Source organism: Aquila chrysaetos, chromosome 6 (genome assembly GCF_900496995.4).
Source record: "Aquila chrysaetos chrysaetos chromosome 6, bAquChr1.4, whole genome shotgun sequence".
Lineage (NCBI taxonomy): Eukaryota > Metazoa > Chordata > Aves > Accipitriformes > Accipitridae > Aquila > Aquila chrysaetos.
In genome coordinates this window covers 7959681-8026638 of record NC_044009.1, presented here as the reverse complement: position 1 = coordinate 8026638, position 66958 = coordinate 7959681, and the positions used below count along the sequence as shown (strand labels likewise).

Below are 66958 nucleotides of genomic sequence, written 5' to 3'. Positions count from 1 at the left end.
TGCCCACGCAGGTGTTTGCATTATTTATTAACATCAAGCTAAATATTCATTTTAAAAACCAAACTTCTGCCCCAGATTTTGGAAGCCACAAGCAATTAGGAGGAGCAGAAATGTTCAGGCTGATGTTCCCTATTTATATCCCTTTCGGGCTTTTCTTTTTTAGTGTTCTCTTCCCTCTGTGGCTGGGGCATAGGAAATAAGCTCAAATCCAGTTTCCCATTTGAAGTAGATCCTGTTTTGTTTTGGTTTTGGTTTTTTTTGCCATGACCTGAGCAAATGTGAGTGAGAACTTTGTGCTGCTGAGCAAACACTTGGGAACACAAAAGAAGGCAGTTTACTGCTTTTTTACACATGCAAAAATGAGATTTGTGGCAATGGGTATATTTTATTAAAGGCTGTAGATGTTCTCCCTGAGGAATACAAGAAAATATAAACCAGTTTGCTCCTATACTGTGCCTTTCATAGAGCATCATGGTCAGGGCAGCACTGCTGCTGTGCAAAATGTGCCAGGGGCCTGGGTTAAATGACCCCCGGTTTAGACACCCTGAGTCAGGACCTGACCTGCTGGCAGCTGGAAAATGTTCCTTCTTCTGAGAAGCATCATGATTTATCTATTTAAATGACCAGTAGTAAGAAACACTGGTGAAAGAGGAACCAGAAAGAGAAATAATTAAAAAAAAAGGGGGGGGGGGGGGGAGAAACTAAAACTGCATCGTGTTTGCACAAGCGGGCTCTGTTCTCCAGCACTGTACGAGACTTATTTTCCTTCTTTTTACCCCAAAGCACAGCCAGCAGCTGGCATCGCATGGGCTGGGGTGGCCTCACTTTCCTGTGCTCTTCTGGGACCTGTGGGCTAGGGAAATAGAGGTGTGAGCCCATCAGTTTGGAAGAAAATGAGCAAAAAGCAGCTTCTCTTTTACCATTTTCACTTCCTAATTCCTGCGCCCGAGGATTTAGTATTTCAGTTGTCAGTGAGGAAAACACATGCTATTTAAATCCTCCTTTTCTTCAAGAAAAACCCCAGCCCCAAATCCTTCCCATCTTACAGTGTCATGGTTTAACCCCAGCCAGCAACTAAGCACCATGCAGCCGCTCACTCACTCCCCCCCACCCAGTGGGATGGGGGAGAAAATCGGGAAAAGAAGTAAAACTCGTGGGCTGAGATAAGAACGGTTTAATAGAACAGAAAAGAAGAAACTAATAATGATAATGATAACACTAATAAAATGACAACAGCAATAATAAAAGGATTGGAATGTACAAATGATGCACAGTGCAATTGCTCACCACCCGCCGATCGACACCCAGCTAATCCCTGAGCGGCGGTTCCCTGCCCCCACTCCCCCCAGTTTATATACCAGATGTGACGTCAGATGGTATGGAATACCCTGTTGGCCAGTTTGGGTCAGCTGCCCTGGCTGGGTCCTGTGCCAACTTCTTGTGCCCCTCCAGCTTTCTCGCTGGCTGGGCATCAGCTGAAAAATCCTTGACTTTAGTCTAAACACTACTTGATAACACTGATGTTTTCAGTTGTTGCTAACATTCTTCACAGACTGAACTCAAAACATAGCACCGTACCAGCTACTGGGAAGACAGTTAACTCTATCCCAGCTGAAACCAGGACATACAGAAATACCCCAAGGTCACCACATCACTTGTGATTTTTAAAATCAGCCAGAGCATTTCTAGCTGGTCACAGGGTTTGTTTTCTACATCTATATCTAGATATAAATGTATTGATATCCCCTGTGGTCCAGCTGGTGTGATGGTGCTGGCATGGGTAAAAGCCCCTGGCACTTGCCAGGTAGAAGGAAACCTGTGGACCCTCAGCAGTAAGTGTTACCTGCTAGCAAATATGGGATTGAAACCCTGGTGGCTCTGGGGATTCTTGGGTGGCCCTGGCTGCTCAAGGGGCTGGCAGAGCCCATTTCCCCACCACTGCACAAATCCTTGTCTTTGAGGGATTGCAGTGGCAGGAGGATGGGGTCTTTGCAAGTTTCCCGGGGTTTTTGGAAACCAGGTTTGGTCTTTGCAAGCCATGCAGGGTCTTTGCAAGCCTTTGGATATCTTTGCAAGCCTTCTGGAGTCTCTCAAACCTTTTTGGGGTCTTTGCAAGCTTCCCAGAGACTTTGCAAACCTTCAGGGTTCTTTGCTAGCCATGCAGGGTCTTTGCAAGCCTTGTTTTTTTTTTCAAAGCTTTTTGGGGTCTTTGTAAACCACCGGAGGTCTTTGTGGAGGCACCGCAGCTATGCTGGCAGTAGGGAAAATACTAAATCCTTCTTGCAGAGCCTTTGGCAAAGCACCCACCCATTGCAATGTCTCATTTGGGGAGGAAGGACAGGGGCAATAGTGCTGCTGAGAGGTGGCTGTGGCATCTTCTCTGTATCTGCATCCCGTGCTGGGGACATGTGCAAGGACCTGCCTGTCCCCATTGCAGCGAAAGCCTGGGACGACTCCCCCCACAAGTTGCTAAATACACCTCGGTTTATGCTGCAAGAATGGGATTTTTCAGGAGGCAAAAGTGCTATTCGCGATGCAGGCTCTGCTCTGTACTATCAGGTGGGACATCAGACATGGTAAACCATCACAGGACGTGTATATATAGATAAATATACACATGTAGATGTCTGGAGGCTCGTGGTTTCATGGCTATAGTCAATCTGGTCCGAGGAGTTCTCTGTGTTTTTTTTTTAAATCAGATCTGCCAGATTAGAAGCTGCTCTGCATAAACTTCCCCACCACTGATGGATCTCTGCCTGCCCTAATTTCGAGGACCTGGGAACAGATCCCAGCACTGGAGCTTGCAAACAACCCTGGCGAGCTGATTCCTGAGGATTTTCACGTGCGCATCGCCTAGCATCTCCTCTCTGAGGAGGGCCGAGCTGGTGAGTGCAAGGGGGTTTTAAGCTTCATGGGTGCTTGGTGAGGGGTTTTGGGGTTGTTTTGCGGCTCCCTTCCTGCAGACACGTGCCTTATTGCAAAGAGTAGGAGGGAAATGTTCCCCTCCGTGGAGTCCTTTCAAGCTGACCTTTCACGTTTAGGAGGTGCAAACAGGTGCCCGTCCCAATCGAGCCACGAGGCGCTGCCCATTCCTGCCCGTTCCTGCCTGTGCTGGCTTTATTTTGGAAGAGGCAGACAGCTTCGAGGAGGCGAAACCAACCCACTGGTGAGGATGAAGGAGCCTGGGTGAAGCTGAGCCCACCCATGACTTTATTGCTCTCCCTGGGGGAGGCATCCAGCATGCCCCAGTGAGGGAGATATTTATAGGGCAGCAAATTTAATGCAAAGCTGGGGGAGAGCGTGGGCAGGGTGAGCACAGGGGTATGTGCACGGCTCCAGGCCTGGGGGAAAAAGCAGTTTTATGGGGTGCTTTGCTCTTGGATTGCCAGGTATGAAGTCTCCCAGCAGGCAGACACCTTTATTTTGGGGAGAAGAAAAGATGGAGGGGGATTTTTGGTGCTTTCTCACCTGGGAGAAGGCGGTTGCAAAGCCAGCTCTGACAAGTCCTGGCCACAGATGTTTTGCCAGGATGGGGACCAATCTCTCTTGGGTTTTACTGGCTTTAAAAGCATTTTTTAGTGGTCCATACCAGCCTCCTGCCCTTCTTCCCTGGCTTCCAAGTGGGATGGGGAAGGCAGGTCCCTGGGAGGTGACTTGGTGCCTGCCTGGGATGCTCCTGCTGTGCTGTTACAGCTACGCGCCTAAAGAAAAGAAACCCTCATGCAAACCTGAGCGGGATTTGATAACTGGTTCGATGCCTTGCCCTATTGCAAATAATTAGGCTGACATGGCTCTTAAAAGTTCCTGCCTGCAATTACACATGCAGAGTAATAAATAAGGTGTAATTATTGGCTTAGGGAGATTATCAAACTTTCCTTGACAGAGTGGTGGTGCAGGATGGGTGAGAAGAAATGCCCCGAGGGGGTCTGGGTTATAAGTGGGGTTGCTGGGGAAGCACTGGGGGCTTGGGTCTTGCTCTGTCATGGCTAGAAACAAGCCGACATTGGGAAAAAGATGAAGTGAGACCCAAAAAACAAGCCTGACCAAGCTCACTCAATCTGATGGAGAGGTGGGATCCCATCCGTCGTGTACCAGGGATCTTCATAGCAATTTCTCGGGACAAGGTGTTATTAGGAAGAAACACTCAGCTCTGAATGGGCCAGATGACTTAAAAAGATCATTCTCCCTGTGCACGGGCATGTTGGTGCTAATAGCAGGTGGAGGAGGAAGAAGAGGTGAGTGTAGGTACCACCCAACAAAGATGAGGTGTTTTGGGCTTGAGTGAGCATCCGCAGTGACCATGGTGGCTCAAAATGTGCCGTGACTAAAGTTGCTGAAAAAAAGAACCCCGAATCCAAAATGAAGATGAGGTTCCGGCACCATGTCCCCATCCTTTCTGGATGGGTGTGATCTGGATGGGTTTGGAGAAGCACAAGCTCCCAAACCCTCTGCTGAAGCCCTCATGCTTGCTGGGAGCCTGAAACCACCATCCTCCAGATTACAGACCATACCAGCCTGACCCTGTGGGGATTAAGGTGTGTTCCCTGTCCAGCACAGGGCTCAAACCAGCTGAGCAGGATACGATGCTAAAATCACAGCAGGCGTAAAGCTCAGCACCGTGCCCAGTCCAAACCAGTGCAACCAGCAGCCGCGAGTGGGAAATCCAACTTGCAGCTCTTTTCAGTAGAGATGCTGCTGTGGCCAGACTCTTCTCTGGAGGATGCAATGAGCTCTTCACCCACCATGCCGGCTCTGCTTCACCCCAGCTCAAAGGGTTTTAGGGGTGCATGAAGGCTTGTGCTCCCCCAGGAGGGCTCGAGAACCAACACAATTCACGAGTCTATGAACATCAAGAGTTTGGCCTGTGCTGGGTTTCGGGAAATGGGATTTTATCTAAAGTCTTAAGGAAGGTGAGGTCCCGGAGAGCCTGGAAATGCTGCTAGCGTTCCCCACTCAAGTATCCTGGCCGCCCCGGCAGGCTCCCATGATCTTATTAAAGCTGTGCTCATGTACAAGACACGGTGCTGTTGTTTTTTTTTCTGCTGCAATTAAAGTCAGAGGGAGCCCTTTAATGTAGACTGGCTGGGATATGTTTAAAGCAGCTGGTTTGATCTTGCAGGGGAAGGTGCGCGCAGGTCGCTGCTCCTCCAGCTGAGGACGTGCGGCTTGGTGCAGTGGTGTGGACTTGTCCTTCTAGCTCCGCTGAGCCTGCTTTGACTTTTTTCGGCTTGCAAGGGGTCCTGTCGCTCGCAAAACTGGGTTTCTCCTGGCTCCAGCCCTCTCCTGTCCATTGCATCACTAATGTGACCACATCGCCCTGTGCCCCCCTTGCTATGAGGACGAACCTCACAGCAACAGGGCTGTCGGTGCACTCTCTATCCCCATGCTGCCTTTTTCTTCCATCATAGCTGCTGCCTCCATCCCCAAGCGTGGTGGAGACCTCCTCACCCAGTTTCCCTCTTCGCAGGCAGGCAAAGCCTCCTGGGATGGCCTGGAGAGAGATGGCTATCCCCGGTAGATGACATCTTCCAGCAATGGGGATGTTTCCCGTGGGATCTTTGCTGCATGCCCCCAAACCCCCAGTTCCCCTGAAACGCAAGGTCCAAGCAAAACATTGAGAACTTTTAATTTCCACTGAAAGTCTCTTGTTGTTTTGTTGTTGTTTGTTTTTTTCCCCTTCCCTGCCTGCCAAATAACCAGTTTTCCCTGCACCCGTTTCTGCCTGTCGTGCTCCTCAGGAGTTATGATGGGAAGGATGGACCTGAACAAACATTTCCTTTTGTTAGGCTTTATTCAGGCATTGCCCTAATGGGGTAGCTGAGGCTGTGAGTCACCTGCGGAGAGGCCAGATGGAAAATTTGGGTCATTTTAAGGAAAATGCTTTATTTTAATGATACTGTGTGTTGTAATAACCCTAAACAACCACGTTGTGCAACAGGAAGACTTGAAATGTTTAATGCATTAGCTTTGGAGTCCTTATATGGAGCTATAAGGGTATAAAAAGGTAAGAATAAGCCCTGAAAGAGCTCGCTGCCAAGCATCCCAGGTCAGGGCTGGGTGTCACCCACCCTGTCCTGCCCCTTTTGCCTCGTGTCCCCTCCCTGGAGCCGCCTGCCCCCCCGGGGGCTGCCTTATCGCCTCCATCTCCCCCGAGCGGGGCGGCAGCTTGCTGGGTGGTGGAGGTGGAGACGGCAGGGTCCCCTGGCTAAACCTCGTCATTGAGGGAAGGAGGAGTTAAACTCCCCTGCCTTTTAATCCAGTCGTGCTGGTTTACCTACAAAGTCAGGCAGCAGCTTCCTTCACATGCGGCCGCTGTCCCCGGCACATCATGCCCCAACGTCACGTCGTGCAGATGTCCACCAGCCACGCCAGCTACGGCGTCTGTGTGTTGGGTACTGAGGTCTTCCTTGATACACGCCGGTAAGGCTTGGGATTGGGGTATCCCCCTTGTTTTTCCATAGGGCTGATGGGTTTTGGGGGAGGCCACCAGTGTTTTTGCTCTTTGTTTGGAGGAGAAATGGGTGCTAGGGGGAAAATCAGAGCTCATTTTGAGCCTGCATCGTGAGTTCATCCAAGGATTTGGCAATCTTGTTCAGTGCATGGGGGACACATTCCACTGGGTCTGTTTTAGGGGACAATGTCCCACGGGGACCTGCACCCAAAGGAGGGATGTCGGCTCCACAAACGTGAGGCGTCGAAGCGTAGCTGAGCCATGACAATTTGCAGGCAAAGCCCATGCACACCCTGGCTAAGTGGGATCTATTTCTGGCTGTGAAAACATTAGGCAAGAGCAATTCAAGACAAGCAACTTGGCTAGAGCTAAAATGGGGTAAAGAATAAAATGTGTGGCTCAGGCAGAAAAAATCCACCACCGGGTTTGCATGGGCGATTTCACAGAAAGAGATTTTTCCAGTATTAGATATGGGGGTTGCTTTATTGGCCAGATAGGAGGCTGTATTTACCCTGCTGTTACATTGTCATTATTTAATAAATCACGTTTATAATGATAGAGACTACAGGACAAGCCAGTCAGCTTTGCATCTGGGGCAATTATTGGGGTTGTGTGTTGGAGCTGGGCCAGAACATGCCATCGTCCCCCCAAAGGGCTTCAGATTGAGCTTTAGCTGCCCTAAAAAAGTATTATTTTTCCTCTCAGCTAGATGGGAATATATAAAACCTATTAGCAATTTTTTTTTCCTGGATTTGGACTCAAAGCAAGCTAAGTCCCATTTAAACATGGAGCCTGAGCCACAAAATGGGCTGATTTGGCTCCTTTGTAGCAAATTTGAGCTTTGGTCCAAAAAAGCAGATGGCAGATGCTTTTTCAACTAAAAAAATTGGATCACTTTGTTCCCGGAGAGCACTGGCTGGGGGGAACTCGGTGATGGATGCGTCAAGCTTTGACTGTGGTTTGGGCTGTTTTGGGGCAGAAAATGGAGCACGGTGGGAATCTGGTGGCAATGCTGAGGTGTGAGAGCTGTAAAATCAGGCCAAATAGACCCAAATTTGAGAATTCATACCGTGCAACAGTGGGCAGATGGATTTATGATGTTGCATGATGTTAAATACAAGGGGTGACAAGTGAGATGACACTTTAATCTCCCCTTACAAGCTGTTGCAGGCACCAGGGATGCCATGCCAAGAGCAACACTGGGAATAAATCTCATCTGTGTTTTGTGGTTTGGTTTTTTTGTTCTTGCTGTTAAAATTTACCACCCTGTCCCTTTTCACGTGTAGCCGGGGAGGCTGGCTCCTGATGGCAGACAGGTTGGAGCACTCGTGCTCCTGGGATGGAGGTGCTGGGGCTGTAATGAGCAGGTAGGCAGCACTTCAAAGGCAAGGGACGTCATGCAGGTGGGGTGCAGGTTCTCCATGCTTGGATTCAGGCTCCACTCCAGTTTGGGCATCTCTCGGGTCAGGGTATGGTCCTGTGATAACCATCTCGCCAGATGGTTGACATCAAAAATTGTCCTGGCAATTTGTCGGGATTTTGTTCCGGGATGCTGAAATTTTGGGGGTTTTCTTGCTGTTGTGGAGGGAGGTTTGATGCTCAAACTTCAGCGATTTGCAATCTAGGCTTAACCACGGACAGACGTGCTGAAGCTCCAGTGGGAGCTCTGCTTGCTCAACACTGCCACAGAGATAATACATATAAAATTCAGACAACGCATTTCGTCACCTGAAGATGGTTTCTGAGTCCTTTCCACCCAGTTAAGGCTGGATTTTAATTCCAGGTTCAAGTATTTGGCTTCACAGAGGAGAACAGGAGGGACAACTTGGTCTATAACCCAACACTGCTCTTTGTTTCAGATCTACCCCCAAAGGTGCCACGTCATTTGATGTCCATGCCACCTCCGCGGTTACGGTCCACATCATCCACAGCCCCATGACAAACCCCATGATTAACTCCAGATGGCCCCTGGATCCCGATATAGAGGTTGTAGTGACCATTGATGTCACCAGCAGGACTGTCAATGACAATAAGGTTAGTTGCTTTTTATGCACCAAAACTGTCGAACTTTCTAGGAAAGAAGGGAGGATTATGGGCAGGCTCGAGCATTTCTAAGGAATGCTGACATCAGACTTATTTTCATGGAGAAAACTCAAACTTAAACAGGATTGTGTAATTATTGCATATGAAAAATGAAACTAAGAAGGAGAAGGAGATCACATTTTGTGCCCTAAAGATGAGATAGTGGTTGCAAAAGCTGGTGTCAGAAAATCCATGCCAGGCAGCAAAACCACTCCAACCTCGGCTTTTTCCATGCCTGTTTTTGTGCTAAGCAGGCAGAAATGGTTCGGCTGAACTATGATTAATGGAGAATGGCTTGGATGAACCCTCCAAGAGCTTGTTGTATAGCATTGGTTGGTCAACCCAATGAGTGGAAAGACCTACTCAGCACGACGGGACACAGGACTTGGGTCACGATCTGGTGATGTCTTCACAGGTTAAGATTTCATACTACGGACGGGAAGGCAACGAGCTTTCAGTGGCTTGGTTGTATCTCACCTGTGTAGGTAGGTATTACAGCAATGCTTGTTCAAACCTGGCCAACCCTTTCTGATGCCAAGATCTAGTTGGGTTCATGGGACGGAAGTTAAGTGGGGGGCGCGGGCTGCCCATCTGTGATGTGCAATGAAGGTTTGGGTGTTGACTGATGCTGACAAGCAAGAGGGAAATAATTAAAATGTTATTATGCTGCCTTATATGGTGCAAAAAAGACACAGGCTGGGCCGTGTCCCCACCCAACACGCATACCGAGCATCCTCCTCTGCTCGCCAAGACCATTGCATTGGCAGAAGAGGATCCAAAGGAGACCATCTCACCTAACTTTGGCCAGTGTCCCCCTCCTTGACCTCTGTTGCAGCTAGTGGAGAGGAATAGGCACCAAAGTGTAGTTGTCTGACCTATTTTAGAAGTTTAGGATGAGATGAATCATTCCCTTGAAATGGCTATTTTCCTCTGCTGACTACAAAGGGAGTCTAGACAACCAGTCTGGATGCAGAGCCTTCCACTTGGATGGATTAATTACCGTGAATTTGGGATTTTCTAAAGTGTTCACATGACAGTCAGACCTGTATCCTTAAGTCATGCATATGCCTCCCAAAATTGCACCTGAAGAGGCTGATGGTTTCCCACGTCCCATGACTGATGGGCTCTGCTGGAGCCATCTAGGGCCACTGCTGTCCGCAGGGCTTTTGCCTTACAAATGCTCTTCGTTTGCTTAGATTTAGAGCTTCATTTCCAGCTTCTCCATGTCCTCCTCTCTGCATCAAGGAGAAGAACAATCTCTGCTTCAGTGCCCGTGTTTTCCACACACTGTATATCTGATTTGGAGGAGTTCCTGTATTAAGATAGGCTTAATACAGATTCAGGTAGGGTTTAGATGAGGTCACTGGTAAACCTCCACTTTATTGCAGCAGAGGCAGAGATTTGGGCCAAGAAGAGCTCTGTAAGGGAAAGTCCTTCTTAAACACCGCATCAAGCCTAGTAATTATTTAGGTGTCCACTCACCCATGGTGAAAACACTTTCATGCCTCCACCGTGTTTCAGCTTTATGAAAAAAGCTACAGTCAATACGAAATTGGTGAAAACACAGAATATGTCATGAAGTGGGTACATCCCTGCTGGAGGAACCAATATGGGAGAAGATAGCTGGAGATCAAAGAGGGAAAGCCATGAAAAAGCCATCGGGTTGACTTTTCTATTGACATTTTGTTGGAGATGTTGGGTCTGGAGCAGTTTTGGGGCGTGAAGGTGGGGTTGGGGTTGGGTCACCCATGCTGAGGACAAGTCCAAAATGCCACCGAGAGCTCGTTCCCCTGCCAGGTGGCATCCTTTTCTGTCTTGATGTTTCAGATGTATCCCTGGACGTGGACTTGAACCGTAATGGCAGAGTGAGGAGCAAAGGGAAGGACAAGGTAATGAGAAGGTTTGCTGTAGGCAGTGTATAGAGGGTCAATGCAGGGTGCAGCCATTTGCAGTCTCTTCACTGAAAATCTCCAGGAGGGAGAGGGACTTGGGTGGTGTCACTGGTGTCTCAATTAGAGAAAACAGCATGCCAAATTCTCAACCTACTAATTGAACAGGAAAAGATTTTATTTTCTTATTGCCTGCCAAAATCTCCTGCCTCTCCAGTCCAGCCCCCGGGATCATACAGGAGAAAATACTCAGCTTTCTTTTCTTTTCTTTCTTTTTTTCCTTTTTGGACTTGAAACTTGCCACTAAATGAGTCAGTTGTAAGTTTTGCAAACAGCAAGAGATTTAACCCTTTGGCAACAAATCTGCATATGCCTAAGCACTTACATGCAGGTAATTAGCTGCTGCCTGATCAGCAGCACAAATTGTACATCGAGATGAGATGCATTTCTAGAAACGCTGTAGTGTTGTACAGATGAGGCCTGGTAGGTACTCTCTGGCTTGTTAGAAGATAAGATTTGTTTGAAATAGTCCTTGCTGGCCCTACTAAACGCTGAGGTTAGGAAATTTAGTGGCTTGAAAGCATTACTGCTTTCTTCCCACCAGCCTTGACTGCATGTTATGGGTTGTCCTCCAAGCGTGGCCATGGTGGTGGCATTTTCTCCAGTCTGGGAGAAGGCTGGGATGGGGAAAGTCTTGGTCCCATCCCCTTTGGGTGCTTCTCCTCCAGGCCAAGTGGACATGGGGTCCGGATGGGCAAGGTGCCGTGCTGCTGGTCAACTGTGACCGGGACAGCCCCGGTGCGGGGGGCACGGACAGCGGTCAGGTGGACATACGGACTACTGCAGGTAGGGTGTCATCTGCAGCGTGAGGAGACACAAAAGGTCTCAGTGGGGTGTTTCCCACTTGCAACACCTCCATCTGCTCTCTCCATCTTTCCCCCCCACCCCCTGTAGACCTTCAGGACATGTCTGTCATGCTGCTGCGGACTCAAGGTCCCAGCGCTATCTTTGCTGAGTACCAGGTGGTCCTGCACGTCCCTGAGTCGGATGCGGATAAAGTGCGGGTTTTCCATGCTATCCGTGAGTATTTCTTCCTTCCTTCTGTGTGTGACCCGAGGTGGGCGAATCCTAATTTTTTTGTTCACTGTGGCTAAGGGCTGGGCACCTCCGATTGCTGGAAACACTCATTTATCTCCAAAGCTCCTCTGCTGTTGTAGAAGATGGGTTATATGGGGAAAATCAAGGGAAAAAGAATTTAAAAAGGCTTTTTCTCAGTGGATTTGCTGAAATTTTGACATTCCCACGGGGCAGATAACCCTTATGTGGCTTCTGGCACCTTTTCGGCCCAGGCGATGACCCAGCTGCCAAAGCAGCCCATCTCGTCAGGCAGCGCTTTTTGCCTTTGAACACCCCAGCAGCTGGATCCCCAGCAGCTCCCTGTCGAAAATCAGGTCAGGGAACCCAAGTATATCATTAGATGCTTAATTTGAGCCACGCACCTTGAAAGGGTTGGACCTGAGGGCATAGAGTCCTCTTTGTACGAGGAAGATAAATTGTGTGTTCCCCAGAGAAGAGGCACACCTGCTCCTCTGCAAACCATGCTGGCATCAGCCACCTCCTTGCTGGTGCCTCCTTCCAGCCTGGTGAACAGGTTGGTCACCCCATCTTGGGTTGGGTATTTCGGTGTTTCTCCAGGGAGTGACTCACACCCCCACTACAAACCTGTGTTGGGGCCTGACAAGCTCTCCTACGTGCTGGACCACGCCGGTGGTGGAGAAAACATCTTCTATGTTGAAGGGCTGGCTTTCCCCGACGTGGGCTTCTCTGGGCTGGTTTCCTTCAGCGCCAGCTTGGTGGAGGTCCCCCATGAGGTATGTGGGGTTTGCCCCATCCCCTGCAAAGTCCCCCAACGGTGGGGTTTTCAACCACTGCTCCCTGGCATTTTTGCCCCTTGCAGAATTCACTGGGCACCCCGATTTTCACGGATACGGTGGTTTTCCGCATGGCGCCCTGGATAATGACGCCCAACACCCAGCAGCCTATGGAGGTTTTTGTCTGCAGGTAGGAGGGACATCAACCCATCACTCTCCTTCTTTGGGGGACTTTCCAAGGAAGAGTTTTTGACCCTTCTTTACTATGTAGCAGCCATAGGGTGAGCCAGGCTTTATGCGTGCTATACTGGAGGCAATGTTTGGGTAGGGAGCCTGCTGGCACTGCTGCAGTCATTGCAACCCCAAAGAGAAAGGCTGGAGGACCCTCTACAGGGTATAACCTCATGTAGGACTATTACCCAGCAGATTTAGGAATGAGGAATGGGCTGCACGGTCAGGGTTGGAGAGGGCTTCTTGTGATCACCCCTTGTAGCTTTCACTCCTTCCTCTCCCTCCAGCATCCAGCGGGGCTCAGACACCAATGAAGTCTTTCTGGAAGGGCTCCAGGTCCTGCTGAAGAAAGCCAACTGCAAGCTGACCATCTGCTCGGAGGTGGAAACCCGCAGTGACCGCTGGATCCAGGTCATCAATCAATGCTTGTAATACATGGCTTTCCTGGTCCCTTACAGGCTCCTGGGGCATGTAGGGTGTCACCTCCATTGCTGGCACCCCTGGGAGGGATCAGCTTCATTGCTTAGGGAAGCACCTAGATGCTAAGAGGTGAACCAGGCAACGGTGAACTAAAGCACAGGGAAATGCTGCTGCTGGTGGCAACCAGCACAGACAGGGACGTTGTCCAGGGACCCAGAATGGGCATTGCAAGAGGGATCCCACTGCAGGAGGGTCTCCACTGCAAGAGGGACCCCATCACAAAAGGGACCCTGTGGGGCATTGCAAGAGGGTCCCCATTGCAAGAGGGACCCCACAGTTCATTGCCAGGAGGACATGGCATATGCCAGCTGGATGTGCCCTGTGCTCCCTGCAGCGTGCCCAAGCCCTGCCATCCCTGCCCTGCTTCCCTGCCTGTTGTGGCCACGCGTTGCTTCCCCAGGGCAGACCTGTGCCAGGCGCTGCGGTGCCAGGGGGGGTGCCACTCCCCGGGAGAGGAAGGCAACTGCCCTCCTTGGTGTTAAGGGCAACAGCTGGGCTTTGCCAGGTTTGCCCCATTTGCTGCTCCACCCTCACCGCACGCATTGCCGAGATAGCTATCACTCCACCAGGAGCATTCTTCCTCCTCCTCCTCCTCTTCTTCTTCCCACAACAGGACGAGCTGGAGTTCGGCTATGTGGAAGCACCACACAAGACCTTCCCCGTTGTCTTTGATTCGCCCAGGAACAGAGGCTTGAAAGATTTTGCTTTTAAAAAGATCCTGGTGCGTTATTGCATTGCCCATCCCCCTTTCTTCCCCCCAAATCCCCCACATGGCCGGTCCCTGTCACTGCTCCCTTCTTCCCCAGGGCCCTGATTTCGGCTATGTGACCCGTGAGCCCCCTGGGAGAGTGATCTCCAGCCTTGACTCCTTTGGCAACCTGGACGTCAGCCCACCGGTGACAGTGCGAGGCAAGGAGTATCCCCTGGGCCGGATCCTGATCGGCAGCCCCCTGCCTTGGTGAGATGCAGGGGGGGCTTAAGCCCTCCCTCCAGGATGCAGGGAAGCACTGAAAACCCTTGCATGAGAAAGGGTTGCACCCTTCGGAGCAGAAATATGGGTCTGGTTTCTATAAAAATGGGAATTCGGGGCTGGTTCCCATCAAATCCCAGATTTAACATGCAAACCACATCGTTATTCCTTCATCCCTTACCAAATCCTGCTATCGCTCCGATTTTTACTCCCTCCCAAACCACTGGTGCTTTTGCTCCGATCCTACAATGCCATAAGCATCCAGGCTATTTCCTTCCCCCCCCCCCCCCCCCCCCATATTAAAAGGAAAAGCAGGGGAATCCAGGAAAGGGTAAAATCCTGAATAACTGGAAATTGTTTTGCTCTGGGCAGGCAGTGCTAGGCAGCCCCGCGGGAACAACAGCACCCTGCAAAATCCTCCACAAAGGAGGTTATTTTCCCAGAGAAATGACAACGGGGATGAATCCAGACGGGGTTTGATCCAGGATAACAAACGGGATGCTCTGACCCCACCCCCGCTGTAAGCCAGGGGGCTTGCTTCGGTTACAGCAGTGGGTAAATGGCATTTTCCCAGCCTCGCCGGGACCGTAATTATCCCTTATTACCAGAAGTTTAATTAACGTTTTCCCAGCCTGCTGCTGTCTGTCTAAGAAAACTTCACCCCAGCGCAAAGCACTGCATAAGGAGTGATTTGAGATTCACAAGGGTGGGGGAAATTAAACACAAAGGTCCCAAGCAGAATGGGGGATATAATGCACAATTGCCTGTAGATATATACAGCCTAGATATATATCAATATATAATATAGGTATAATAATATGTAATAGAGATATTAAGTTATAATATATCTATATTAATATATATTAACATAGAATATCTAGATATATTTCTATATTATATATATTAATATATTGCTCGGGCTATTTCCAGCCTCTTCCTGGTGTTCCCATAAAAATGGGATGTGGGGATGCGTCTTTGCCCCTTGACATGATGTTCAGGGGAAGGATGGGGGTAAATCTTGGGGAAGGGTGTGATGACCACCTGCTTTCTCCTCCTCCCTCTGTTCCCCAGGACCTCTGGCCGGCGGATGTCCAAGGCTGTCAGGGATTTTCTTTACGCCCAGAAAGTGCAGGCACCGGTGGAGATTTACTCAGAGTGGCTGAGCGTAGGCCACGTGGATGAATTCCTCACCTTCGTCCCCGCTTATGATAGGAAGGTACCGATCCCTGGAGCCATTCCTGTTCCTGCACAGGTTGTCTTCTGCAAATGTAAAAAAAAGCCCTTTTTGCAATTGCTCATCCTCCCCAGGGGGGCTGGGTAATGCACCTTCTTTTGGGGTGGCTTCCTGGAAAAGGGCAAGTCTCTGGGTAGCATCCCGTGCACCCTGCAACACCCGGGCCTGGGTTTAGAGTCATCACAGTGTTGCTCAGCAGGATGGCGGGATAAAATATCCCATCAACAACAAAGCGTGACCCCCCGGCTCTCTCCTGCAGGGTTTCCGGCTCCTCTTAGCCAGCCCCAATGCCTGCTACAAGCTCTTCAAGGAGAAGCAGAGGCAGGGCCATGGTGAAGCTACGCAGCTCGTCGGTAAGGGAGTGGGCGAGGGCATCCCTGTGGCATGGTGGGGATCACTGGCATCCCTTACCAGTGTCTCTTACCACTCTGCTCCCGTCACTCACCACGCAGGGCTGAAGGGCACTGAGAGGAGAAGCATCGATGAGATCCTGGCAGATGAGTCATTGAAGAATGACAACAGGCACGTGCAGGTGGGTCTTTGCAACCATGGATTTGGGTGGATTTGCTCTCCTCACTTGCATGTTGCTGCTGGCTGATTTCTGGGTGCGGAGAACAATTTTAGAGATCCTGGGGAAGAGCAAGAAACCGTGGCATGATTTGCACTGCATAGTATGAAAGCAGGCAGGCAAGAAGAGCACCCATGAAGGAGCCAGACCTCCATGGGTGCTGGGTCACCCCAGCCCATTGTCCCGCTGGGAGATAACTGCAGAGATGTCAAAACTGAAGGAAAGAGGTTGCTTGGGTTGGGGATGGGTTCAGGAGGTTGCTCAGAGGGGTGGAGTAGGATGGGATGCAACAGAGTGGGTGAGGATCTGGGCAGGATGCAGCAGAGCAGGTGAGGATCCAGGCAGGATGCAACAGGGCACACAGGGGTCTGTGTATGGGATGTGGGGCGCTGGGATGGCCAAGGGTGGCAATTCCAGGTCCCCCCTCTCCGCAGCGCTGCATCGACTGGAACCGCGACCTCCTGAAGCAGGAGTTAGGCCTGAGCGAGCAGGACATCATTGACATCCCTCAGCTCTTCATCCTGAAGGGCTCCCGTGCAGATGCCCTCTTCCCGGACATGGTGAGACCCCCAGCCCCTCCTCCCCTCTGACCCCCCTTTTTCCATCCACACCTGATGCAAACACACCTTTTGGGGGGAAAACACTGATTTTTGTTCTGGCTGCAGGTGAACATGCTGGTACTGGGCAGACACCTTGGCATCCCCAAACCCTTTGGACCACTTGTGGGTGGGCAGTGCTGCCTGGAGGAGCGGGTGCGGGCACTGCTGGAGCCCCTGGGCCTCACCTGCACCTTCATTGATGACTATTTCTCCTACCACGTCCTCTCCGGCGATGTCCACTGCGGCACCAACGTCCGCCGTAAGCCCTTCGCCTTCAAATGGTGGCACATGGTGCCCTGAAGCACCTGGGGACGGACCCAGGTCCTGCAACTGGAGGATGAAGGTGCATTGTGTGCATCAGAAGATGCATCAAAACAAAGGGTTTCGCCAATAAAGCTGCATTAATACTGAGGGCGCAGCTCTTCCCTGTCTCACATCCTTTCTTCCTCTGCTGTTGGGTTGAAAATATCATTCAAAACCTTTTTTTAAGCACACAGCTTTGTTATGGGAATGGTGGTTTTATGGGATGGGGACAACACATGGTGTCTTTGGGAGTGTGGTGCATGCGAATCAGCAGGTAAGGGGGCTGCTTTGGGGGTTTGAGACCCCATCCCACTGCTAAAGGCTCTTAAAGTCCCTTAGCCCAGCTTTGTAGTTAATAATCACCCTCCCAAATTCCCTATATCAGCCGAAAAACCACTTCCCATTGGGGAGACCAGCACTTCACCCCAACATGGCATGGAAGCAGAGCCCAGTCCTCCTGCAAATCGTTTTACACCTTCCCCAACAAAAAGATTTCCTTTTCCCTTTGCAGCCACCCAGGCCGTTCTTTCTCTCCCTCTTTTCAGTGCAAACAAAGCATGGCATTTCCCCGTGCTGAGGTGGCACCCTTGCCTGTCTCTCCTGCCTGTGCTGCCCTCATTCAGCAGAAACCAGCACCAGGAACTGAAACTGGTCCCCTGCCCTGGGCATTGCTTAGCCCTGTGGAACCCCGGGAGCTATTATGGGGCTAAAACCACTTTTTGGGGGCAATTTGTTCTTCTAGAAATACTTTTAGAGGTGTGAAAGCCTAACTACACCTCCAGTACAAACTGCTGCAAGGCCGTGTTTGCAAGTGGTGCTGGAGAATCGGGGGGGATGCTCCCCAAAAGGGTCGCGCATCCTGCTTGGCACCCTCCCCCCTTTTTTTTAACCAAAAAAGATGATTTCTAACCCCAGAAACCCCCTTTTCCCAGCAGTTACAGCTCTGCTGAGTTTCTCCAGCCCCGAGGAGCGATATTAAATTCCAGCGGCGCATGACACCGCAGGGAGTTGGTGGGGGGACAGCTGCATCGGCAAAGGGCTCTCCCACGCTTGAGACAAGGATTTAATTAAAACAAAGACAATTAAAGCTGTGACGGGGTCTGCTGTCAGGGTGACATATCAACCCTCCGACCCATGCAGCACCCAGGTGATGGGGCAAGCACCCAGTTTGGACCCCCACCCCCCCTTAAAATAAGAATTAAAGCCACTTTTTCCAGCTAGGCAAATAAAACCCTTTAGGAGGAGAAATAAAACCCCTCCGAGCCCGGCGCTGGCATGGCCCCAGCTCAGCTCCGGTGTCACGCTGAATATTTTACAGCGTGGGTTTAAGGGTGGCCAGTCACATCAGCAACTCTTTGTGCTAAGAGGGGACGAAAAAACCCACCCCCGAGCTCCTTAAAAAGATAAAAAAAAAAAAAAAACCCTCGTGGGTGTCTTGGGGTGCTTTTCCCCCCGCACTGATTCATGCTCCATTGCCAGGAAGCACGGCCGGGCACCGCGCACACCCAGCTCGGAGGTGGGATTAAGCCAGGCTTTGGTTAATCCCCTCCCAGCAGCCAGGCTTTATAAATCCCCTTGTGCCACCCGTCACAGCACCCAAGGGTGCCCCTGGGGCCCGCCAGCATGGCCCAGCAGCGCCGCGTCCAGCTCTCCACCCAGCGTCCCACCAGCACCGTCTGCGTGCTGGGCACCGAGCTCTCCCTGGATGTCTGCGGGTAAGCGGCCACGACGCTGGGGGAAAAAATAAAATCAGCTTTTTTTTTTTTACTTTTATCCCATTAATCAAGCTGATAAAAATAGCTCGGGGTGGGGTGGGGGTGATGCTGTTGCTTGGGGTGGTTTTCCCAGGGGATGCTGAGCCTCGCGAGGAAGGAGATGCTCCAAATTGCGATGCAGCGGCTGGGTGGTGACCCCTCCAAGGGAGATTTTGCAGTTTTGGGGGTGCAAAAAGCCCCCCCCAGGAGCTTTAAGTGACAGCCCAGGCTGAGTTTCATATCCCAGCTGGGCACTGCTGCATCCTCCTCCAAAATGGAAATATATCTCTGTTTTGGTGGAATGCGGAGAGTGAAACCTCTGCGGTGCTGCTGGCCGGGGCGTCACCTCCTGGCACCGGGTGTTTGAGCTGCTTTGCTGGCCCCAGCGCAAGTTCAATTGCTTTTCAGCAGCAGGTTTTGCTTTTCGCTTCCTTAAAGCCCAGCTCAAGCAGTAGCTTGGGGTTTTATTTTCCTTAATGCATCCAAACCCACTGGACCATCACTGCTGACAGCATCCCATCCTCTCCCGCTGGCCTCAGGGTGTGTTTTTCCGCTTCACCCTGGGGACAAATCCATGTTTCCCTCCTTGCAGGTCAGGATTTGTGCTCCTTGGCCCATCGCCTCTGGCTTTTTGCACTGGGGTGGAGTGATGCGAGCTGCAGCTTGCCCGACCGCTGCAGCTTTGCTTCGCTCTTAAGGGGATGCAACTGGTCAGGGCTCACCACTGGCACTGCTGCGGGGTGAAATGCTAATATTTGGGAAGCCCCATGCCAAAAAAAACCCCTAAACAACTCCAGGGGTTTGCTGCAATGGAATATTGCAGGATTTGTTGCAATTGCATTTTTCAGGACTTGTTGTGTTTTGCAGGGTTTATTGCAATTAATATTGTCGGACTTGTTGCATTTTGCCTCATTTGATGCAATTCGATATTGCAAGGTTTTGTGCATATCACAAGGTTTGTTGCAATTAATAATGCAGGATTTGTTGCCATTGCCTTTTGCAGGATTTGTTGCCTCTGTTAGGATTTGTTGTAATCGCCTTTTGTGGGATTTGTTGCAATTACCTTTTGCAGGATTTGTTGTAATCGTGTTTTGTAGGATTTGTTGCATATTGAAGGACTTGATGCAATTGCATACTGCAGGTTTTGTTGTATATTGAAGGACTTGTTGCAATTGCATATTGCAGGATGTGTTGCATATTGAAGGACTTACTGCAATTGTATTCTGTAGGATTCATTGTGTTTTGCACGACTTGTTGCAATTGAAAATCGCAGGATTTGTTGCATATTGTAGGATTTATTGCAATTGCATATTCCACGACTTGTTGCAATTGCACATTGCAGGATTCCTTGCATATTGCAAGATTTCTTGTATGTGGCAGGATTTGCATCACCTGCGGATGTACGCACACTGTATTATTCCAGCAATGCCCCCCACCCGGGGCTCTCACCGGGCTTTCCTCCCCCCCTCCTCAGATCTGCACCCAAAGATGCCGTCGCCTTCCACGTGCAGGGGACGCCGGGCGTGAAGCTCTACGTGGTGCACGAGACACAGAGCGTCAAGTTGCCCTCCAGCGTGTGCCGCTGGCCCCTGGCCGCCGGCACCGAGGTGCTGCTGGCCATGGATGCTCCCAGCAAGGACGTGGGCGATGAAAAGGTGGGTGCTGGTGTGCCAGCAGGATCCAGCCCTTCTTTGCACGGTGGCGAGCACCCACTCCTTGTTGCAGGTCAGGATTTCTTATTTCAGGGAGGCCGGCGGGGTGCCCGTGGGCAGAGCCATGCTGTACCTCACCTGCGTGGGTAAGTGGAGGGGGGGGAACCCCCAAACTGTGGCGCCAGTGGGGATGCACCCCCCAGCATCCTTCTCCCCGCAGAGGTCTCGCTGGACACCGATGCCGGCCGCAGCGGGGCGGTGAGCAGGACGCTGCTGGATAAGGTATAAAGGCGGTGGCGGGAGCCCCCTGAGACAACCGTGGGATGTGCGGGGGGGTGATGTCTGACACCCCCAGCCCTGCTTCATTCCCTCCCCTCAGGCGACATGGACGTGGGGCCCCGACGGACACGGGGCCATCCTGCTGGTAAACTGCGACCGCGATGATCCCAAAGCTGAGACACTGGATAACCAGGACACTGCTATTCGCTCCTACGCTGGTACTGGCACATCCCATACAAGAAACCCCATTTTTCCTATGTTTTTCCCTCCAGATTTTCCTTTCTTACAGCCCTTTTCCCCCCCAGACCTGAAGGACATGTCGCAGATGGTGCTGCGGACCCGAGGTCCCCGCACCATCTTCACCGGCCACCGCCTTCTCCTCCACGTGGACTTCAGTGACGCCGATAAAGTTGGCGTTTTCTACGGTGGTAGTGAGTGCCCAACGCTGGGGTTTGGGGGGGGGGAGACACCCCAAATTATCGGGGTTCAAGCAAAACGCTTGCAGCAGAGCCAGTACCACTTCTGCAGCACCCAACCTACATCCCATGGTGGGGCGTTTATCTGATGCACCGGGTGATTTTCCTCCACCCGTGCATGCTCCACGGGATCAAGTATGCCTTTTTTGCAAGGGTTTAGCAAAAAAATAGAGCTGAAACACTGCAGAAAAGGGGTTGGCTGTTTAAGGGGGTTGCACGGTGCTTGCACCCACAGACAGCATCGCACTGGAGGAGTACAAGCACGTGCTGGGGGGCTCGAAGCTTGCCTACACCGTCAAACCCAGCCGGCATCAGGAGGAGAGCATCTTCTATGTGGAAGGGCTCGCCTTCCCCGACGTCGGCTTTTCGGGGCTGGTGGCTTTCCACGTCACGTTGCTGGAGAGCCCCGAGAAGGTACCAGCTGTGTGGGGGGTCAGGGTGAGCCATAACGGGGGGGAGCAGAGCTCAAATGCTGTCCCCCCACCATCCCAGGGTTTGCTGGAGACTCCGATTTTCACTGACACGGTGGTTTTCCGCGTGGCTCCGTGGATCATGACCCCCAACACGGCAGCGCCTTTGGAGGTCTTCGTCTGCAGGTAGGTGCTGGGTGGGCAGCTGCATCCCGCCCGGTGCTGGATCAACTCCCATATCCCATTTTTCTTCCCAGCGTGGACAACAATGAGGATTTTGTGGCGGCCGTGGGTGCCATGGCTGAGAAAACCAAATGCCCTCTCACCATCTGCCCGCTGCTGGAGAACCGCCAGGACCGCTGGATCCAGGTGGGTGCAGGATGATGCCCAGCCCCATCCTCACTGCAGAAGCTCCAGGGGAGCTTCCCCCCATCTTTTCCATCCCTTCTGCAGGACGAGGTTGAATTTGGCTACGTGCAAGCCCCCCACAAGACCTTCCCCGTCGTCTTCGACTCACCCCGTGATCGGGGGCTGAAGGATTTCCCCGTCAAGAGCATCCTGGTACCTGACTCCTTCCTCCTCCCTCCCCCAGCAAGGCATAAAGCTTTGCAAACCCATAAAAAAAATAGAATAAATCTATTTTTTTCTTGCTTTTTTGGGAAGGGAAGAGCCAGCATGGAGGGTGATTTGGGAGTGCTGCACTTTGGGTGCTTATGGCTTTTTTTAAACCATTATCGCCTTTTTTTAAACCATTATTGCCTTTTTTTACCCCATCCAGGGCCCCGATTTTGGTTATGTGGCCCGGCAAGCACCAGAGGGTGCTTCCAGCCTCGATTCCTTTGGTAATTTGGAGGTGAGCCCCCCTGTGACAGTGCAGGGCAAGGAGTACCCCTTGGGCCGTATCCTGATCGGCAGCAGCTTCCCCAGGTGAGATGCAGGTTGGAGGGGTCAGAGCACTGGAAAAAAAAAAAAAACACAAAAGGATTTTTATGCAGCATTTGAGGTTGGTTGGAAGTAGAGCATCACCTTGGGCACCCCAAAATGGCAGCTTCCCCCTTGTGCCCCTCACAGATTCGGCGGCCGACGGATGGCAAAAGCTGTCAAGGATTTTCTTGTTGCCCAACAAGTGCAGGCACCGGTGGAGCTGTTTTCGGACTGGCTCCACGTCGGCCACGTAGATGAGTTTCTCAGCTTTGTTCCCGCGCCCGATCGGAAGGTAATGAGTCCCAGGGGCAGAAAAAAAGTGGGGTGCAACCTTATACACCCCCCCCCCCCCAAATCATCCCTTTTTTCCCTCCCCAGGGTTTTCGGCTTCTCCTGGCCAGTCCCAGTGCCTGCTACCAGCTCCTCAAGGAGAAGCAAGAGGAGGGATTTGGCGAGGCGGTGATGTTTGAGGGTAGGGGGGAGGACGAAAAACGGGGCTTGATAGGTTCATTTTCCCTTTTTCCTGCAAAATGCAATGGGGCAGGTGAATGCACAACACCACAAAACCCAGCTAATGGCTGGAAAATGCTGCCAGCAGCGAGGACGGGGGGCAGAATTAAGCAGAATTAATTAAAAAGCTGCACAGATTTGATTTCCTGGGTTGGGATGGAGCTTGCTGCCAGTGACCCCTGAAAGAGGGGAGCTCCTGGCTCAGACCTGGGATTCTCATCCCAAATGCATTGGGGGAAGAATTCCTGCCCGGTTATCTGTGCTACAGGACTAAAGGAGGTGTCCAAGCCGACGATCAACGAGATTCTGGCTAATGAAGGTCTCCGGAAATTCAATAATTACGTCCAGGTGAGGAAGGGGAGCAGGGGGCTCCCTTCCATCCCTCCTTTATGTCCTTCCATCCCTCTGTCCATCCCTCCATTCTTCCCTCCCTCTCTCTGTTCACCCCCCTCTCTGTCCCTCCATCCCCCCCCATTCCTCTGTCCCTCTGTCCCTCCATTTGTCCACCCATCCTTCTGTCCATCCCTCTATCCCTTTGTCCATTCCTCCACCCACCCCTCCCTCCTTCCCTCTCTCCATCCGTCTACCTGTCCCTCCATCTCTCCATCCTTCTGTCCTTCCATCCAGACACCCATTCCTCCGTCCCTCTGTCCCTCCATTTGTCCACCCATTCTTCTGTCCACCCCTCTATCCCTTTGTCCATTCCTCCACCCACCCCTTCCTCTCTCCCTCCCTCTCTCCATCCCTTTGTCCCTCCATCTGTCTACCCATCCCTCCATCTCTCCATCCTTCTGTCCCTCCATCCAGCCACCCATTCCTCCCTCCATCTGTCCGTCCATCCTTCCATCCCCCTCTCCCCTCCCTCCCATCAGAGCTGCATCAACTGGAACCGGGACATCCTAAAGCGGGCGCTGGGGCTGGCCGAGTCGGACATCCTCGACATCCCCCAGCTTTTCCGAGGCAACGTGGCCACCGGAGCCGAAGCCTTCTTCCCCGACATGGTAACGCTCAGCATCCTCCCCCCGGAGGGATGTGAATTTTTGGGGTGGGATTTGCACTCTTACCAGCATCCCTGTGCTGCAGGTGAACATGCTGGTGCTGGGCAGACACCTCGGCATCCCCAAACCCTTTGGACCACTGGTGGGTGGGCAGTGCTGCCTGGAGGAGCGGGTGCGGGCGCTGCTAGAGCCCCTGGGCCTCACCTGCACCTTCATCGACGACTATTTCTCCTACCACGTCCTCTCCGGGGAGGTTCACTGCGGCACCAACGTCCGCCGTAAGCCCTTCGCCTTCAAATGGTGGCACATGGTGCCCTGAAGTGGCTTCAGCACCCATGTTGCTCCTTCCTCCTCCCCAAATCCCTCTCCCCAACCCTGCAAGTGCCTTCAGCGGTGGCGTTGAAATAAAAAGGGCTGCAGCTTTCTCCTGGCCTCCCTCTTGCTTGGGTGCAAGGTTTGAAGCTTTGTTTTAAACGGGAAGATGTTTTTTTTCACTCTCTGGTGGTATGGCACATGGGCATTGCTGTCCCAGCACAGCAGTTAAAATTAAAATGGTTAAATGGTGGGCGGAAAAAAGCAGTGAGTAGGGTTATACAGTCCTCTGTCTTGCTGCAGTGATGCGCGTGCAAAAATGCATGTGCAGAAACACACGCAAACCACGCGCGCAAGGCTATGTGTGCATGCAGATATGCATGCACAAAAATGTATGCGCATGCACACAGAAAAACACACATGCACGTGTGCACAGAAATAGACATGCAAAAAAATACACGTGCATGCAAACCCACGGCACATGCATGCAGAAAAGCATGCATGCCCCTATAGACAGGTGCACGCACAAAACCATGCACGTGCAAAAATCCACTTGCATGCACAAAACCACACAAGCATGCATTATAATACTCAGATATGCATGCATTGCCCTGTGTTTGCACCCTGCTTGTGAAATATTAAAGGGAAATGCTGGGGGTGGGCGGGTATTTCGGGATGGAGGATGCTGTCGGCGGCAGGATGGTGCCCTCCAATGGCTGTGGATTTGCTTCTGGGGCTGCTGGGCGTGCATCACGGGGAGGGAAAAGCATCCCCTGCACATGTCCCTTTGGTTAAATTAATTAAATTTAAATTAAAAAAAAAAATAAATAGGGGTGGATAAAGCGAGTGGAGCGAGGGGTGTACACAATGACGTCGTTTATTTAAACATTTACTCCAAGAAATATAAAAAAAAAAAAACCATGAAGAAGACAATTACAGCACTAACCCAGGACCCTCTGCTAAAGGACGAGTTGTTCCGAGATCCTCGTGGTTCAGGATTCTTTTCTTCCTTGAGCCTCCTCCTTCGCTCGCCCGTGGCCGGAACAGGGCGGCCGAGGGGGAAGAAGTTTAATCAGGCTACAAATTAGTTTGCTGGTGGGCAGGATGAACCAAAATGATGCTTTTGGGGCAGGTAAAAGTGGGGTTTTGGTGATTTCTCCACCCCCTGTTTAACTGGGGCCGCGGCACCCACTTGTGCCACGACCCCAAAAAACCTAATATTGCTAAAAAAGCGGAATATTTGACTTTTCCGCCCAGCTGCTCTCCCTGTCCTGGATATTTTATCTCTAACACACCCCCAAAAAACCCCCAAAATAACCCCCAACCCCAAAGCAAATGAACCCCCCCCCTTTTTTTACTGCAAAACTCCCCGAACGGGCGCGAACGCCGCCCCCGAGCACCCAGCGCGACCCGTTGGGGACAGCGGAAAGGACTTTAAAAAAAAGAATAAAAAATAATTCAAAATAAACCCTCCAAATTCCAAAATAAAAATTAAAAAATCACCCTTGGGTTGCGTGGAGGCAGAGCTGGGCTCTGCTCGAAAAGGCACCTCGTTTCTCCAGCACAGTGCACAGCGTTGTAGGAGGGACTTTGGGCTGATACCAGGTGGAAATAATTAATAATAATTAAAACAAATTAAGAAGAATTCCAAGAAAAAGCTTATGCGATGCTTTAGGGCTCCCCTCTTCATACCTGAGATCTCCCTGGGGTGGGCGAGGGCTGCGATAGCGGGGAGGGGAACCCCAAAATGATGCTGGGGATGCGTTTGGCCCTTGGGGAATGTGGGATGACATCCATATCCTGAATCCCTCCGGGAAAAGGGATGCTGGAGGAGGGGGGAACCCCCCCCAAAATTATAGCACCCAAAGTGGGGGGTATTTGGGAAAAATGCCAAAAAATTGGAATATCGGGGAAAAAGAGGTGTTTTGCAGCTACTCTTCAGGTCCCCAATTTTACCCCAAGCCCACGGCCGGGGTTATTTGCGGCTGGGAAAAGGGGAAATAATAAAAAGTGATGCAGAAAAATACAAATAAAATTAAAATAATTAAAAAAAATAACACCCCCCCCCCCCCCCCCCCCCCAAATAAGCCTGGATGTGCCAAAAGATCCTGCTACGGTTGGGAACTCAAACAGCCATGGGAGGGGGGGGAATAAAAACTCCCAAGGCTTTGGAAATGGGAGAACAGGTAGTTAAAACCGCGGCTGGCTTGGAAAAGCGGGGTTTTTGGAGGGGGGGATCCCGGGTCCCAGTTTGGGGGGGAGCCCCTCAGATGGTGCGGGGGTTGTATTCCGGCAGCTTGCGGAGCTTCTCTTTTTCGGTGTCGGTCTCGTCACGGGCGATCACCAGCGAGTGAGCGTAGCCCATGGCCACCTGGGATGAGGGCAAAGTGGGGAAACTGAGGCACGGGCCTACGCGCCTCGTTCCCTGCTGCTTTTTCCCCCACCTACTTTTATCCGGGACAGTGTTTGAGCATCCCATGGGGTGTGATGAGTTGTATACAGCCTCAGCCACCGCATTTATTTAAGGGGGGGGGCCCCCACGCACCCTCCCTCCAGCACCCCATGGGTGTCATGAGTTGTGTACGGCCTCAGCCGCTGTATTTATTTAAGGCGGGGGGGGTGGGTGTCCACGTGCCCTCTCTCCAGCTTCCTCTGGTGGGGTCCCCCATTCACCTGCTCCGTGTAGATCCCATCCAGGGTCTTCACCTCTTGGGCGGCCGTCGAGGATTTGGGCTTGTGGTCCCCATAGCCCTGCCGAGTGCATCCCATGGAGAAGGGGGAAAATCAGTGGAGGGGGTGGGAAGCAGCCGGTCCCTCCCGCTAGTGGCTGGGGGGGAGGTTTTGGGGTGTCAAGGGGTTGGGGGTCCCCAGTAAATCCTTCTTACCAGTTCCCCGAAGGTGGGCGAGGGACCCCAGCTGATGGTGCTCTCATCTGCCGCCACGATGATGCTGCTCTTCCTGCAGCGGGGTGCAAGGCAGGGTGACCCTGCGCCCCCCCCACCGAGCTGCCCCGCAGGTGGCTGCACCCCAAAACCCCAAGAAATTAGGGTAGGGTTTTGGGGGGGGGAGGGGAGGGCCTTGGACTTACCCACAGGCTAGGCTGCGGATTTTCCAGCCGCAGAGGTCCTGCACGGCTTTGGGGTACATGGTGGACTCCCGGGAGGTGTTGGTGGCACCCCAAAAAAACAAGCCGCCTGCAAAGCCCCAACATTGCCCGTCAAACTACGGCATCCCCTGAGCGTCCCCCAAACAGCTCCAAATAACGATGGATTTTGCTTTAAAACGCCCAAATCCCGACCTGTCTCGCTGACGGCGAAGGAGCACGTGTAGCCGGCGTAGATCTGCGCCGCCCCGCGCCCCGGGAAGTCGAAGAGCTTGACCAGCCGAGGCACCATCTCGTCCTTCTGCTCGGCGTGGCCCAGCCGCCCGTAGCCCCCAAATCCCCAGGAGAAAACGCGCTTCTGTGAGTCCAGGACGAGCTGGGAATGGAGAAATATCCCCCGACACCATGAGCAGCTGAGACCTGACCAGTTCAGTGCAGGGAAAACCGCCGCAGCCACAATAAACAGCATCGATTGCAGCGAGTATTGCAAATGCTAAATGCGCGCTGCAATTATTTATCCTTAAATGCACTCTGCAAATTTCTGTCCTTAAATGCACCCTGCAAATATTTATCCTTAAATGCACTCTGCAAATCTCTGTCCTTAAATGCACTCTGCAAATCTTTAGCCTTAAATGCACGCTGCACGCATTCATCCTTAAACGCACACTGCAAATATTTATCCTGATACGCACGCTGCAAATCTCTATCCTAAAACGCACGCTGCAGGTATTGATCCTTATATGCACAACGCAAATCTCTACCCATAAACGCACACTGCAAATCTCTCTGCTTATACGCGTGCTGTAAAACTTTATCCTTAAATGCATGCTGCAAATCTCAACTCTTAAATGCATGCTGCAAATCTTCATCCTTAACATGCATACTGCAAAACTTTATCCTTAAATGTATACTGCAAATATTTATCCTGATACGCACACTGCAAATCGTGATCCTCAAACGCACGCTGCAGATCTTTCCCCTTACAAGCACGCTGCAAACCTCTATCCTTAAATGCACACTGCAAGTATTTATCCTTATGTGCATGCTGCAAAACTTTATCCTTACATGCATGCTGTATTTATCCTAAAATGCACGCTACAGCTCTCTAGCCTTAAATGCGCCCTGCAAACATTTATCCTTACGTACACCCTGCAAATGTTTAGCCTTAAACGCTCCTGCAAAGGCTTCCCCTTAAATGCATGCTGCAAATCTTTAGCAATTAACGCGTGCTGCAAATATTCACGCGTACCGTGTGGTTGGCCCCGCACGCCACGTCCCGCACCACCACGTTGGGGACGGGCAGGATCTGCCCATCTTTGGTCTTCTCGATGAAGATGGCCACGCGGCGCGGCACCAGCTCGCAGTCGTACTCTATCCGCTGCGCCCGGGCGATGAATTTCCCATCCGAATTATGCCCTGCCGACGAGCGCCGGGATGAAAACGGGGTGTCCCCCCTCCCTGCGCCCCATTATTTCCAAGCCAGCTGCAGAAACCCCCTCTCCTCTTGCAACCCCCTTTTTATTTGCAGCTCCCACCCCCCTCTTCTTGCTGGGGGTCAAGAGATGCTTCGGTTGCCCAGATGGGGAAACTGAGGCAGGGCGGTTTTTTTCCCCAACCCCATAATAGTGCAAAATTTTAGCAAAGCGCCCCAAAACAGCACCGTACCCAGCTGCCCGTACTCGGGGCACCCGAAGGAGTAGAGGTTTCCTTTGCAATCCATGATCATGCTGAATTCGGCCCCGCAAGCCAGTTTGGTGATGGGCTGCCCGTTGTACATGATCTGCGGGAGAAGCAGAGAAAGGGGTAAAAAAAACCCCCCCACCAAAAACTCGAGAAAAAAGGCAAAAAGCTGAATTTCCCAGGGGAAATCCCCAAATCCTCAAATCTGGGGTTTTATTTGACATTCTTGCCGTTTATTTTAAATTCTTGCATTTATTTTAACTTCTTGCATTTACTTTAACTTCTTGCATCTATTTTAAACTCTTGCCATTTATTTTCCCTCCACAGCCAGAAATGAATCCCTCCCCAAGAGGGATGTCCTTGCATCCTAAAGGGGTTTGAGCTCTTCTAGGAATTTTTTTCAATGAGAAAAAAACCCCCAAATCTGCCAGTTTTGCACCCAAACCCCAGGAGGGGAATGGCAATACCTGCGTAGGGCTGGGCACAGCGTCCGTCTGGTTCCCCAGCCCCAGCTGCCCCATTTTATTCTCCCCGAAGGCGAACACCGAGCCACTTTCTGCAACATCAAAATAAAAAAAAAAAAAAAAAAGGCGTTTTTGGGGAGAAATGGGCCGATTTCAGCCCATTTTGAATTTTTTTTTTCCTCCCTCGATACCTGTAAGCGCCAGAGTGTGGTTACGGCCGCAGGCTGCCAGCACGATGGCTTCGCCACCCAGCACCTCGATGAGCTTCGGGGCTTCCACCCGCTTCGTGTCCCCGTGGCCCAATTGCCCTTTTTCATTGCGACCTAGCCAAAAATTGTGATTTTTCGCAGCAAAACGGGAGGACAAAACCTCCTGGCATGGCGGCATGATCTTTTTTTTTTTTTTTTGGGGGGGGTACCCCCCCCAAACCGCTCACCCCAGCTCCAGAGCTTGCCCTCGGCGGTGATGAGCAGGCTGTGGGCAGCGCAGGGTCCCGAAACCACGCTCCGCACCTGAATACCTGAGAGACATCCGTACCTGTGCGGCCCCCACAAGTTCTGGCCCAGATTACGATATGCAACTGTATTTAAAAAAAAAAAAAAAAAATTAATTAATTAATAAATAAAAAAAATTAATTAAATATAAAGGCGCAGAAAATAAGCAGAAAAAAAATTGAATATAAATGCATAAAAAGTAAGCAGCGCGTTTATTTTGCTTTGCAGGAGATCCAGCGCACTCCAAGTTCTGGCCCAGATTATGCTACGCAACTGTAAAAAAAAACCCCTCCAAAAATATTAATTAATTAAAAATTAGTTAAATATTTATGCATAAAAAGTAAGCAGAAAAAATGAATTAAATATAAAGGCATAAAAAATAAGCAATGCGTTTAGTTTGCTTTGCAGGATAGCCAGCGCACCCCGCATCCCAGATTACAACATGCAACTGGTTTAAAAAACCCCCCAAAATATTAATTAAAAAAAATACGTATAAATGCATAAAAATAAGCTGAAATAAATTAATTAAAGTATAAATGCCTAAAAAAGCAGCATATTTTGCTTTGCAGGAGCCCCAGCCCCCCTCACCTTGCTGCTTAGGCACTTCTTTGCGGCCGATCAAGTCCCAGTTGGTGGCTCCGAAGATGAGGAGCTGCCCCCGGCACTTGGAGCCCTCCAGTTTCTGCAAGGAGCCGGGAAACCATCAGTGACCTGGCGACGTGGGGGACATTGGGGACGTGGGGGACATTGGGGGACATGGGGGACACAGGGGTTGTGGAGGACAGGGAGGACGCTGGGGACATGAGGGGACACAGGGGACATTGGGGATGTGGGGGACAAGGGTAGTTCAGGGACATGGGGGACTTTGGGGACATCAGGGACATGGGGGACATTGGGGATGTGGGGGGACATGGGAACTTCAGGGACATAGGGGACAGGGGTTGGGGGGATATGGGGGACACGGGACATTGGGGATGTGGGGGACATCGGGGACATGGAGGATATTGGGGAAGCAGGGGGACGTGGGGGACATAGGGGACACTGGGGACATGGGAGACATCAGGGACCTGGGGGAGATGGGGGATGTGGGGGACATTGGGGATATCTGGGACATTGGGGACATTGGGGCCACGGGGGGGACATTTTGCAATATGACCCCATTAAAGCACCTGCTGCCCCGTGCCCCCCCCGGGACCCAAAGCCAAGCGCTCCCCTCGTTTTCAGCATCCCCTCGCAAATCAAAAAAGGGTTGGAAACTTGGGGGGGGGTTGCTTTTGGCCCCCCCAAAATGTGTCGGAGCATGTAAGAAGTCAGGGGGGTCTGATAAGGGGGGGCAGGAGGGATGAGGGGAGCTGCCGGATTCTTTTTGCCCCCCAAAAAGGGGGGAAAAGGGGAGCGATGCAAAGGGGGGGGTGCAGGTTGGGGGGGCTCCCCACTTGCGCACTGAAGTGGCTCGATAAGGGGGGGGCAGTGTGGGAGCACGGTTATGGGGCGCAATAAAGGGGGTGCGACTTTGGGGGGGTCAATTTGGGGGTACCCGGGGGGGGGGCTGGCAGTGTGCAACGAAGGGGTGCATTAAGGGGGGTGCATTAAGGGGGGGTGCGATGAAGCGGTGCGTTATTGGGGTGCATTGCGGGGTAATAAAGGGGTGCGATGAAGAGGAGCGTCGGGGGGTGCAGTGGGGGGGTGCAATGCGGGGTGCATTAGGGAAGCGCAATAAGGGGGTACAACGGGGGGGTGCGAAGGGGGGGGTGCAATGGGGGGGGGTGTGCAAAAGGGGGTGCTGCCCTCCCACCACCCCGCTCACGATGCGCTCCTTGCTGTGCTCGGGCTCGCAGATAACGACGCTCTGGCCCCTCGCCGCGCCGCCTCCTCCTCCTCCTCCTCCTCCTCCTCCTCCTCCTCCGCCAGCAGCACCGGCCCCCCCGGGCCTGCCGGGCCTCCTCCCCCCGGGGCTGCCGTCCCTCGCCCGCCGGGCCGGGGGAGTTTCTTCCTCGCTGCTTCCTCCGCTGCTCCCCCCGCCGAGCTCCGGCCGCGGTCGTCGCCTCCCTCCCGCCGCCGTTGCCGCCGCCGTTGCCGCCGGGCCGGGCTTCTTCCTCCTCCTCCTCCTCCTCGTTACCGCCGCCGTCGCCCCGTTGCCCGGGCCCGTTTCCCAGGGCGGTCCCGCCGCTTTCCTCCGGGGCATGGCGGCTGGGGACGGGGACGGGGACGGGCCGGCGTCACCCGCCCGGCCCCGCAGGCGGCCACCCCCCCTCCACGATGGCGGCGGGGGGGGGGGGGGAACATACACAAAAGTCTTGGGGGGGTCATCACACGCGCGCACGCACACGGGGCCCCGAGTGGACTTGGGGCAAGTTTGAGGGGGGGGGGGGGGGGCAAAGGGATGGTTTGCAAAGGGGGGGGGGCAAAAGCAGGGGTGCAAAAAGGGGGGGTGTAAAGGGGGGGGGGCAAAAGGACGATTTGCAAAGGGGGGGGCAAAAGCAGGGGTGCAAAAAGGGGGGGTGTAAAGGGGGGGGCAAAAGGACGATTTGCAAAGGGGGGGCAAAAGGGGGGGCAAAAGGAGGATTTGCAAAGGGGGGGTGCGAAGGGGGGTTGCAAAAAGGGGGGATGCAAAGGGACGGTTTAAAAAGGGGGGGGGTGCAACAGGATGGGATGCAAAGGGCGGGGAAAAGAGGGGGGCAAAAGGACAGCTTGCAAAGGGGGGGTGCAAAGAAGGGGTTGCAAAGGGGGTTACAGAGGGACGATTTGCAAAGGGGGGGTTGCAAAGGGAAGATGTGCGGGGGGGGGGTTCCAAAAGTGGGGTTGCAAAGGGGGGGGGGGGTTGCGAAAAGGGGGGATTGCGAAAAGGGGGGGTTGGAAAGGGGCGAACTGCAGAGGAGGGTGCAGAGGGGGGGTGTAGAGGGGGGGTGCGCGGGGGGAGTGCGAAGAGACTATTTGCAAAGGGGGGGTTGGATGGGGGGGGTTGCAAACGGGGGGGGACGTAAAGCGGGTTTCAAGGGGGGGTTGCAAAGGGGAATTCACAACCCGGGGGGGTGTTGCAAGGCAAGAAAACGGCCCGGAGACAAAAAGGCCCCCCCCCCCCTCCTCCCGCAAGGGCAGTGGAGGGGAGCTGTGCACCGGGGGGGGGGGGATAGGGGATCCCCCCTCCCTTCTCCCTCCCAACCCCCCCCGCACCCCCACACCTGCTCTCGGGGGGGCCCCGCTTGTGCTCCTCCTGCCTCTGGCCTTTTTTATTTGCTTGTTTGGGGTTTTTTTGAGGGGGGGGGCCTTTTTTTTTTTTTGCTTGGGGGGAATGATATTTGGGGGGGGGGCAAAAAAACCCCAGCCCCTTGCGCGGCTGGGGCTGGGGCCGGCCCCCCCCCCGGCTCCATCCCTCTCCCTCCGTGTGCCCCCCCCCCCCCTTTTTTTTTTAATTTCCCTTTTATTATTGCTGGTGAACAATGGGATCTCTGTCTGGCCCCATTAAACCACGTGGATCCGCCTGCCTTCTCCTTTTTTTTTTTTTTTTTTTTTTTAAGGCTTTTTAAGCCCCCCCCCATCCCCTTTCCCCTCCTCCTCCTCCCCCCCCTATTCCCTGCCCCCCCCCCCCCTCACCCCTCCCCGAATTGCAAACCTGATTTTAGGGCGAAGGGTGCAGCATAAAGAAAGCAACAACTCGGGGCCTTTGCAATATTTTTGGTGGTGTTTCCTGTTGCAGAAAAAAGGAGGTAATTTTTTTTTTTTTTTTTTTTTTTTCCCTTTCCTCCCTTAGCGCCCACCCACCAGATGCACTTAAAATGTAAATATGAGCCGCCAGAACAAATGCTACAATACAAAACAGAAACACATGTATGGGCAGGAAAGGGAAAGGGAAAAAAAAAAAAAAAAAAAAAAAAGAATCAGCCTGCTTTGCAGAGGAAGAGGCTGCAAAAGTCCAGCTCGGCACACACAGCTCCATCTTTAGGACAGGAAGACTCGGGGAGGGTGAGAGCAAAGAATTAGAGCAAAGGGATTCCCCTTCTGCAGCAGCAGTGATGCTCACACTCCCCTTCTTGCTAAGGGATTTAATTTTTTGCAAAGGAAAATGCCCACCTTCTTGCAAAGAATAATGATAATTATTTTTTGCAAGAGCAAAATGCGCTCGCTCCCCTGTTGCAAAGGGGTGGGGGTTTTCCCCCAAGAAATAAATGCATGTATTGCCTTTATTGCAAAGTGGTTTTTCAAAAGAAATAAGTGCACGTGTTGCCTTTATCGCATAGGGTTTTTGCACTGGAAAGGTGCACTCCTTCCCCTTGCTGCAAAGCAAGATTTTTGCAGGAGCAAAGTTCTGCTCCCCTTCTTGCAAAGCAAGTTTTATCGCAGAGGGAAGACACACTCTGTCCCAAAAAAAGAGATTTATTTTTGCAGGAGGGAAGGCACGCTTACTCTCCTTATTGCGGATTTTTTTACCAGGGGAAGATTCCCTTTATTGTTAAGAGAAATTTTGCAGGAGGGGAAGATGTGCGCATTTGCCTGGACCCTCCTTAGGGGCTTCATTTTTGCTGTCCCTGCGCCGTCCCATCCAGGCGCACCGGGACAGGATGCATTTGCAATTTGCGATGCAATTACAATATGTAATGTATTTGCAATTTGTGATGCATTTGCAATATGTGATGCATTTGCAATTTGGGGACCTGCGCTCACGGGATGCTCAGTGGGCACCATTTGCAAAAAACACCACAAAACGCCGAACAGCTGGCAAAACCCTGGCGTTATTTAAGAAAAAAAAACCTCCTCAGTGGTTTAAACAGGATAAAAAATTAGTATATTACTTACTGAATCATCCAAGAAGCATCTCAGCACTGGGACGGCCCGTCCCGCCGCTGCTCCGGCTGGATTTGGGAGATCAAAGGTTGGATGGAGAAAAATACGGCGCAATGCGCTCCCCCGGGAAGGAGGCAAAGCGGCACCGCCGTCTCAAACCAGCAGCACCCCCCCAAAAAAAAAAAAAAAGCCGGTGCAACGCTGGGGTTTTAAAAGGGCTTTTGTTGAGGAGGAATAATTTGGCGGTGATGATTCCCCTTGCTGCCGGGATGGGTTTCGGCGTGCAGCCCGAGCGCCCGGGCCAAATTCCCCTCCCATTTACCTGCTTGCCCCTATCAATGGCAGATTTTTCCCTTAAAATTTGGGGTATTTTGGGGACTGTTCTGCAGCTTTTTTTTCCCTAATTCTGGTAAAAATGAAAAAGTATCGCTTCCAGGAGCAAGGTGCAGGGTGGGACTTGGTTTATTTAAGGGTTTTCCACGGTACCGATAGCAACACAATGTAATTAAAATGCTGCCAGCGCTGGAACCTGGCCAGTTGTCCCTAAAAATGTATTTTTTCCCCCCAAAAAGCCCATTGGGTTCTACAGGCTGGATGGGAAGATTTTGAGGTGATCTCGGCAGGTTGCATCAGGCCGTGGGTTAAACTGGTTTTCCCTGGGATAGGGAAAAAACTGGTCTTACCTGTTAATTCCCAAGGGCGTCTGGGATGGGGAGCGACTCACCTTGGATAACCTTGGCCTTGCTTCGCCTTCCCCAATCCTGGATCAGGCCATGGGGTTTGCATCCCTGGCCAATGATATTTGGGGTATCCCTGGGGACGGTGATATTCGGGATGCACCCGTCGCAATTGGAAAAGGGGGTTTGCAGCAAGACCCTCTGCAAAAATCACCCCGTCCCGGGGAGAGGGTGGTTTTGGGTGCAGCGTGGGAACGGGTGCCGGGAGCATTTGCATGCCCTGCCTGCAGCGAGGGAGCAAAAAACCGGCTGGTGCATCTGGCAGGAGATTTGCTGCAATAAATGCAAGTCCCTTCTCATGCTCCTTTTGCAGCCCGGTTGCACCGATGGAGTTTTTAAGCAAGTTGCTGATGCTCTGGGAGATGATTTATCCTCCGGGTGAAGTGTACATAGAATTTTCCCAAGCATTTAGTGCAAGCAAGAAGGGAATTTAAGGTCTGGCTTGCCTCCGACCGGCGGGACGTTGCAGGCAGGTGGAGTCTCGGGAGGGATTTGCTGCCAAGAACCCTGTTTTGCTGGGAATTGCATGGTTGGGAGATGCGGAGGAAGCAAAGAATGAGCTAAAAAAACCGAATGCACATGCCTTGCCACCTTGCGTGCTTTCTGTGTGCGGCTTTGTGCACCTCTGAGGGGTTTGCCAGTGGGAGACCAGTGAGCAAAACCAGCCCAGCTGCTCTCTTGCATCCTTGCACCATGCACCAAGAGGTCCGGCATCTTTGTGATGCCACAGACAGCAGGTTTTGGTGCCTCCCTGCAAGGTCTTTCAAAAAAAAACCTCGGGAGAAGTTGGGACACCTCTTGGAGAAGGTGTCCCAAAGCCTTCCCGGGGAGGATGCCAGCAGAGGGCATCCCCGGACCGGCTCCATCACCCCAATTACATACATCTCTCTAAGTACATATATATATATATTCACGTGGCATGGTTATATTTAAATAAAAACCCTCCCTCCACGCACATCACTTCTACCCCATATCATATACAAGCACACGGCGCACCTATACAGATATTTAAACCCCAAATACTTAAAATTCCTTGAAAAAGTCACCATTCATGCCCATGAAAACAGGTTTATTGAGTTCCTGTTCCATTACATATTGTCAAGCTTTATGGGGAGGGTGTAAATGGGCACAGGGAGGGGTTTTAATTTTTTTTTTTTTTGCTGGGGCAGGGTTTTGCTTGGCGTTTGCATTTGAAATTAGGCGTCCATGGCTCTTGCAGGGGGTGGTGCAGGATGAGGCCAGCTGGGCTCCATCAGCAAAGCTGCAAGAGAAGGAGGCGGCTGCTTATTTAAGGGCTGAGCATAGGTGCAAGCTGTTTGCTTGCCCAAATATCCTGTGGGTCCTTTCATGGAGGGGTGAAGGTCTGGATCCTTGATGCAAAAAAAAAAAGAAATCCCTCTGGCAGACAGGATTAAATCGCTGTGATCACGGGTGGGTGACACCCCCCCCGCCCCATCCCGCACTGAGCGTCCTCGATCTTTTGTGGGTGAATAAAACCACATTGCTGGAGTTGATGGACTTTTTTTGGAGGTTGCCCTGCATGCAAGCAGGAGGTGCATGAAATTGCTTCCAAGCAAGGAGCTGGAAAAGAAACCTTAACCCTTACAGGTGTTTGCAGTCCTGCTGCAAAAATGCAGCCCTGCACCTTGCAGGGGGGGATTGGGGGGGGGGCTCTTGGCTGGTTGCTGCAGCCAGGACCCCCCTTGGCTTGCAGAGGGGGTGATCTGCAGAGTGATATATTTTGGTTTAAATTTATTTTCGGTTTAAATTTATTTTCGGTTTAAATTTATTTTTGGTTTAAATTTATTTTTGGTTTATTTTTATTTTTAATTTATTTATTGGGGGGGGGGTGTTGTTTCAGCTCCCAGCACCCTAGGGTGGCCCAGCCCTGTTGACGCCTGCACCTAACCCCGGCTGAGTCAGTGCCGCCGGCACGCTGGGCACTGCACGGGTGCCAACACGCCGGCCACGAGCGAGCAAATCTCTCATTGCTCCTGTTTTTGCTGAGCTCAGGGTGAGTTTTTTGGAGCTGGGGGCACCCTATGGGTGCCAGGGAGGTTATACACCGGGGCGCATTGGTGCACCCTTGCAAGGGGGTTTGCAAATAGCTGCTGGGTCCATTGGGTGCCCGTGGAGGGGTTGCGTGCGTATAATTCGGGGTGTGCGCAAGCTCACCCCCTTTGCCAACGCAACCGTGCCGGCACGTGGTGTCATCTCCGGCCGGCGCTGACTCACCGGGAGGGTCAGTCCCTATACATCCACGCGGATGTATGGCGGCTCTATATAGAGCAGGTTACGGGTCCAAAGTCCCCCGCCGTGGGTGCACTGGAATCTTTCTGCTGGGTGCCGCGTGCACCCCACGGGTGCGTTTCTGCTTGGCTGGAGCAAAGGCGAATGCAAGCAGCCTGCAAAGGGCTGGGTGCTTTGGGTGCTCTTTGCTCCCTTCTCTCTTTGCTGGGGCCTTTGCAGAGCTGGTTTTGGGGTGCAAGAGCCCCTCGCTCCTTTGGGAGGGCTTTGAGTTCTTGCTGCGAAGTTTGTGGGGTGGGGAATGGAGGGTTGAGTCACAACTGAAATGCAATCTGAAAAACCAGAAAAATAACTTTAATTTCCCCGACTGTTGCTGAGATGCTTTTGCTGCTACCCAGCACTGCCGTCTCTCCCCCCCCCCCCCCCCCCCCCCCCAAAATGGGCTGTGGAGGGTCTTCCCCTTCCAAATATTGGGACAACAGGGATAAAGTCCTCTCCACCACGATGCTCGGGTCCTGTTCCCTCTTGCAGAGTGGTTTTCTTGGCAGGGCTCAGCACCTCCATGGGCAGCAATACCTGGCAGGGCAGCAAGGCCATTACCCAAAGGAAAAGGTGGGGTTTTTTTCGACTGCCTGTGAGTCATCCGAAGGGCACTGGGATATATATATATATATTTTTTTTTTTTTTTTTTTTTGGCCAGGCTTGTTTGGCTGGTTTTGAGCTGGAATAAACCTGGCAGCTATTTAGTTTGTTTGCAAGGGGTGTTTTCCAGCAGGGCTGGGCGGCCGCAGCCAGGGTGTGCCAGCAGGTACGGAACACCCCAACAGAGGCAGAAAACTTCCCAGCGAGAAAAACACATCCCCAAACACTGATGGAATAGGTAAGACTGGTACGTTTTGTAGTGAGGATATTGCATTTAAATAAATGCACGTGTGGGGTCCTTGCACTGCTTTAACTTGTCTTTTTTTGTTATTGTATAGTGTATTTTGAGGGGGGTTTAGGGCCTGAAAAGCTGGCATGGGGGAAATACCCTTGAATGGGGATGTGGAGCTGCATTTTGGGACTGCTGGTCTCACAACCAGTGGCTTGGATATAAAATATCCTGGAGAAAATCCTCTTTGCTTGGAAATTTTGGAAGCTCCTGCTGCAAATCCTGGGCTGTGGGTTTTTTTTTTTTTTTCACGGGCGATGCTCTCGGCAGCGAGAGGGTTAACAGGTCGCCCCGGCATACAGGGGGTTAAAAGGCGAGCAGGGGGCCAAATCCTGCCGGGGGGGTTATTTATTAGGATTGGGATCACCAGGGGCGTAAATCAGAGCTGCTTGGGAAGAAGAAGAGGAGGGGGGGGGGAGATGCTGCCCAAAATCCCGGCATCCCTCGGTGCAGCCGCTGGACCGCGGCTCCCATCCGGCAGCGAGCCCTTGGCCGCTGGGATCTGGGGGGGTCGGGGTGGGTGGGTGGGTGCCCCTTGGGTGTCACCCACCCTGGGCACCCCATTGAGGGTGACGGTGGGATTTAATCCCCGTCAGGTTTGGGGTGGTTTGGGGTTTTGTTTTTTTTTTTCCCTGACGTTGCCTCCCCGGCGGGGGCCTGCTCGGCCGATGCGGATACAAAGCCGGAGGAGACGCGGCCTTCCCAGGTCAGCAAAAACCCATTTTCTCTCCCCTCCTTGCCATAAATCCTTAAATATATACATACATATAATGCATATCTGTAGGTTATCACATCCTCTTGCAGGGGGAGGAGGTCGCCCTTTGCCTCCCTGCTGCCACCAGCGATAGGGGCTCTTGTTACATATATGTATTTTATATATTTTTACTTGCTTTTAAATATATAAGCAAAAAGAAGGAACAATGGGGAGGGAGGAGGTGGGCATTGGTGCATCAAGCTTATTCTGGCACCCATTCCTGGGCTTTTTCACCCTGTTTTCTTGCAAATTCTGTGATGGTTGCAAATCCCTCCCGGGTTTTCCTGGCTGGGATTTGCAGCACCTGCGGGAACCTGCAATTTCGGGGGAGGGGGAAGTAAGAACTTCCTCCAGGATCATTCTGACAGCAAATAATGGCAATTTTCCCCCTTTCAGTGATTTTTTTTTTGGCAGGGGGGACGACACATTGGTTGCATTGGGGTGCAAGGTTGCATTGTATGCTGCAAGGGTTGCAAAGGGGCTGAAGTCACCGCAATATTTTTTTCCCCCTCTGCTTGCATCAGTTTTTTTTTTTTTTTTTCAATTTATTAAGTTTGTTTTAGTGAGATGCTGGGTTGCAAAGAGCAGCTTTTGCCCAAAATACCAGCAAAAAAAAAAAAAGTGAAATAATGCATCTGCAGGATGGAAAAAACCAGTATTTATGGGGTGCTTGAATAGGTGTTTGCAAAGCAGGGAGAGAAAATAAGAATATTGCGGAGGGTGATCTTGAATCCATCAGTGTCACCACCTGATGCTGATTTTTAAGTCACTTTTCAGCCAAAATAAGGTGATCCCAGAGAACTGATGGGAGAAAAAAATCACTTGCAAAGGGTGGGCAAGGTTTTAATTTACAGCTTTGCAATAGAGCAAACCCTAAAATTGTTGGGAATTTTGAGGTGGGAACACTAATAGGGAAAACACCCCAATTTTTTTTGCTTTTATTGTTGTTATTTCTGATTCAAATTCTTCTCTCTTCAAATTCTTTTCCGGGATAGTTTCGCAGTGGGTGAACTTTGCAGTTGCTTTGCAAAGCATTGAAAGGTGGAGATTGGGATAAGCATCAAATTGGGAAGGGTTTTGGCAATAAGTAAGGCTTTTTCATTGCTTTTTGGGTCTCTCTGCTAGAAATCTTTGCAAACAGGCTCTTTTTTTTTTTTTTTAAGTGCTGTAATTCTGATTTTTTGAACTGATTTTTTTACTGATTCCCCCCCCCCCCCCCCCCTTTTTCCCCTGCATTTGCACTTCTCATGGCGTGAGCTGGACAAGGGAAGGATTTTTTCCGGTTCGTCGGCGATGTTGAAAAGGAAAATAAAAAGGAAAACGGCGGCAGTTTTCCAGGTCTTGGGATTTTTAGCTGGAATATTTGCGGGATATTTGCCCAGAAGAGCCGTTTTGAGGTGAAAGAGGGAAACACTGTGTTCAGGAAAAGCTTTCCTATGAGATGATGCCTTTTGGCAAGAGTTGATTTAAAATTTGATCACAAAATTGCCTTGAATCATGAATTTTCATGGAATTTTTTTTTGGGGGGGAACCCCTCCTCTGGCTTTTTTCTGGGAAAACCCTTTTTTTGGGGGAAAAAAAAAATCCATCTTTTGGCTTCTTTTAGGGGAAAACCCCATCTTTTTGCTATCGTTTCATTCCCATCGCTCACCGAGCCGCCCCTTATTGCCACCTCCACCTACCGCAACTGCTTCAAAACACCCAATTTGAGGAAATTTTGAAGACACAGGATAATTTTTCTTCACTGGAGCCCTCATTCCCACACGGACGCCTTCAAACTTCAGCAACTAATTCCTTGGAAAACTGGGAAATGAACTACTCGGCCCTTAAAACACTGATAACGTGCTGTACAGACCCAGTTAGGGCTGGAAAAAAACCCTTACCTTGCAACAAATATTTGCTGGTTTTTTTAAATTATTATTTTAAAGGACTGGGATCTGGGGAAGAAAACATCCCTGCTTTCCTCTGGGGACCACGCTGCTCTCCCTGGCATCCCACATGCTGGAAATAATCTGAATTAATTCTATTTTTTGGCCAAGGTGAGGGTGGAAAAATCATCCAGGTGGTGAAATAAGCCTTGAAGCCACAGCTGGGATGCAGGACCGTCGGCTGGAGGAATTAATAAGGAGTCGGAGGAAACTCTTGAGAGACAAAAGCTAATTCTTATTTCTACTCCTCCATCCCTTATAAATAGCGCCGGGGTTATTTATAAGGAGGGATTAACATGGTGGGGATGCAGAGAGGAGCAGGAGGGAATCCCAGCGTAAATCCCAGCTGCATCCCTGCTGTGATATTATGGATTTTTTTTTTTGTACATTTTCTTTTTACAAACCCCTATATTTCAGAAAAAAGGGGGTCGGTAGGATGGGGTGGAGGATGCTTTAACCAGGGACGGGTCCCCTGGGGACTGGCAGCCGTCCCCGCCAGCTGGGACCTGTCGCTCCGTCGCGGCGGCTAAAAATAAACAAAATAAAGCCAAATAGTTGCCAGCTTGCTAGGCAAAGGGTCGGGCTGGGTTTAGCAGATGGCCCTGCTTTTCTGCCTTTATTTAGCTCGAGCTCTATTTATTTTTCCCTCCCCGCCCGGGTTGGGAGGGAGATGGGGCTGGACCGGGGCTCGTGATGCTGGCGGCAGGGTGAGGACGCAGCAGGGCTTTAAATCCATATTTCCAAGGATGATAGCGTATCGCTACATCCTTCTTGGATTGTTTTGCATCCCCAAATCCTTCTTGGATTATTCGACATCCTGTTTTTGCTGTCCCAGTCTGGTTTGGGGGCATCTCACTGGTAGGGCAGCTCATCCCCACCAGCTTTCCCTTCCCCCCATCCTGTGGGATGCTCCTACCCCACTAGAAGTTTTGCTATGAAAAATTATGCAAAATAACTTTTTTTTTTTTTTTTTAATTTAACAAGACCCAATTAAAGGTCGTGGCAGGTTGTTTTGGAGAGCTGGTAATTCTCCTCGGCGGCAGGCGTGCTTACAGCCGGAAAAATAACCAGCCCTGGGACAAATCGGGCTGATGGGAGCTTATGTCAACTGTCAAAATGGGAAGTGACCTTCTACTGCCCCGCTAGCGGGATAAAATCGGGACCGAGCCACAGGGCCCGGCTGTGCATCGTCTTCCCGCTCCCCTCTCTGAATGCAGAAGCCAGCAGATTACTGGAAGAGCGAAGCAAACCAGCGAGCAAACTGGTTTCTGGATAAAACCATCGGCATCGCTTTGCTGGGTTTATTTTACCCAGGTGTTATTATTTTCTACCTTGCTTAACTTTTTTTTTTTTGGAGACATCACTGCAAAAATATGGCTTTTTTTTTCCCCCTCTGTGGTCCTCAGCTCCGTCACATCTCCTGGTGGGGCCGGTTTATTGTGGATTTATGGCTTGGTTGGCATCGCATCCATAGGGATAAAACCTGGAGCTTGCGAAAAGGGGGAGAGAAGGGAATCGCCTGCTCCCTCACTAATGGGAAGCAGATTAGGTGACATATGAGAGCAGCCTTGGCTGCCAACCGCTTTCTGTTTCAAGGGCCAGCAAAAGAGTTCAAGGAGGAAAAATAAGCGTCCCCAAGTCCTCCTCCCAAATAAATCTCTATAAATGTGTTTATGGAGGCAACGGGCTTGTTGCAAAAGCGGCTGGAAGAGGATATTTGCGGCAGTAACCCAGGTCAAGGAGGGGAAGAAGAGGTTTATTTTTATTTTTTTTTTATGGCTGGGAAAGGGTCAGATAGGTTTTAGCTTGATGCTTTGGGGGGGTTTTGCAGCGGGACGGGGTTGGGGTTGCTGATACTTTGCAGCCTGGCGGGGTTGCACCATCAGCCTGTGCACGTGCTGCGATTGCGAGGGGTTTACAGCTCATTTTCCAGGGGTAAATGCAAATTTGGGATGTGATCCCAGACCTCAGCTCCCTCCTGCTGTGTTCTAGACCTACATATATATATATATATATTTTTATATATATATATATATATATATGGCCCTGGAGCTGTATGGCTTGCTACAAACCCACGTGGGGCAATCGCACCCACGCTGCGCTGCAGCTCAAAAGGGTTTTGGTACAGGGGGAATAAATAGATCCCTTTTTTGGGGATCATCCTGGGTCTGTGTGTCCCCTGTATCCCCCTCCCAGGGGAAATGAGGGTCCAGGCGAGGGAGAAATGGTTGCGGGGGGGTCATGGCTCTTTGGAGCAGGGTGGTGGCATCCATCGTGCATCCTTTGCTGCTTCCAGCAGGGCCAAATTAGTAGAGTTTGGCCCCGTTTTGCTCTTTGCAGCCTCTCAGGTGTCGTTTCTCTCCATTGCATCGTCCCCTGGGCATGGGGGGTCCCCGCTCCCTCCTTCCTCTTCCTCTTGGCGACCTTTCAAGGCGTCGTGCCGGGCGTCTCTGGTTACCGGAGCGGATGAGCCATCGATCGCAAGGAGGATGCTTGGCGCTTCCCGCCCTCCGAGACCTTCAAGCTTGATGCTCGGAGCTGGATTTGCCATGCATGGGGTGGATTTACCATGCATGGGGTGGATTTACCATGCACGAGCTGGATTTGATGTGCAAACTGGGACCTGGGAGCAGCTTTTCTGCTTCCTCGCAAGGTTTTGCAGCAGCCGGAGCTGGATGCATCACACCTGGGCTCTCCCCACGTTGCCTCCTCTCCCGGGGATGGATTTTGGGGGGCTGATCTCCCCTCTCAACCCATTTCTCCTTCTCTCCCACAGGAAAGCCTTGGGGAAGGGCCCAGGCGGAGCATCCGGACCCCCCGCACCATGGCTTCATCTGAACTGCCCCCCCCACCCTGCAGTAGGTACTGTCAGCCCACTGGAGCTGGGGGTTTTTTTTTTGGGGGTGGGGGACGGGGACACCCAGCTTTGGGCAGAAAGTGGGGGGCCCATCACCCAGGGGCATCCTACGTATCCCCATCGGAGCCTCTTGGGGTTGTGAAAACACGAAGGGCTGTTGCTTCTTGCGGTTTTTGCGGGGTGATGCTCTCTACTGTCCCCTCTGTCCCCTGGTCCCTGCATCCCTCCATCCCTGCTGAGGTACGGCAGCACGGTGAGAGGACACCGAGTGACGGGGTTTCTGCTCGCAGGTGACCATCTCGCCCTGGAGACCCCCAGCCCCCTGCCCCACGGGGAGGAGGACCTCGGCGAAGCCTTCGACTTTGACGACAGCGAGGAAGAGGAGGAGGAGGAAGAGGACTCGGCGGCCGAGCCGAGCGGCGAAGCTGTCCTCCGGGCACCCCCTCGCAGACGGCGTGCTGCCAGCTCTGGTGTCGGTGAGGAGCACGGAGGGTCCCCAGTGTCTCCGATGTCCCCACCGTGTCCCCTTTGGGTGCCGAGGGCGGCACCGCTGCCAGCCTGGGTGCCAACGCCATTTCTCTTTGCTTTTCTTCTCTGCAGACGGGCTGGTGCCGGAGACCCAGGAAGGGTACGTGGGGTTTTGGGGGGATTTTGGGGGGGGGGGGGGTTGAGTCCCTTGAAGGAGAAAGCACAACTTTGGGGTTTGTCCTCCCTGTTTGACATGTCACAGCCTGGTGCCGTGCCTCAGTTTCCCCAACTTCTCCCCGTTGCTTGCGAAAGGGGCTGCAAGCAGGAGAGTCCCAGGGTTTTGGGGTGCACCCTGCAGCCCTGGGGATCTGTGGGGGCTTTGGGTACCATTGGGGGTCTGTGGTTAACTGGCCTTCCTCCAGCCCTCGACCAAGGAGATGAGGGAGAAACCCCCTGGGATGGGTGTTCAAAGGGGGCTGGTGTTCGCCCCAGCTGCAGATTTGGGGGGGAAAAGATGCAAATTTGGCTGCAAGGAGAGCTTGTCCCCCCCACTGGAGCATGCACAGGGCACAGCGAGAGAGGCAGGACCCCAACCAGGGATGGGGACCCTCTCCCCACGCTCCCTGATGCTGGTGCGTCCTCCTGCCCTGCAGCAGCATGAGGACTGAGGCTAAAAAAGCCATTTTGGGTTTTTTTGCATCAACCCCATGTGGGTTGCCTGGACCCACTTAAAAAACCATCATGACCCTAAAACCTGGGACCCCCCAAATCCCTGAAGAAGCAGACATGCGATGAGGGACACACACACGAATACAAGCTTTATTCTGTGCTTGTGAACCCCTGTAATAGGAATGAGGGTGATGGGGGGGGGTGAGGGACTTGGGTGGACCCAATCCCAGGGGATTTGCACCCAATCTTGGGGGGTGGGTTGCACTCCGGGGTGCTCCCTGACCCCCTTCCCTGCAGGCTGCCAGTGGGGGTGAGCAATGGGGAGGCTGGTGGAGACCCCCACGTCGGTGCCCAGACCTGGAAGAGGAAAAGCAGCTGCCAAGGTGGGTTAAAAAGCCGGGCAAAAATAAAACAAATGCTGCCGAGGCTTGGGAAGGATTTTTCCATCCTGACTTGATCCTCGGGTGCTGACTTGAGTCCCTGTTGGGGGGTTTTGTCCCCCCAAAGGTGAGCGTTTTGAGTTCCCGGTGGTGGAGGATGATGTGATCTACGATGATGTCCCCTGTGAAACGCTTGATGCCGAGCAGGACGGTAGGGACAGACCTTCCCCCTCTGCTTCCCCAGGGACCACAAGCCCATTTTCCAGCCAGGCAAACCAAGGCACGCTCCAGGAAGGAGAAGCGCATCCCAGAAGAGGATGCAGAGGGGGATAACCCTGGGAAAACCACTGGGAATCGGGAGGGATGAAGGCAGAGGTGTTCCCAGAGGGGTTGCAAGACCCTGTGGATTTGGGGCATCTCCTGGGGGTCCCTGGGGAGGGGAAATTACATTCCTGGAAGGAAAAGGAGCTGGTTTTTGCTTGGCAGGCCCGGGGACAGAGCGCAGCCTGATCTACGAGGAGGTGCAGCGCGGCGAGGGGCCGCGGACGGGCGAAGATTTGGGCTGGAGCTCCAGCGAGTTCGAGAGCTACAGCGAGGATTCAGGCGAGGAAACGAAGCCAGAGGCCGAGCCGGCCAAGCAGCGGGCATCCTTCCAGCCCAAGGTAACTCCTGAATTTATTTTTTTAATTATTATTTTCCTTTTTTTTTTTTTCCCCCCTGGGTTTGCTTGTATAATGGCACCAGAGCATCGAGCCCAGCTGCTCCTGCAGATGGTGAAGCAGAGGATGCTGTGGTTCCCGGGGTCACGCAGTGCAAAGCCAGCCCGAAACTTAGGGGGTTTCATTTCTTTCTTTTTTCTTCCTTCCCCTTTTTTTTTTTTTTTTTTTAATTTTTCCCCTTTCCTTTTGCATTTCGGCATTGCTGGAGCGTGGCTGCTGCCTTTCCCTGTGCTTGCTCCCTTCCCTGCTCGAGCAAAGCCAGATTTTTGGGAAGATGCCGCCTGTACCGTGCTGCTTTGGGATGATTTCTCCTCCTCTTTTGTTTTTTTTTTTTTTTTGGCTGCTTACCTGGATCTCTTCTCTGCCTTCTCTCGCCTCCTCTGCCTTCTCCTCCCGCCTGGTTTGCTTTGGGCTCAGCTTTCTCCAGACCTGAATAGACTAAAGGAAAGATACGCCAGGACTAAGAGGGACATCCTGGCTTTAAGAGTTGGGGGGAGAGACATGCAGGAGCTGAAGCAGAAGTACGATTGGAAGGTACTGTCACTCCTCCGTCCCTTGTCCCCCAAATTTCCCCAGGCGGCGGGGGGAAACCCTCCGGGAATTTATCCAGGCTGAATTCATCCCATTTTATCCCCCAAAAGAGGAAAAAAAATTGAGTTAAGTACTGCAAAGCTGCCTCTCATGTCCATCTGTCTTGCAGCTCCCCACCCTCCAGCTGCCCAAACCATTTGCTTTTTGGGTGTTTGTTTTTTTTTAAGGGGCGTTTGGACGAAGCGAGGTTGCCCGTGGGATAGATGGATTGAGAAGGTTTTTCCCCTGATACGGGGTGGAAATCAGGTGGGGAAGGAGATTCTTGGGAGGTGTAGAAACTTAGTGCAAAGCCTTTCCCAGTCCCAAACCATCCACGTTGGCAGTTTATGGCCAGTTTGGGCTGGGAAGGCGACGCCGATGTCAGCTTGGGCTAAAACCGCTGCGATTTGAGGTGTCCCCCCACTCCTTTGCTCTCTCGCACACAAAACCCCAGCCGCGAGGAGGGGACGGATGTGCTCGTGCCTCCCTTCCCTCCCTCCTCTTTGCTTTTGCTGCATGCTCCCGCTTTGCCCGTGCCTGCTTGCCCGCAGCTGTGTCCCTGCGGAGGGAGGAGAGATGCTGGAGCATCCTTCTTCCTCGGCCACGTGCCTCCTCTTCCTCCCCGTCGGGCTTTGTGGGAAAATGGGGATGATGCTCGGAGGGGATGTCCCCAAGGGGATGGTACCCCTGCATCCGGATGCAAAATGGGGGACGATGCTCAGAGGGGATGTCCCCAAGGAGGTGGCACTGCCATATCTGGACCCAAAATGGGGGACGATGCTCGGAGGGGATGTCCCCAAGGAGGTGGCACTGCTGTACCTGGACTCAAAATGAGGAATCATGCTCAGAGGGGATGTCCCCAAAGGGGTGGCACCGCTGCATCCAGATGCGAAATGGGGGACAATGCTTGGAGGGAACCTCCCCAAGGAGGTGGCACTGCTGTATCCGGACCCAAAATGGGGGACGATGCTCAGAGGGGATGTCCCTAAGGAGGTGGCACCACTGCATCCAGACCCAAAATGGGGGATGATGCTCACAGGGGATGTCCCCAAGGGGATGGCACTTCTATATCCGGACCCAAAATGGGGTTCCGGTGCTGCCTTGAACTTCCCGGTCCCTCTCGTCCCCCTGCCCAGATGACCCAACTGATGAAAGCGGCCAAAAGCGGCACCAAGGACGGTTTGGAGAAGACCAAGATCGCGGTGATGAGGAAGGTGACCTTCCTGCACCGGAAAGAAGCACCAGGTAAGCAGGCAACCCCCCCTCCTTGCTTTTGGGAGCCAAAAAAAAGCCTTTTTGAGAGTATTTTTTTTAAAAAAAACATTATGAATCCTTATGGTTTTCAGCTTTTCCTTTTGCTGATTTATTTTCTGCGTTTTAAGCTGTCGTTTGAATTTTTTTCACTCTTTGCATCCCCATGCAAGCTCAGTTGGTTTGGCTCAGTCCTTGCTCCAAGCACCCATGTCCTTTTGGGAGCAGGACAATGACGCCACCACACCAGCACCCATGGCTTTCCCCCTCGGACACAGAGCAGGATTTGCCCTGAAATACCAATTTTGGGGGCATTTTCCTAACCCTTCCGCTGTTGCGTAGGGGATGGGGAGCGGAGGAGGAGGGCGGCGGAGGCGGAAAAGCAGCCGCCTGCCCGCTGGAGCTCGAGGGTCTCCCTGGAGCATCACGGGGGAGGTAGGATCCTGGCGGACAGCCTCGCTGCTCGGCCAGGGCTGCCCGGAGGATCCGGCGTGTGTGTCCCAGCCTCCCTGCATGTCCCCAACGTGGCTTAGCCTTGCCGGGGTGGGGGCTTAAGTGCTTTTGGGGAACCCTGGGGTGCTGCAGGGCATCCCGTCCTAAGGGTGCTGCAGAGCATCCCGTCCTTAGGGCATGGAGATGGGGAGAAGGAGCTCACGAAGCTGGCAGCCAAGGGTGGCGAGCTTCCCGGCCAAAATTAGGGAAGGAAAAAGGTCACCCGGCCGCCAGCGCCCTCCCCTCCAGCCCAGCCGGTCCTTCCCGTTACCGGCTATTTATAGGCGACGGGGATGGGGCTGGGGTGGCCGTAGCGGGGCGTTGCGGCCATGTGGAAGAAGCGGCCGTCCCCGCATCGCGATGCCGCCTTGGCTCGCTCGCCTTCCTCCTCCTCAGCTGCTTCAGCCTCGGGTAAGGGATCCCCGTCCCCGGCCGGCGGGCGTTCGCCTCTCACCTTCCCCATTTTCTTTGGCGTGCTGCTTTTGGCTTCTTTTGTCCCTGTTTTCCCTGCTCGCACCCACCCTTGGAGCAGGGACGGGGGGCTTTTCCCCCAACCAGGGTGGCTTTTTGGGGACAGGGACACTTTTTGTCCCCTCCCTGCGGGGAGCTGGCTCGGTCCCTGCTCGCAGCCTGACTCATGCTGGTGTCCGGTGACAGTGGCCGGGGCTCTGGGAGGGACACGCGATGCTGGGAGGACGCTGGGGTCCATCTCCGCTCACAGCTCCAAACCCAAACGCATCCCCAGCCAAGCAGCTGATGGGAGTCCAGGCTCTTCTTTAGACCCCCAAAAGTCTGAAATTGGGGTTTTTTTGGCATTTGGTTGTGGGTTTTTTTTCCTTGCAGGAGACTCGGAGGAGGAGGACACGGGTTTCCTGGAGGTCACCGTCTCCGACATGAAGCACCCGCCACCGGAGCTGGGCCCCATGCCCGAGGGGCTGAGCCCGCAGCAGGTTGGTGTGGGGCGGGTTGGGGATTCGGGGGGGGGGGGGGTGGTTGGTGGGGGGCACGGCTTCCCCTTGGTCCCGTGATTGAGCAACCGAGGAAAAGGCGAGTCAGCAGAAAGCGATGCTGCCGCGTCAGCACTTCTGCAGCACCCTGTTGCCCGCCCCCCCCCATCCCGTTATGTGGGGTTTGGGGGGGACCACGGCTGAGCCCCAGCATCGTTGCAGGTGGTACGGCGGCACATCCTGGGCTCCATCGTGCAGAGTGAGCGGAGCTACGTGGACTCCCTGAAACGCATCCTGCAGGTGGGAGACCCCCCCTTTTTTGGGAGCGGGGGCTCGGGGCGGTGGGGAACGCAAGGATGCCGGGATTCTGATGCACTGGCATCTCCCGCAGGATTACAGGAACCCGCTGATGGAGATGGAGCCGAAGGTGCTGAGCGCTAGGAAGTGCCAGGTGGTGTTTTTTCGCCTGAAGGAGATCCTGCAGTGCCACTCCATGTTCCAGATCGCCCTCGCCTCCCGCGTGGCCGAGTGGGACTCGGCGGAGAAGATCGGGGATCTTTTCGTGGCCTCGGTAGGAGGAAAAGTCAGGGGACTGCTGCCAAACCTCCCTCTGGACCCCTCTCAATGGTAGCGGGGGGGGCAGGGGGGGTTGGAGGATTTAAGTGATGCAGCCACAACCTGGGGTACAACCAGTGTCCTCAGCATCACCCCAAAAATACACAAGCACCCCCATGCTTTGCTGACCCCCCTTTCTGGGGGAGCTCCACAGCATTGCGGCACTCCTCCTGCCCTCTCCCCAGTTCTCCAAGTCCATGGTCCTGGACGTCTACAGCGACTACGTCAACAACTTCACCACTGCCATGTCCCTTATCAAGAAGGCTTGTCTCACCAAACCTGCCTTCCTTGACTTCCTCAAGGTCAGTAGGACGCAAACGTGGGTGCAGGGTGCTGCTAGTCACCATTATGGGTGAAAACTCTTCTTTTTTTTTTGCCCCCCTGCCCCCTTTTTTTTTCCTCCCTGTAGAAGAGGCAGATGGCCAGCGCCGACCGGGTCACGCTCTACGGGCTGATGGTGAAACCCATCCAGAGGTTCCCCCAGTTCATCCTGCTCCTGCAGGTAAGGGTGAGGGGTGCCTGCACCCACCTTGCTTTGCACCCTATTTTTTGCAGCCTGGGTGCTTTGGGAAAGGGTTTCGCAAGGGACGCATTTTTGGGTTGGCAGCTTGGTTGCAGCTTTGGGGACCATCCCAAGGATCATCTTCCAAGCTTTGATTTTGGATGGGCCAAAAGCGCTTCCAATCATAGCATCCCCCAATGGGGCTGATTTTTCCGGGGTGGCTTTTGTCCCCCATCCTTTCCCTGCTCCAGGACATGCTGAAAAACACCCCAAAGGGCCACGCGGACCGCCTGTCCCTCCAGCTGGCCCTCACTGAGCTGGAGACGTTGGCAGAGAAGCTCAACGAGCAGAAGCGCTTGGCTGACCAAGTTGCCGAAATCCAGCAGCTCAGCAAGAGCATCAGCGACCGCAGCAGCCTCAACAAGGTGGGTCCTTCAGCCTTACCTCCTCATCCTCGTGATGGGTGGGTTTTGGAGCTGGTGGTTGAGCTTTGCAGCTTCCACCTTCCTCTCTGCATCGGGGGTTTCGGGAAGCCAGGATCCCTGTTTTCTCTGCAAGGACGTAGAGCAAAAGCAAATTCTGAGGCTGGCACAGGGAAATTCCCCTCCAGTGAAAAGCAAGGACAAGCTGCTTTGTCTCATCCGCCTGATTTTGCAACCGTTGGTGGGGAAAAAAAAAACCTCAAACCCTAAATGAAGCTCTTGCGACACATCCTGGGCTGGCGATGGCCATGGTGGCAAAAACTGCAGTGAAGCACATGCCAGCTCAGCCCTGGGATCAGGATTTAGGGCCAGGGGGTGAAGAGAGACCCAAAAGGGGCTGCAAAAGGCCCACGTTGGTTTTTCAAGGCTCTGCTTTCTTGGTGGTTGGACATACAGGGTGCAAAGGGTTTTTGCATCGTGCAGCCTCGGAGCATGTTGCACAGCCGTCTCTGCAGAACTCGGGGCCATGCGTGCTCCCGGTTGGAGGAAAATCCTTGCAATAAGGGAAAAGCAACCCAAATTTGGAGGCAGGAGGCTTGCAAGAGGCCCCAGGCTGAGCCCCCCCACCTGCTCCATCCCCTTTGCAGCTGCTGAGCTCAGGGCAGCGGCAGCTCCTGCTCTGTGAGACGTTGACGGAGACGGTGTACGGCGACCGGGGGCAGCTCATCAAGTCGAAGGAGCGGAAGGTTTTCCTGCTCAACGACATGCTGGTGTGCGCCAACATCAACTTCAAGTATGTGGTGATGGCCCCAGGCCCCAAAATCACTTTGCAAAGCACCAGTGTAGCAACCTTCCCCCTTCCCCACCTCAATTTTTGGGCTTAGTGGGTTTTGCTAGATCTACCCCAATGACTTTTAAAACCACCTCACCTTCTTTCAGAGGGGGAACCCACCTGGTTTGGGGTTGCTTTGCACCCCACTTTTGGCATGCCTCCATGCAAAGCCTCCATCCCCTGGTGCTGTGGGGTCCTGGAGCTGGTGTAGGGTCCGGGAGCCTGCTGGGACCTCAGGGCTTGGTAGAGGTTGATGTTACAAAGAGGAAAACCTTCCTTGAATTCCCCATAATACCTCTTTATTAATCATTTTTCCCCTCTTCCAGGCCAGTGAACCCAGGGTAGGTGCCGAGCGTGGTCTGCTGTGGTTGTGTGCCCCATATTTGGGGGTGCAGGCATGCACCAGTGCATGGTGTGGGGTTGCAAATGGGGCTTGGCTTGCAAAATGCATTTTGCAAGGGCTTGCAGGGTGAGCCACGGTGCCTGCTGGTTTATTTATTTATTTATTTTTTTTTTGCATCCTTCCTCGGCAGAGGCCAGCTGGAAATCAGCAGCCTGGTGCCCCTCGGTCCCAAATATGTGCTGAAGTGGAGCACGGCCCTCCCGCAGGTGCAGGTGGTGGAGGTGGGGCAGGAGAGTGGTGCCTATGACAAAGACAACGTCGTCATCCACAACGCTGGTGCCAAGAAGCACGCGCCGGCTGGGCAGGCTTCGCACAGTGAGCACCCATCCCTTGATCCGGTGTTGGGCTGGTTTTGGTGGGGTGGGGTGGAGCATCCTCCATGGATCTCATTTCTCCATTTCTCCACCCAAGATAAAGTCTACCTGGGGCCACCACGGCTCTTCCAGGAGCTGCAGGACCTGCAGAAGGACCTGGCGGTGGTGGAGCAGATCACCCTTCTCATCAGCACGTTACATGGCACCTACCAGGTATCTATGTGCCAAAGCATGGTCAAATTCATGATTTGGGTAGAACCAAGCTTCGGCGCTTTGCAAGAACCATGCAGTTCCTCAGGGAACGCTGGACACCTCGTCCTCCAGAGCCCCACAGATGAAATTTGGGGATGATTCAGGCTTGTTTTGGAGGCGTTTCCATGATTTATGACTCTTCCTCCAGAACCTGAACATGACAGTGGCCCAGGACTGGTGCTTGGCCCTGCAGAGGATGATGAAGGTGAAGGAGGAGGAGATCCACTCTGCCAACAAGTGCCGCCTCCGTCTCCTGCTGCCTGGGAAGCCAGACAAGTGAGTTTGCGGATCATGGGTGGACTCTTCCCACCCCGGGGAGGAGGAGGCTGAAGATGGACCTGGTGATGCTTTCCCTACACAGGTCCGGCCGCCCTATCAGCGTCATGGTGGTCTTCATCACTCCAAACCCCCTGAGCAAGATCTCCTGGGTGAACCGCCTGCACTTGGCCAAGATAGGCCTGCGTGAGTAGCCCCATGGCATGTTGCTTGCCATCACCCTTGCTTCAAAAAGCCAAATTTGGGAGCAGAAGCGGGGTTTGCTTCGCCCCGAGCATCCCGATGTGAAATGGGGCAGGGGGAAAAAATTTGGAGCAAGGTGATGGAGAACATTTTGGGGGTTTGCACGCTGGAAATGATGGGAATTGGTAATTCTGGCTCCAAATGCTTTGCGTTTTGCTGCTCTTGGGTGGCATCTCCGGGATGGTGTCGTGTGGTGATGGGTTTCCGTTGGCTCTCATGCTGATGGTGTTGGGGCTGACCCTTTTTCTGCGAAATGGGATGAATAAGTAAGGGAGGAGCTGTTCCTCCTGCCGCTTCCCTATCCCTATCCCTATTCAACTCCACCAGCCACTACAGCAAAAAAAATAGTTGTTTAATGGAAGAAAAAAAAAAAATCATTTGAAATCCTGTTTGAGTTTTCAGATCCCCCTGGGCTGGAACGATTTTTGGTTCTCTTGTTTTTAACAGTTTATGTGTTTGGGTTTTTTGTGTGTGGTTTTTCTTTTTTTTTTTTTTTTTTTTTAATCTGGGATGCCTAGGGGATAATCCTGTATCCATGAGTTCATGAGTTACAAATGAAAACACATTAAAGCCTAATGTGAAGAAACACATTAGGGTGTATTTTTTCCCCTTATATATATATATATATTATCTCTCTTTTTGAGGCTTCTTTTGCCGCTGCTTGAGGCAGTTGCTTGGCTGTGGACTGTGGTGGGGTGCAATAGTTTGGAGGAAAGGGGTGACATGTACCCCAGGTCCACAGATGATGGTGGTTTGGGGTTGGAGATGAGAGCCCTGCACCTCAAATTACTAATTTTGGGGTCCCATGGGGGAGGATGCTGGGGGGTATCTTGGCCATCCTTGATCTCCTCTACTTACCACAGGGGAGGAGAACCAGCCTGGCTGGCTCTGTCCCGACGAAGACAAGAAGAGCAAAGCTCCTTTCTGGTGCCCCATCCTCTCCTGCCACATGCCTGCCTTCTCCTCCAAGGCCCTTGATCTGCAGGTAAGGGCGACGGCCAACCCCCCCAATACCTTCTTCTCCTTTACATCCATCATTTTGGGGAATAAAGGCAGAAATCCCACAGTGGATGGGCTGGATGGGGTGGCAAGGTGGTTGCAAAGGCAGAAATTGGTGCGATCCACCCTGGAAAATTGAAAATACAAGGGGTATTTTGGGCTGGGGCTGGATCCTGATTTTTGGGGCATGCACCGATACCCTGCGTGCATTGGGGTAATTTGGGAGTGTTATGGACCCCTCCCATACCCCTGTTTCTCCTCCAGCTCGGCGCCGCCGTGCACAACCCCGTGCAGTCCTCGCTGCTGGGCTTCTCCGCCGTCAGCACCTCGCTGCCGCAGGGCTACCTCTGGGTGAGCAAAACGGCCCCAAAAATGGGGCAAAACCTGCTGGGTTTGGGTCACTCTGGCTGCAAACCCCCTCTCCAGTGCTCGCGGCTGGTGCTAACACCCATTTTCTGGTCCCCGCAGGTTGGGGGGGGCCAGGAAGGCGCAGGGGGGCAGGTGGAGATCTTCTCCCTCAACCGCGCCGTGCCGCGGACGGTCAAGTCCTTCCCGGTGGCTTCGCCGGTGCTGTGCATGGAGTATATCCCCGAGGCGGGCGAGGGGGAACCGGCGGGCACCCAGGAACCCCGAACGACCACCGAACAGCCCCCAGCATCCCCGCATCCCACCGTGTGCTTGGGGTTACGGGATGGCAGGTGAGCCCGCATCTTCCGCAGCCATCCTTTTGGTGCAATCACCAGCACCAAACCGTGAGGACCAGTATGATATCTTGCATCTCCCCATCTCTCCCTGTTCCCTCCCCAGCATCGCAGTCTACGGCAGCGTGGACATGGGGACGCAGTGCTTGTTGACCTGCAAAAGCCCAGGCATGCAACCTGTCCTCTGCTTGAGGCACAGCCCCGAGTACCTGTTTGCAGGGTTGCAGGATGGGACCGTGGCCGCCTACCCCAGGAGGAATGGTGAGGGCACCCCTGTGCATTCTTCCGGATGGGGTTTTTGGTAGGACACCCTAAAAAACAGGGAGCACGAGGTTCTTTACACCAGCGAGATGTGCTGGCTGCTGAAATGGTGGTAAATCTCCATTTTTCTCCCCCCCCCCGCCCCATTATTTCATTCTTCCCCTTGCAGCCCGGGGAGAGGGGGGGAAAACATGCTATTTTGCTTTGCCAGAATGAATGCAAGAGGGGCTCGATTTGGGGGAAAATATGTGGAAAACAGTCCTGGTGAGGGGTTGGGACCGCAGAGGTTTTGCTCAGAGGATGGTTATGCTCGGAAGCTGCAGGAAGGGTCCAACACCAGGATGCACAAGGACTCAGAGCTTTTGGCTTCAAAAAAATCCCCTTTTTGGTGCTGTAAACCAAACTGACCCCCTCCAAACCCCATCTCTGCAAAAAACCATCTCCTTTATTAGCTTGATTTTGGTTTTTTTTTTCCCCTGGCTCTAGCTCAGGCCAAGGCTGCAGCTTGCTGAGAGCCTTCCTCCTCTGGCACTCCTCGCCTGGGCTGTTAAATACCTTTGCTTCATCGCTAGAGGGTAGGAAAGAGCCTCAAAGAATGTGTTCCATTGGCCTATTTTTGGACAAGACCCCTCATTTGCTCTGAGATAACCTGCAGCGAGTAGCACCCAAGTCAACCCGGAGCCAGTAAAGGCACTTACATTGCATTTTGGGGTGCTGCGCATCCCCTTTTCCACCTTATAGCAACCGTGCAAGCCAATTAATAAAGTGGCTTTAATTTAATCTCGATTGCATAAATGCATGTCAAAGGCAGCAAGCCGCTGGCAGGGCTGCGGGGTGGGGTTTTTAATCTTATCCCCATCTTTTTGGAAGGAAAAAGCTTTCCCAAAATAGCCCATTTTTACGTGAAAATTAGGATTTACTGAAAGGCAGCTCCGTTGCAAACTCCTGCTGATGGGAGTAGAGGTCTGAGAGCCCAAAGGGTTCTTTTATCCCTTGGATCCTACGTTTTATTTTAAAAAAAAATTGCGTTGGAAATAAGAAAAGGAGAGCAATTACCCATTGAAGCTGCTCAGCCACCGCTGGTGGCGAATTCATCCAAATCCAGATTGGATGCTGTTCACAGAGACACTCCAGATTGGCCCTGGATGAATCGGCTCGGGATTGTTGCTTCGAGAGCAAATAAATTAAAAAAAAAAAAAAGGGGGGGGGGGATTTTTGGCTCTTGCAGCGAGGAACATGCCCCAGTGTTGCAGGTGGCCAGTTGTTTGCTGCTAAAAAACCTGTTTGCACAGGGGCAAAGGGGCTTTGGGAGGTTGAAGCTGGGGGTGTGAGCTCCCCCCATCCTTTTGGTTGTGGCATTAAGATGCTCAGAGGCATCCGAGGTGACACTGGGGACACGAGGTGTTTGCAGCCGACCCCAGCAGCCGTTTAGGGTGGTTTCAGCTGCATCAAAAGATGCTTTTTTCTTTTTGCTGAGCATCTTCTCTCTGCCTGCCCCCCCCCCCCCCCCCATCCTGGCATCTCTGCTCTAGGGGGGCTGTGGGACCCGACAGAGCAGCCCACCCGCCTGGCCGTGGGTACCGGTCCCGTGCGAGCCCTCCTGACACTGGATGAGACCCTCTGGGCCAGCTGTGCCAACCAAGTCACCGTCCTCGATGCCACCAGCCTCTGCGCCCAGGTAGGGACCATCACTGGGACCCCCCCGTGCTGCATCCACGGGGCGGGGGGGGACATAGCGGTGGCTTTTGGAGGGGGGAGTCACAGTGGTTTGAGCCCCAAAGGATGCATGTGCACGGGCACATCCCTGCCTGTGCAATGCCCAAACCAACCTTTTATTGCTGCTTTTTGCTGCTTTTCATCCCTTTTGGGTCCCTTCCCTCCGACATTGGGTCACAGGACGAGGATGCCAAGACATCTCCTGCAGCTGCATAAACAGGGAATGCTGAATACTTGCTTTTTTTCTTTAAAAAACCCACCCCTTTCTTCCACCTTTAATTTTCACATTTAGTGCCCAAACTTAGTTTGCATGTATTAGCTGTCGTAAATCCAGCCTAACGGCGGTGCCGGGGATGAATAATGCATCGGGGACTGGATTCGTTTTCAGTCTCTGATTTTATTTATGACAGGAGCTGGGTGGGAATTTTTGCAGAAGAAAAGTGATGGGGGAGGAAAAAAAATAGGAGTGGGGGGGCATGCTGGGGGATGGTATAAATAGTATTTGACGGAAGGTCTTGGGTCTGCCTGGATGGGATCGGCAACTTGGGAATAAACCATCAGGGAATAAATCCCATGTGGGGTGGGGAACAAGGGGAGATCACCTAAAAGTCTCTATCCACCCCAATTCTGTATGAGCTTTTTGGGGGGATGCTCTATGGTGGTCCTCTCCAGGAAGGGGATCAATACCGAGTCCTCTTTTTGTTTTTTTTGGTTTGGTTTTATTTTTAATATAAATCAAATTTTGAAGTAAAAATACAAGGTTTCAAAGCCATAGGAGAAATGAAGGCAAAATCACTGCATGCAGGTTTCTCTCCCAGTGATTTAATCCTTCCATACTAATATGAGGTTTTACTCGGGGAAATCTGCAGCAGGGGCAATTTTTGATGCAGAAAGGTGTTTTTCCTGCAGTTTGCATCCTGTGACTGATAGTGAAATGCTCTGGCAGGGAGCTTGGGAAGCAGACTGAACAGTCCATAATCCCCAAATAGCTCTTGCAGCAGAGCTGAGCCTTTGATCACTGATTTTGGGCATTGGAAGGAAGCAGGAAGGTCTCATCCCATCTTGGGATGGATTTTGCAGATATATCTAGTCCGGGAAATGACTCTTTTAAAGAAGAAAAAAACAAAACCTGGAGAAGTGGGGAAGACTAAGACTGTTATCACTCAAAAAAAAAAAAAAAAAAAAAAAAAAGCCCCAAGAGGGGTTTGGAGATGGGCTGGTTTCAGTGTCCTCTGCCAAAGCCAGAGCTGGTGAGGAGGGATGGGACCTCAAGGTCACTCTGATCCCCTCCCCATGTAGTTTTGCAGCCCTAAAACAGCTCCCGGAGGGAGCCTAAGCTAGCAGCAATTTTAGGGAGCAACCCTTTGATTTCCTTTTTGCAATTCCCCTTTTGGCAGCAAACCTTCGAGGCCCACCCGGACGCGGAGGCCAGTGTCACGCACATGATCAAGGCGGGCAGTGGGGTCTGGATGGCCTTTTCCTCGGGCTCCTCCATCCGCCTTTTCCACACTGAGACACTGGAGCACCTGCAGGAGATCAACATTGCCACTAGGACCACCTTCGTCCTCCCAGGTGAGCTCCCTTTTCTCCCTGGCTCTTAATTGCAATTAATGGGCAAGTTGGAGCATCACCCCATAGACGTGTTGCTTTGCTTTATGGCTGGGCTGGTTTGCAGAGAAACTGTGTGAGGAATTTATCTGGTTAATGGTGTAAAGGGTTGAGCTTGGACCTCTGGGGTCTCTCCTCACTGACTGCAGAGCCGGAGCTGGTGGCATCTTTGCAGCCATGCATGAGGCACGCATCCCATCTTTGCACCCCTGCGTGCATCCGTGCACCCCATCTTTGCACCTGTGCTCCCATGCATGCGCCTTATCTGTGCACCCCACCCTTGCACATGTGTGTGCATCCACTCACCCCATCCATGCATCCCATCTTTGCACATGTGTGTGCATCCATGCACCCCATCCTTGCACCCGTGCATCCTTGCACGCCATCCCTTGCACCCATGCATCCTTGCATGCATCCATGCACCCCATCTTTGCACTGTGTGCATCCTTGCACGCATGTGCATCCCCATGCATGCATCCCTGCATGCACCCCACTGCCATTGCCCTGTGCACCCCTTTTTTCCCCAGCTTACCGTCCAGCACCATCTCCCAGCCGTGTCCACCCATCCATCTCTTAGCTACTCTGGGCTTGCAAGGTTGTCTCCCGCCTTGTTCCAGCTACAGAGCGACATAATTGTGTAATTAGTTATAAGCACGATACTCGTGTAAGTCGCTTTTTTTTTTTTTTTTTTTTTTTTTTTTTTTTTTTTTTTTTTTAGGGCATGTTAAAATATTTATCACTTCCTTTTCTTCCTGGGCGAGTGAGCGTTGGGTATTAATGCGTTTTTGAACTCGCGCTCTCTCATCCTTTTTAACTCGACAGGTCATTAATAAAGTCCTCCCGGAGAAACCAGAGTTGCATCTCCGCAGATATATTGCTTCACTGAGTCCGACGTCGTGCAGTGCTAAGTCCCGGCGATAAAATATTCATTTGCCATTAGAAGTCTCACTCTTCTTTTTTTTTTTTTTCCCTCCTCTTTTTATTTATTTATATTTGTAGCATCCTCCCTGGGCTGGAGACCTTCGTGCAAAGGGGCTGCTTGGTTTTGGGGCTCTGGAGTGTGTTCCCCATGAAAAAACCTACTGGTGATGGGTTATCTGGGAAGATGCTGCTGCAAATTCATCCCTCACCCTCTTTTTTTTTTTTTTTTTTTTTTTCCTCCCATTCCTGCAGGTCAAAAACACGTCCGTGTCACCAGCCTCCTTATCTGCCAGGGTTCGCTCTGGGTGGGCACTGACCAGGGCATCATCGTGCTGCTGCCCGTGCCCCGCTTGGAGGGCATCCCCAAAATCACTGGTGAGCACTCGAAAAACCTCTCCCTGCATGGATGCAATGTTATTTTGGGGCTTGTTTTTAGTAAAACACCTCTTTTTTTTTTTTTTTTTTGGCAGGAAAAGGCATGGTGTCCCTCAACGGGCACGGTGGCCCTGTGGAGTTTTTGGCGGTGGCGTTGAGCACCCTGGCACCTGATGTGCTGAAGGGTGACCAGGAGGAAGACGAGGAGGGTGAGGAAGAGAAACCCCCTGAACTGGATGGCCCCCCACCTCGGGAAATGAGAAAAAAAGGGATTTTATTACAATATCGCCTCCGATCCACCTCCCACCTCCCCGGGCAGCTGCTGTCGGTGCGGGAAGCGCCGATCGGCGGCACGCCGGCACACACCGAGGAGGACGGCTCCATCTATGAGATGGCCGACGACCCTGATGTCTGGGTGCGGAGCCGACCCTGCGCCCGTGACACCCCACGCAAGGAGATCTCCTCGGTGGCCATCGTTTCGGGAGGTCGGGGTTACCGTAACTTTAATGCCGAATCGCCACGCCGGGGCAGCGATGCCGACAGCACCCTGCTCATCTGGCAGGTCCCATTGATGCTATAGCACCCCAGGACCCCTTCCGACCCACCCGGCACCTACCTCAAAAAGCCACCCAAAAGCTGCCGGGGGTGGTCCTGCCCTGGGTGCATCACCCTTTATTTTATTTTTTTTTTTAAGGAGGAAAAAAACTGAAAAATGGGCTTTTTTTCCCCCCCAAAAAACAGCTTTGTGCATGGGGAGAAGGGAGTTTTTAACGGCAGGAACGGCAACCTCCCTGCGGGCTTTGGAGGTGCCGGCTCTTCGGCCGAAGGTGTCTGTGTGTCTGCGTGTGAATATCTATATATATATATAAATATATATATATAAATATGATGTATATTATTACCTGTATAAAGAAGGAATCTGTATATATTGGGGCACTTGGAGATGCAGAAATAGTGGTGGGAGCGCTCAGCGGGTGCCGGCTGCGCCGAAACGGGGGTTTTGCTGAAATAGCCATTTTTTGACTGTGAATTGAGGATATTTGGTACAAAAATCCCCTGTTTTTGGGAGCTGAGTACATGTGGTTTCTGGAGGAAGGGAAATTTTGGGAGCGTGGAAATAAATCCTATAGTAATCAGCATGTTTCCTTGCAGTATTTTGTAACGGGGTTTGGCTTTGGGTGCAAATGTTTTCTTTCCCTTGCTTCAACGACAGCATCCCAAGGGGTTAATATACCCCCTTGGAGCTGCACATCCTCAAGCATCAATAGGAAGCCCCAAAATGCCCTTCCCCCCCCCCCCCCCCCCCCCCCCGAAATGGTGTGAGATGGAGGGAAAATGGGCAGAAGGATGTAGCCCATCACCTCCATCTCTGGTGAGCTGAGCTCTCTCCATCCGCGGCAGAGAAACCCGGGACCAAGGAGGTGGAAACTTGTCCGAGGACTAAATCAATTTATAATGCGATCCTCTAACTGGCTTCAATTTGATTTTCATTTGTAGCATTACAATTATCAGATTGATATTCCCGACCGCTCAACCTTGAAATGGGACAGCGTAGCTCCTGCTGCCAGGGAGCGAAGATTATCCGCCTTGCACCGATTTCTGAGTATTTTTCTAATTAGCCATCAAATGTGCTTTGCTGAGTTTTTCTTTCTTTGCCCTTAAAGTCTTTTCTGATTAAGTTTTCTCCCCGTCTCAGTGGTGTGAAACAGCACGAAGAAGGTGGCGAAGTCTCTGGACCAGCCGTGCAGCATGCCGCAGCCAAAGGACCATGAGCATCCTCGTGATCATCAGTGATGCCCATGGGAAAAGTGTCAAGGAACTTGTGGCTTTTTCCACACATTTTTCCTATTTTTCTTTGCAATTGTTTCACCTTTGGGGTCAGTGTGCAGGGAAGCAGCTGATTCTCAAGGAATATCACCCCCATGGCATGGTAGGGAGTTCCCATGCTATGTGATTGCAACTGCACGATTAAAAATACATATATATATATTTATTGCAATGCTGTATATAACGCCAACCATGGAGTTTGTACTTTATTTAGCAAGGGGATGTTATAAAAACAATCTGTGGGACCCCAGACGCCATCCCTATAGGCTCACCGGCCACCTGAGCTACAATTTCAATTAAAATACTCCAAAATGAGGATGCTACATTGAGCCGTGCTGCTGCTTTCAAAGCTCAGAGGGGATTCTGCTGCAGACATCCCCCTGCCACGCATGGCCCGATGGCACCGGGAGGCTGCTCTACTACCTTGGATTTTTTTTCCTCGTCCCAAATTAATGTCCTTTAGCTAATGAAGACGTTTTTCATGCCGTCTGCTGACGGTGGGTATTGTTCTCCCCAAAGGAGAGGGGAACTGTCAAAGCCAACTGGGCTCCTTGCTGCTACCTTAATGAGCCATGTTATTAACCCAAGTGTGGTCTGACCCCAATCTCACCCCATTTGGGGACAGCCCTGGACAGGGTCACCACCTTCTCCCATGCACACGTGGCAAACCTTTTCCATTTTAACCACAAAGTGTGTTTAATGCATTAAATGCAAGTATTTCTATGCTGGTACCCTTTAGAAGATGCTTTTTGCAAGACTTGAGCCCGCTCCCCCTCATCCAAGCTAGTGATGGGTGTCCTGCACCAAGACTCATCTTCCCAAGCTTATTATTATTTTTATATTTTTATTTATTATTCCCCTTTTTTCTTCTTGATATTCTCTGTATTGATCCCTTCCTCCAGCCTCATTATCTCACCTGGCTGCTAACGTGCCAGGGCAGCTGGTGAGCTTCTTGTATTTGCAAACTCCCAGCAAATGCTATTAAACAGAAGCCTCCCTTTAATGACTGTGCCGACAAAAATGAATACATAAAATCCCAGGGCTCTGGTTTAGGAAAGATTTTTTTGCTTATTCTCTGAAAGATGCTGCCTGAGGGGGCTGCATGGGGCTTGGGGCAGCCCCCCCAGCTACAGAAGCTTTCAGGGGGTGTTTTTTGGACTTAAAATGGAGATTTTTTTTCCTACCTTGAAGGGTTAGAACTGGTTGGGGGGGTGATTTTTTTTTTTTTCTTTCAGGTGTGTTTAAGGAGAAACAGACTCATGACCCTTGTCCTGGCGGGGGGATGCATCATGCATGGGGTATCTCATATGCAAGCATCCTTGCAGTTGCTTTTGCAGTGGTCCACAGAGGATGAGAAGAGGCATTTGCTGTGCCAGCATGGCTAAAATCAGGTATGGACAATGGGGACCTTCTTCCATCACGCTTCCATCACCTCCCTTCTTCCCGGGCACAACTTCACTCCCGGATCCTCTACCTATCCCCTGCCAGCAGCGCAGGGGGATGGGGAATGGGGTTTATGGTCAGTTTATCACACGTCTCTGCCACTGCATCCTCCTCAGGGGCAGGACTCATCACACTCCTCCGCTGCTCCAGCGTGGGGTCCCTCCCACGGGAGACAGTCCTCCACGAACTTCTCCAATGTGGGTCCTTCCCACGGGCTGCAGTTCTTCACGAACTGCTCCAGCGTGGGTCCTTTCCACGGCGTGCAGTCCTTCAGGAGCACGCTGCTCCAGTGTGGGTCCCCCACGGGTTCACAAGTCCTGCCAGAAAACCTGCTCCGTGGGCTCCTCTCTCCACAGATCCGCAGGTCCTGCCAGGAGCCTGCTCCAGCACAGGGTTCCCACGGGGTCACAGCCTCCTTCGGGCATCCCCCTGCTCCGGCGTGGGGTCCTCCCTGGGCTGCAGGTGGAGATCTGCTCCACCGTGGACCTCAGTGGACTGCAGGGGGACAGCCTGCCTCACCATGGTCTTCCCCACGGGCTGCAGGGGAATCTCTGCTCCGGCGCCTGGAGCACCTCCTCCCCTCCTTCTGCACTGACCTGGGGGTCTGCAGGGCTGTTTCTCTCACATGTTCTCACTCCTCTCTCCGGCTGCCATTTCTGTTCCCGCTGCAACTTTTTTCCCTTCTTAAATATGTCATCACAGAGGTGCTACCACTATCACTGATGGGCTCGGCCTTGGCCGGCGGCGGGTCCGTCTTAGAGCCGGCTGGCATTGGCTCTGTTGGACACGGGGGAAGCTTCCAGCAGCTTCTCACTGAAGTCACCCCTGTAACCCCCCACTACCAAAACGTTGCCACACAAACCCAATACAAGCCTCCACCCAAATCAGGCTCTTTGTCCATCTGTATGCCCTCATCCATGTTGCAAAGAGGATGGAGAGCAATGGCTTCATGAGCAGCCCCTGTCCTAAAGTCCCTCCGAGTGATTGAAAAGCTCCTCCTGGTTTGGGCTGGCTGGCGGCCAACGCCACAGGGCTGTCTCTGGCCAGGGGATTAAGGATGTTCTGGTCATGCTCTTGGCTGAAAGTTGGGATGAATTATGCATGGCTATGCCTTCCACCTTGGTGTGGGGTGTAGGTGGGCAGAGGGTCGTGGATGTGTCGTGGTCCAGGTCCTGCAGTGGGATTGTGACTTGGCCACCAGCCTGGAGGGTGGTTGTAGGTCCTTGGAGTGAGCTCTTGCTGTGGGAAAAGGTGGGGACAGCTTGGTGGGGTCCCTTGGCTCGCCTGGAGAGCTGCTGTGGGGAGGGTGTGTCCCCAGGGTGCGCCATGCTGATATGTCTGAAAAGTGCCACGGTGGCATCTCTGAAGGTTGCCGTGGTAGTATGTCGCAAAGGTGCCCTGGTGGCATCTCCTAGGGTGTGCCGTGCTGATATGTCCCAAAAAGGACGGAGATGTCGAGCTGTGATGGATGGGATCGCTGTGGCTTTTTTCTTCATCTTAAAGAACCTGCTCTGCTAACTCAATGTCCCATTGCAAAGGAAGAAGTGTGGCCGGAGGAGTCGTGTCCTTCAAGCAGACAGTGCCTGCGTGGGCAATAAGCTGGATTATGAGATGCCTCAGCTGGCCACAGCCATGGGAGGAGGAAATTTCCTTTATTCCCCCAATATTTGGGTGTGGAAATCAAATCTGAGAAGTTTCTAGGAGGGGTACGTGGTCCAGCCATGGCGTTGCAAAGGGAAAGCAGCCTCGCTGTGCTTTCCCCCCTGCTTCTTCCCCAGGAGATGTAAGCAAAGCCGGTTCCCTTCCTCGCTGCCCATCATCCTCCTCTGTAGCCTTTAATCAAGCCGGTTTGATTCCTCCTGGATTTTCCCCCTCCTCCTTGCAAGCTGCGGGTGGAAAAAAAAAATTGAAATAAATTTATAATAATAATAATCATCATAACAAGCAGCGTGGGAGCCCGGGGGGGGGAAGGAGCAAAGAAGAAATTGCTTTGAGCTGCAAAGGCAAGACCGCTCTGAAGATGGGCTCGCCTGAGATTTGGGATGAGAAACCTGCCTTGAAAGGAGCAATTAAAAGAGGAAAGCAATTAAATTGCTGCAGAAAAGTGGGGTGCAAGAGCTGGGGTGGGATGGAGAGGGCTGGGGGGTTACACTGGGTGCTGCATCCCTAGCAATGATCTTTGCTCCTGCATTTAGGAGCACTCAAATACTGCATGTATATGCATTATATATTTTATATGTATACATATATATATAAAAAAATATAAAAATATATATATGCATCAGAGAAGGAGAATATTATTTCCATGGGATGAAGTTAGGGTCTTTCTGAAGGTGTTTGGTTATTAAGTCCTGAGGAAGCGTGGCGGCCGGAGGGCTTTCGGCATGGAAATTATTCCATCAAACACAACAAGTGGCTGCCAGGCAGGGTGAAAGCGAGCTTTGCTTAAAAAAAAATACTTGATAAACCAGACCTGATCTGTAAATGTTTTTCTTGCTGTAGCAAGCGGTGAAGTCCCTTGGGCTCAGTTTCCCTCCCGGCTCGGTTGATGCCGCCTCCTCGAGCACCCATTGAAGGGTGGTATTTCCCCCTTGCTGGGCATGGGTGGAATTTAGGGATTAAAATCCTTGCTTGCCATTAAAGTCCTTTCTGGTTATATTTATTATTTCTTTCCTTTTTCTTTTTTTTTTTCTTTTTGCATGCCCCCTCCCCAGGCTATAGGGTAGGAGAGGCTCCACTTGCCCTCCATCTCTTTATTTCTAAGGGCCTCCCTGCACTAATTAAACTTAATTACAGCAATAAATTCATCTTGGGTCTGGTTTTCATCCAGTCCCTCTCCCCCATCCCACTCAGGGCAAGGAGCCTGGAGCTGGTATATACACACCTATAATGATAGATATTTATGAAAAAACCCTCAATTTGGGATATATTCCTCCAGAATTCACCAAATTTAGTGCAAATCCTTCAGGATCCAGCCCTTAAACCACCCTTGGGGCCAGGCTCTGTGGTGGCAGAGGCTCCAACCTGCTTTTTGCAGCAGCCCCAGCGGTAAGGCCATTGTCATGCACGTGCTCCCCATGGGGAAATGGGGATTTGGAGCAGTTTACATGGGAATCAGCTGCTTTTTTTAAAAAAAAAAGCATATCTGAGGAGTGGTTACACGTGTAAAGCAGTGCTAGAAAGGCATATGCAGCACTACCTCCCCCTATATATATCTAAATATGTATAATCCTATCGCCATAATGCACAAATGAATAGGCTGGCAATTGTCATTCCCAGGCAGAAGAGCTCAGACAGCCTAGTTTAACTGGGAAAAAAAATTTAAAATCCCATTTTTTCTTATTTCTTCCTGGAATGGGATCTCTGCTGGATAGGAAGAAATGGCATTTTCTCTCCTCTCTCCTCCCTCATACTCAATCTCATCAAAATAGATCGGGAATGTCGCAGCATCCCTCATTTACATCCTTGCCCAGCCTCTTTGGGGGGTCACAGCCCTGACGCCCCCCAGAGCTGTTCAGCCCCACCAGTGCCTTCTCCACAGTAACTCAAACTGCAATGATTAGCCAAATAAAATTTCCATCTGTTGAGGACTTTCCGGGAGTTATTACCGGCAATAAAACCCATACGAGGCGAACGATGTATCTGAGGGGTAAGTGCCTCTATTACAAGCAAAAGTGACTTTTAAATAAGGTTACGGGCTTCCTTATTAGCCTGAAAAAACCCATTTTGGATAGCCTGGAAGGGTTGTCCTCTAAATCCTGGAAAAAATCCCACTCGGAACA

The 66958-nt window shown here is 52.2% G+C and overlaps 4 protein-coding genes across 19 annotated transcripts; 3 read left to right on the top strand and 1 right to left on the bottom strand.

Moving 5' to 3' along the window:
• Window positions 1–6242: 6242 nt before the first annotated feature.
• LOC115342888 (protein-arginine deiminase type-1-like) lies at window positions 6243–16786 on the top strand. The gene is made up of 16 exons (XM_030018103.1): window positions 6243–6420; window positions 8311–8485; window positions 8949–9018; window positions 10361–10422; window positions 11151–11268; window positions 11377–11502; window positions 12118–12293; window positions 12380–12483; window positions 12812–12935; window positions 13618–13725; window positions 13811–13962; window positions 15046–15190; window positions 15468–15561; window positions 15661–15740; window positions 16211–16336; window positions 16442–16786. Exons 1-16 carry the CDS (start codon window positions 6329–6331, stop codon window positions 16673–16675), a joined length of 1986 nt encoding a protein of 661 aa, XP_029873963.1. The 5' UTR covers window positions 6243–6328; the 3' UTR covers window positions 16676–16786.
• Window positions 16787–18111: 1325 nt separating this feature from the next.
• On the top strand, window positions 18112–24105 carry LOC115343187 (protein-arginine deiminase type-3-like). 2 transcript variants are annotated; one of them, XM_030018818.2, is made up of 16 exons: window positions 18112–18393; window positions 19907–20087; window positions 20158–20230; window positions 20305–20366; window positions 20464–20581; window positions 20669–20794; window positions 21075–21253; window positions 21332–21435; window positions 21507–21618; window positions 21703–21810; window positions 22028–22176; window positions 22321–22465; window positions 22552–22645; window positions 22952–23031; window positions 23556–23684; window positions 23767–24105. In XM_030018818.2, the coding sequence occupies exons 1-16, from the start codon at window positions 18302–18304 to the stop codon at window positions 23998–24000; spliced, it is 1986 nt and encodes a 661-aa protein (XP_029874678.1). In that variant the 5' UTR covers window positions 18112–18301; the 3' UTR covers window positions 24001–24105. The 2 variants fall into 2 exon arrangements, with proteins under 2 accessions (XP_029874678.1, XP_029874679.1); XM_030018819.2 differs by lacking the exon at window positions 18112–18393 and having other exon boundaries at window positions 19995–20087; window positions 20178–20230.
• Window positions 24106–24854: 749 nt separating this feature from the next.
• Window positions 24855–35454, bottom strand: RCC2 (regulator of chromosome condensation 2). Of its 3 annotated transcripts, XM_041124534.1 has the most exons (15): window positions 35241–35454; window positions 34529–34584; window positions 33348–33422; window positions 31542–31924; window positions 30323–30416; window positions 29677–29820; window positions 29432–29563; window positions 29244–29332; window positions 28762–28876; window positions 28346–28512; window positions 27292–27472; window positions 27082–27187; window positions 26879–26951; window positions 26667–26744; window positions 24855–26364 (listed from the first exon to the last, which is right to left on the bottom strand). In XM_041124534.1, exons 4-15 carry the CDS (start codon window positions 31917–31919, stop codon window positions 26260–26262), a joined length of 1662 nt encoding a protein of 553 aa, XP_040980468.1. In that variant the 5' UTR covers window positions 31920–31924; window positions 33348–33422; window positions 34529–34584; window positions 35241–35454; the 3' UTR covers window positions 24855–26259. The 3 variants fall into 3 exon arrangements, with proteins under 3 accessions (XP_040980468.1, XP_029874680.1, XP_040980467.1); XM_030018820.2 differs by lacking the exon at window positions 35241–35454 and having other exon boundaries at window positions 34529–34758; XM_041124533.1 differs by lacking the exons at window positions 34529–34584; window positions 35241–35454 and having other exon boundaries at window positions 33348–33570.
• Window positions 35455–38896: 3442 nt separating this feature from the next.
• ARHGEF10L (Rho guanine nucleotide exchange factor 10 like) lies at window positions 38897–61042 on the top strand. Of its 13 annotated transcripts, none has more exons than XM_030018566.2 (30): window positions 38897–39137; window positions 43890–43975; window positions 44261–44446; window positions 44571–44598; window positions 45405–45490; window positions 45615–45698; window positions 45974–46149; window positions 46624–46740; window positions 47913–48021; window positions 48370–48462; window positions 49363–49469; window positions 49689–49766; window positions 49858–50037; window positions 50267–50383; window positions 50491–50583; window positions 50835–51008; window positions 51653–51798; window positions 52164–52178; window positions 52371–52555; window positions 52652–52767; window positions 52955–53082; window positions 53168–53268; window positions 54189–54310; window positions 54589–54675; window positions 54793–55022; window positions 55132–55286; window positions 56819–56964; window positions 58400–58574; window positions 59784–59906; window positions 60002–61042. In XM_030018566.2, the coding sequence occupies exons 1-30, from the start codon at window positions 39100–39102 to the stop codon at window positions 60484–60486; spliced, it is 3966 nt and encodes a 1321-aa protein (XP_029874426.1). In that variant the 5' UTR covers window positions 38897–39099; the 3' UTR covers window positions 60487–61042. The 13 variants fall into 13 exon arrangements, with proteins under 13 accessions (XP_029874426.1, XP_029874427.1, XP_029874422.1 ...); XM_030018567.2 differs by lacking the exon at window positions 38897–39137 and adding an exon at window positions 41792–41820; XM_030018562.2 differs by lacking the exon at window positions 38897–39137 and adding an exon at window positions 42509–42867.
• Window positions 61043–66958: the final 5916 nt, after the last annotated feature.

What these genes read in the sequence shown, in the direction of transcription:
- LOC115342888 (XM_030018103.1), top strand. Translation starts at nt 6,329, where the DNA reads ATGCCCCAACGTCACGTCGTGCAGATGTCCACCAGCCACGCCAGCTAC. An exon ending in GCGGGTTTTCCATGCTATCC is followed by an intron (nt 11,503 to 12,117) that starts GTGAGTATTTCT and finishes GTGTTTCTCCAG; the next exon opens with GGAGTGACTCACACCCCCAC. An exon ending in GCAGTGACCGCTGGATCCAG is followed by an intron (nt 12,936 to 13,617) that starts GTCATCAATCAA and finishes TTCCCACAACAG; the next exon opens with GACGAGCTGGAGTTCGGCTA.
- LOC115343187 (XM_030018818.2), top strand. Translation starts at nt 18,302, where the DNA reads ATGGCCCAGCAGCGCCGCGTCCAGCTCTCCACCCAGCGTCCCACCAGC. An exon ending in CGAGGCGGTGATGTTTGAGG is followed by an intron (nt 22,646 to 22,951) that starts GTAGGGGGGAGG and finishes TCTGTGCTACAG; the next exon opens with GACTAAAGGAGGTGTCCAAG. An exon ending in AAGCCTTCTTCCCCGACATG is followed by an intron (nt 23,685 to 23,766) that starts GTAACGCTCAGC and finishes CCTGTGCTGCAG; the next exon opens with GTGAACATGCTGGTGCTGGG.
- RCC2 (XM_041124534.1), bottom strand. Translation starts at nt 31,919, where the DNA reads ATGCCCCGGAGGAAAGCGGCGGGACCGCCCTGGGAAACGGGCCCGGGC. An exon ending in CTGTGCCCAGCCCTACGCAG is followed by an intron (nt 28,877 to 29,243) that starts GTATTGCCATTC and finishes CTTCTCCCGCAG; the next exon opens with ATCATGTACAACGGGCAGCC. An exon ending in ATCCGCAGCCTAGCCTGTGG is followed by an intron (nt 26,952 to 27,081) that starts GTAAGTCCAAGG and finishes ACCCCGCTGCAG; the next exon opens with GAAGAGCAGCATCATCGTGG.
- ARHGEF10L (XM_030018562.2), top strand. Translation starts at nt 42,779, where the DNA reads ATGTGTTTATGGAGGCAACGGGCTTGTTGCAAAAGCGGCTGGAAGAGG. An exon ending in TGCTGCCAGCTCTGGTGTCG is followed by an intron (nt 44,447 to 44,570) that starts GTGAGGAGCACG and finishes TCTTCTCTGCAG; the next exon opens with ACGGGCTGGTGCCGGAGACC. An exon ending in CCACCAGCCTCTGCGCCCAG is followed by an intron (nt 56,965 to 58,399) that starts GTAGGGACCATC and finishes CCCTTTTGGCAG; the next exon opens with CAAACCTTCGAGGCCCACCC.